Source organism: Camellia sinensis, chromosome 4 (assembly GCF_055761805.1).
Source record: "Camellia sinensis isolate YWXY chromosome 4, ASM5576180v1, whole genome shotgun sequence".
NCBI classification, from domain to species: domain Eukaryota; kingdom Viridiplantae; phylum Streptophyta; class Magnoliopsida; order Ericales; family Theaceae; genus Camellia; species Camellia sinensis.
The window spans coordinates 105,024,042-105,096,130 of record NC_138964.1 but is presented as its reverse complement, the minus strand read 5'-3'; the positions used below and the strand labels follow the sequence as shown (position 1 = coordinate 105,096,130).

Below are 72,089 nucleotides of genomic sequence, written 5' to 3'. Positions count from 1 at the left end.
CACACATGCACGCATACTGAGGACCGAACCTAAGTCATCAAATGCCACTCTACCAAAGCATGGCAAGGATGAAACATGGCTTATGAACATGTAATTTCCAACACTAAAACATGATGCTAAATGGTCCCGAAACATGGAAATATGGCACCTGATGCATGGAATAAGCCCCGAAACTCAAAACTAGGCACATGTATTGAACCACAAGTATACAAAGCAAGCATTATTTGATCATGAAGTCAAAAGACAGAGCCAAGGCAGTCCCAAAACATGCACATTTCTAGTTTAGAACATGGCCAAAAGATGCTAACATGATGGACTAAAATAGCATGCAACATTGGCCAGCAAGCATGGTTTACATGGCATGTATATCAAGAAAATGAGAACTCATCAAACCAGCCAAAAACAGTGAATAAACATGCCAAAATATGCCCAAATAATCACTGAAATGTAGCCAATGCATGCAAAAATGAGGGGCTTCTTTGGAAGGCCATTCAAGGGGTTGTTAAGCACATATAAGACAGACACTTAGCATGACCAAACCAACTCTAGAAATGAGTTATGACAGCCCTAAAACTCACAAAATTGGCCCTAAAATCAGTCAAGGAAGCATATGATAAAAGGCCCCCTCAAAAGGCCTTGAATGGAATTGTTCTACACATGCACTATAGACATAAAATATGATCAAAAAGGCCCCGGACAGACTTAAGGCAAGCCTTAAAACCCACAAAATTGGGCCCAAAAAGTGACTCCAATGCATGAAAAATAGACCCCCTTTGGAAAGCCAATGATGCTAGTAAAGAAAATGAGGGGTGAGAGGGTCGCCCCTCTATGATTTCAAAGCTGAAAACCTCATCAAAGCCGCTGAAAATCCCTTGGATTTCAGTGGCTAAGAGGCCAAAACAAGTCCAATGCAAATGCTCTAATGCATAGCCCTAATTATGAAGAGATGAAGCATGCAAGGAAGGAGATGACTCCAAACAGAAAAGTGACCTCAAGCAAAGCTAAAGAGGAGGTCAAAACAAGGCTTTTTCCAGTTTATAACAAATCTAAAAAATGTTCACAAGTAAGGCTAAAGTATGATGCAAAAATAACCCTAAAAGAGAGATAGAGGGTAAGGGGAAGTAGATGACCTCAAACAGCAAAGTGCCCTTAAACAAAGTTGAATAGGAGCTCAAAATATGACACTTTCTAGTTTATCACAAAGCCCAGAAATACTTGCAAGTGAAGCTAAGTAATGAAGCAAAAAAATGCAAGTTTAAGGGAAATAGACACTTACCCTTGAAGAGCCGACCTCCAGCAGCTTTTGGACCAAGTTGGTGAGCTTTCAACCTTTGCAAATGACTTCCAAGGTGCTGAGATGGATGATGGGGGTGTGGTGCTAGGAGTTGTAGTGTAAAATGGCCAAGAACAAGGGTGTTTGGAGGCTTGAAGTGGGAAGATGGAGGTTTGTGTGTATATATCTCAGCCCAAAGCTTCTAACCTTTGCAAATGGAGGTGGAGTGTGTGTTATATAGAGGGAGAAGGGTGAGGCTTCTTGGAGAAGCCAAGAGAGGGGTTCAAAGCTTCTAAAGGAAGCTTGACCAAAGGGGCCAAACCATCTTCCGCTCTAAGCAAAGGGGTCAAAACCCCCTTTTAAGGACCAAAATAGGGACAAAACTCTCGGACAGTGGGTCAAGTGCAAAACAGCTGGCACAACTGTGTTGCGCTTGAGAAGAGCAAAAAGCAGGAAGCTAGCCGACCAGCTAAGGTGGCCAGCCAGCCACTCCCCCTGGTCGGCCGACCAGGGGTCAAAAGGGTCAACAAGAAATTCTGGCCGGCCACCCCAAAAAGGTGGCCTCTCAGATGAGTGCAACACAGCTGTGGTAGAGAAAAACCAGAAAATGTGACCCAAGAGAGAGAAAAGCTAGCTTTTAGAGGGGGTTCAAAAGGGTCAAGATGAATTTCTGGCCGGCCTACCCATATTGGTGGCCTCCCAGATGAGCACAACACAATGGTGGTATGAAAAGCCAGAAAATGTGGCTCAAAAGTGGGAAAAACCAGCTTTCAGTCAGAAAAATCGGCTTTTGGAGAGAGAAAATGATAAAACTGGTTTTTTAGGAGAAAAGGTAGTCAGCCACCATACTACCCCCTCCCTAATAGTGAAAATAGGGTCCCCACCAAAAATGGACCAAGACGGATGCAAAATGAAGGTTCGGGGGCCAAAACGCGCAGTTCATGGCCCCGAAAACAGGCTGTTAGGCCCCAGAATTAGTGTATGACCACGAAGGTGGTCTCCCGTGCGATAGTGTCCCTCTAAAGGGAGGAAATAAGGTGTGTGCCAAAAACCGGAGCAAACGGAGGTAGTTAAGCGGTCCTGAACCGAGGCACACGGCCAACGGCTCTGAAAACCAGAAATTGGGCTCCAATCGGAAAAAATGGTCTACGACCACGAAACGTCGCCTACGGCCACTGAGAGATGGTCTACGAGACCTCTCCCTCCCTTTGGGAAGAGAAAACAGAGAAAACAGGACCCGATTCGTAAACCGAGGCAAGGCACAAAAAGAGCCCCGAAGTCCGGAGGCAAGGCTCGCAGCCGAGACTCTGAAACCTCAGAACGAGCACAAAATGCAACATCACCGAGCGCTCAACTGGTGACGTCTGAGTCTTAAGGTCGGTCAAAAATGGGGTGTCTACAGTTGCGCCTCTTTGACAGAACTCAGAAGTCATTCGTGACGGGAGTGAATGTCAAAGCCCTGAGACGACCCATTTTTGACAAGGCCGAAGACTTAGACAAACAGGCAAGATAACACAGATGTGCCCGCAGGCATGCCCGCAAGCAGGGGCAAGATGCAAAATGATATGCACAAAGCCGGATGTAACTCATGATCATGCAAAGCAGCAAGCTGTAATGAAGCGCACACGCAACAGTTTTAAGCAAGAATGCAAAGCAACAACTACATTTCATGTAGTTTAAGAATGCGGAGAATTATTCAATTCCCGCCACGTCTCACACGAAGAAGATACAATACCTGCGCGATTCGTCTGGTTGTACCAGCTTCAAATGAACCGTATATACAATATCGTGCCTGTAAAAGAGAGAAACTTAACAAGTACAATATCATTAGCTACACATGTTCAACACTACATCGAATGCAGATAAACAGGGTGTCGATGGGAAAGCGCATCGCAATGCGAGAGACATGCGCGTAACAATGCAAGCTAAGCATGAGGGTATAACAATACCAATGAAACGTGCACAACAATGCAAGTGGTATGCATGAGAATGCAAGTGACGTGCATAACAATGCAGGATAAGTGCGAATTCGAATGCGTGTTTGACGTGAAACAACGAGCAAAGAAATGCAAGTTTTGACGAGTGCGACTCAATCACGACCTCCGGTTCACCTCCCGAAAGGGTCACAGCGTGCTCAAAAAGGATACATTTTTCTCTTGGCGAGTGATGATGAAACACGCATCGAAAGTCGGAGTTGGAGTTCCCGCAGAGGGATTTCGCGACGAAAAGTATACTTTCCTTGTACTTTCTCGGGTACTGGGGACTCCGATGACTACCAAAATTTGCAGAGACCTTGGAGACCCTCTTGGGAACACCACTGACCAGGTTTGGAGTCCAGGGGAGGCCATCGACTAGGTTTCAGTGCAAGAGGTGGTCGGCCTACAAGAAAAGGTGGCCGGCCGACCACCTAGCCCAAATCCGGGGCAATTTGGTCTTTTTGCTCTCATTTCTTTAAATGTACATGTCCAAAGCGCTTTTCCTCATAACTTCAGCTCCGAAACTGCCTTCTCCTCCTTCCTAAACCATTTTCTCTCTCAGATCTGTGCTCTATACACGTTTTCCAACGCCTCACGCCAAGTTGTTTCGCGAAAACTTTCAGTTTTCTTCACTTTGAACCGATTAAAATTTGATTTCGGAGCTTCTTTTCTCATTTTCACCACTTGAGGTAAGTTTGTCTCAATATTTGGAAGATTTTCTTGGGAGTTGACTTTTGTTGACTTTTTTCATTTCCCGAGAGTTAACTTTTTTGACTTTTTCCAATTTTGACTTATTTCGCTCATTTTTGCTCCTTTTTGCAGATTCCCTGAGATGGCGGGTCAATTTCCCCACGACGGAGGTTCTCCAGGCGCCGGAGGCGATCCAGACATCATGTCTCTACCGCCGAGGATTCGGCCATTCATCCCTGAGAGGTACGATTCTCCGACTCATGTCTTCCCTCGGGCGATTTTTTATCACTTTACCGACTTCGACCCTCGAGCTCCTGTGGACCTGCTACTGCGGGAGCCGGAGTCCCATCTCTCTCATCAGGCACGAGAGGTACGTACTTCACCTTTTTACATTTCCTGCCTTAATTCTGCATTTTTCCTGCATTTCATGCTATGTATGCTTATTGCTCGTTCTGAACACATTTGCATGCCATACTTCTGCTTGTTTTAGTACACAACTTGTTCTGCATGCTTAGTCTATAACATAATACTCTGTCTTGAACACACAGCTCAATCTCTTGAATCTTTGAAATCTGAACAAACAGCCCAAATTTAATTGTGAACACGCAGCCCACATTCGTTGAAAGTTGAACACGCAGCCCAACCTTTAAATTTATGAAATCTGAACACACAGCCCAAATTTGTTGAAAGTTGAACACGCAGCCCAAACTTTAAATTTCTGAAATCTGAACACACAGCCCAAATTTGATGGTGAACACGTAGCCCACATTTGTTGAAGGTTGAACACGCAGCCCAAACTTAAATTTCTGAAATCTGAACACACAGCCTAAATTTGATTGTGAACACACAGCCCACATTTGATCGAAAGTTGAACACGCAGACCAAACTTTAAATTTCTGAAATCTGAACACACAGCCCAAATTTGATGGTAAACACGCAACCCACATTTGTTCGAAAGTTGAACACGCAGCCCAAACTTTAAATTTCTGAAATCTGAACACACAGCCCAAATTTGATGGTGAACACGCAGCCCAAACTTTAAATTTCTGAAAGCTAAACATACAGCCCAAATTTGATGGTTAACACGCAGCCCACATTTGTTGAAAGTTGAACACGCAGCCCAAACTTGATTGTGAACACGCAGCCCACATTTGATTGAAAGTTGAACACGCAGCCCAAACTTTAAATTTTTTAAATCTGAACACACAGCCCAAATTTGATGGTGAACACGCAGCCCACATTTGTTGAAAGTTGAACAAGCAGGCGAAACTTTAAATTTCTGAAATCTGAACACACAGCCCAAATTTGATGGTGAGCATGCAGCCCACATTTGATTAAAGGTTGAACACGCAGCTCAAAGTTTAAATTTCTGAAATCTGAACACCTAGCCCAAATTTGATGGTGAACACGCAGCCCACATTTGATCGAAGGTTGAACACGCAACCCAAACTTTAAATTTTTGAAATATGAACACACAGCCCAAATTTGATGGTGAACACACAGCCCACATTTGATCGAAAGTTGAACACGCAGCCCAAACTTTAAATTTCTGAAATCTGAACACACAGCCCAAATTTAATGGTGAATACGCAGCCCACATTTGTTGAAAGTTGAACACGCAGCCCAAACTTTAAATTTCTGAAATCTGAACACACTGCCCAAATTTGATGGTGAACACGCAGCCCACATTTGATTGAAGGTTGAACACGCAGCCCAAACTTTAAATTGCTAAATTTGATTTGATTTGCACACAGCTCAAATCCTTCATATGCACACAGCTTATTCATTCCATTTTGAAACTGAATACATGTGTTCATTATGAATGCAGATGTCCTCCCACATTACACGGGGATACGGTTCTATTGCTGCGAGAGATTGGTATGCGGAGCTCTCGGAGGCTGTCCGCGATTGGATTGATCTAGCAAGGTTCGGGCCCTTTTGTACCGGGATATCTCACTACCCAACTAGTAGGACGTTGATGGGCGCCCCGGTGGAGAGGTGGTGGGACACCACCAACTCTTTTCATTTCTCATCTGCCGGGGATATGACTATGACACCATTTGACTTCGCCGTGTTGACAGGCCTTGACGTGGGAGGCTGGGCGATCCCCTACGATGAGGACATGGGTGAGTGGGAGGCTGCTTGGATTCATCTGTTGGGAGCTCACCCACCGGTCGACCGATCTTCGGGCCGAGTCCGATACACCTGGTTTTCTACACAGTTCAGGGGGACTGAGCCCGAGACTCCTGAGGAGATTGCACAGTACGCCCGAGGGTTTTTGATGTTCCTCTTCGGGACCACTCAGTTTGCCGACAGAGGGAACACCGTTGGGATATATTTGCTGAGTGCCCTAGTAGACCTTACACAGGTTAGTCAGTATGACTGGGGTGGCTCCAGCTTGGCTACCCTCTATTGCTATATGAGCGCGACCTCTCGCGGGCGGGGAAACATAGTCGGCGGCTACTGGAGAGCTTGGGAGGTACCTTCTGCCCTCTTGATTCACATTTCTGCCTTTCATTATCTGTACATTGCACACACAGCACACTTTACATTCTGTACTTACATTCTGCCCTTAGCATTCTGTATTCTGATGGCCTTTGCCCTGTTTTCCACAGTTATGGGTTTTGGCGTACTTTCCGACGCTAGCACCAGAGCTCGAGGTAGAGGCCCCTCTCATGACCCCTTATTCGCTCATTTTCGAGGGCCAGTACCGGCCACGGCCCCGGGAGACTCTCCCTTACCTACGGCAGTATTTTGACACTGTGCGGGCGACCGAGGTATTTCAGAACTCTCAATTCTTTATGTGTTGATCTTTGACTTATTTTGCATATTTGCGATCTCTAATCGGCTTATGCATTGGTCATCTGCAGATCTTATGGCAGCCCTGGGCGCCTCTGGGTGGGGATCTCCGATTCCAGTTTGCCGGAGGATGGGCCGCCTCCCGGTATAGGATCTTGTTCAAGGGGCCAGTTGGTAGGGCCTGGTTCTTGGGAGACCGATTCCTTCGTCAGACTATGGGCTTCCTTGAGCCGAGTGTCCCTTCAGCACCCCCGGACGATATACGGCTCGCTGATAGGCTTACTCCCCAGGGTGTCATTGATGCCAGGCTGGGCACTGATGCACTGCTGCATTTGGAGGATGGGGAGTACGCGACCTATCATCACACCTACTTGATGCCTCCATTGACAAGTGTTCGTACTCCCTCGAGGAGGTCTACTGGCATGTCGTCTTTGAGTCACACCCGAGCCAGAGACATTCCTTCAGCCAGTAGGGCTGGCACATCCAGAGGTGGGGCTGGACTGGTCCCCCCGATTCCCCCGACTTATCATCATGCCGGATGGCCAGATATCCCGACTAAGTTGACGGGATGGAGATACGAGGCTTCCTACCCAATTTCGATAGAGCCTCCTATGCCAGGTCATCCATACACCAAAGACCCTGACTCACCACTGGTATGTTTTACAGCTTTGCTTTATCACTCAGATACTTGGACATTCATTCATTCACTGATGATTTGCACTTGCATCTGCAGCCTACCACGGAGTATGCTGAAGGGTTACTCGGGTTAGTGGCCTCGCTCGAAGGCATGGTCTTGCGGAGAGAGGCGCAGCTGTCCATCATGGGTGTCTCGGTACTGTTTAGCATTTAACATATCTCTGATGACATGCTGAATTTGAACATTTCACTGCATTGATTGACCGACTGTATGCGGAGAGCACATTTGACACACACCACATCCATGTACTATATTTGCATACATCCACTCCATGTAGCTTTTTATCTGTACATCTGATATACATATTTTGGCTGATGCATTCAAACTGCACTCTTTCTTTTCAGATGCCTCCGATATATACTGGACCACAGGCCGGGCTATCTGGGCCTTCCCGAGGAGCTGGGCCATCTAGGCCTTCTCGAGGAGCCGGGAGAGGGGAGTCGTCTCGCAGACGAGGCAGGCGCAGAGCACATATCATTGAGGAGGAGTCCAATGAGGAAGAGGAGTCTACGCATCATCAGTCAGAGACATCTGCTGGCAGAGAGGATGACTCTGAGTCTGGCTCTGAGGGCAGAGGTGATGCCGAGGAGGATTCCGAGGGCAGTGGCTCCGATTTGGATAGTGGTGCTGATGGAGATGGCAAGAGGCTGTTCCGCAAAAGAGGACGAAGAGGGCCTCTTTTTCTTACGCTTGAGAGCACAGATGTTCCTGCTTTATTTACCTCTTTTTTTTTTAGTAGTTGTAGCACATTGTACATTATTAGGCAGTTTTATTTTCTATAAAACTTGTACCCTTGTTGTAAAATGTTGTAACAAAGGAAACATGATGGAATGATACAGCTTTTGAAAAAGTGTTGTATTTTATGTTCTTGCATCGCATCGCATTATTTTGCACAAAAATGAGATTGAATGGAAATCGTGCATTGAAAATTGCAAAGTTAGGTAGTGAATCGACACAACAAACAAAGCAATTTAACTTACTAAGAAAGGATAGAACCTTAGCAAGTTTACAACTCGATAAACAAGACACAACAATGTTGATTAAACTTATAACTCGATAAGCAAGACACAACAATGCTGATAAACAAAGAGTAACAACTCAATACACAAAACTCGTCAACTCGACAAAACTTAACAACTTGGTAAGCTTAACAACTCAGTAAGCAAAGCAACAACTCGATAAGCAAAAACAACAACTCAATAAGCAGGATTTAACAACAACTCGATAAACAAATGCATTTCGGACAATCTGGGTGACGAAACGCATCCGAAACAGAGGAAAACTCGCACCTTTAACACCCCCAATGCATGGAAATGCTTGGAACTTTCTTCTAGAAGCTAGAACAAGACTAAAGCCACCCTCCTCTTGATGGCCGACCACCTAAGGGAGCTGGCCGACCAGCTTTTTGCATTGGAGGGGAGAGGGGTGGTCGGCCTGCCAAAAAAGGTGGCCGGCCGGCCACCTAGCTTGGCAACCACCAAATTTTCGACACGTGTCCTCCGAACAGTGCCTTATCCTCTTTAAAAACTCCAGCCTCGTGGTTCTCTCATTTCATCTTAGTTTTACACCAAAATGGAGGCATTTTTCACCCAAAATCTCACAGCTTAGATTGCTTCTCTAGATGGCTCGAAAAAGTTGAACTTCCGGGGCTTCGGCTTGAATGCACTATTCACGCTGAGCCGTACTTCGCTACACATTCCGTTCCTCCATGCCGTGGTGAGGTTTTGGAATCCGGTAACACACGTCTTTAGCTTTGGCGGGCAAGAGATGTGTCTGACCTTCGAAGATTTTCAAGTTTTGATGGAATTTGAACGCCATGAAGAGATTTTGTCCCAGTTTCGCTTCAGTCACGCCCAAGCTTTAGGACAGATGTATGGGCTCACCATGCACGATGCTCAATCTCTGACCTGCAACAGGGAACTGGATATCCTTGGCTTGATTCATCGCTTTTCTGATGCCGGGAACCGCGACGACCATTATTGGTAAGGTTTTCGGCAACACGCCCTTTGCTTGTGCATGCTATCTCACTTTTTGCTTGCCCCGGGCTTTAGTGGATCTAGCATCTGTCTGATTGAAGTTGCTCAAGGCTTGAAAGAAGGAAAGAGCTATATTGCCATGACATTGGCTGAGACGTTGATGGGCTTGGATGCTTTCTATCGCCGAGAGACGACTAGATTCACGGGGAGTCGACTATTGCTGCAAGTAATATTTCCCACCCTTTCTCACATATATATTGCTCACATCACTCGGCCCTCAGCCTCGGTTTTTCTCACAAAACCCTTTTCTTAATTTTCTCTCATCGTACATCTCTCTATTCTTTATTCTCTTATTTTTCATCCCTCCTCAGGTATGGTTGATGGATAAATTGCAGGTTGTGGACTCTTGCCCAGCCTACTCAGCTCACGGCTACTTCTTCCAACAACGACTAGTCGATGCCCTTGATGAGGGATGGTGGTTCGACTGGATGTGTAATTTGTCTGCGGATCGCATTGCTTGGCGCTGTCCTTGGCTCAATCTCCCGGCAATGAGCTATAACATGTCCCGGCAAACTGGGATCCAGTTGATTGGTCTGATTCACTTTGTGTTCTACTTTCCGTTCCGGTTCCGGCGCCAGTTCGGTCATGATCAGACTTGCCCGCCAGAGGGGATAGAGTATCCTGCTGCATTCCCGGTTCGAGGCGCACAGCTTGCCCGGTATGCCACAGCATGGAGGACTAGAGAGCTCTTGGCCCCTGCTCCGACTTTCAGTTGCACCTTGTCTGATGAGTGCTTGGATTGGCTCAATGAAGAGGCACAGGAAGGGCCTACTTTGGCATCAGAGGCTTCGACCAGCTCTAGGAGGGGGCGCAGGAACACCTGACTCAGTTATGCCCCGAATTTATTGCTTTATTAGTACTTTCAAGTTTTCTTTATGATTGTAATGAAAAGCAACTTCAATTTGTATGTAAGAGCAGGAGAACTCTGTATTGAAATCAATGAAATTGAAGGTTGTGGGTACTGAGAATTTTCCGCTTTGGTCCAAAAATGGTCTAAGTTGTAAAAAGATTAAGCTTGAACATAGTCAACTTTTATTAAAACTTCTCAAAACCGTTTTTGATGTGGATCAGAACTAGACATGCTTGAAATCTGTCACTGAGATGCACAACCTCGGATCCCTGCAACTGGAAAGTTGTCCCTAGTCTGAAGAGTACCGCGGCACTGCACAGCAACGGAAAGTTGCCCCTAGCCTGAAGAGCACTACATCGGAGATCATAACCGAACTCTTGAATGCCGAGTAGACAAAGATGGCCGAGATGATCAAATGGACAAAGTTGATCGGGGAAAAGTTTATGGCTGAACTCCAGGATGAAGTTGCCTACGTATCCCAAAGATGGGAATCAAGCCTTACATAGTTCAGGCTTAGGTTCACTTGAGTATTTTCACTCTCCTTTTACGCTCTAACTTTTGCCAAGGCCGCCCTTTGCGGGTTTTCAACCTTGCGAGCTCAGTTTTTATATTTTTCAATTTTCAATGCTCTAACTTTTGCCTAGGTCACCCTTTCAAGTTTTCGGCCTAGTGAGCCTCTCAGGGGTAATATTTCTTCAACTTGTCCATGTTGATCGGTTGCGAGAACTCCAAGCCATCTAAGTCCATTAGAACCACAGCTCCACCTGACCAGATAGCTTTGATGATGTAGGGACCAGTCCAATTGGGTCTGAACTTGCCCCTTGGGTCGTGGATGGGAGCTCGATTGTCCTTGAGCACCAAATCTCCTTCTTTTGGATTTCTGGACTTAACTTTCTTGTTAAAAGCCTTGGCAATTCTGCGCTGATATCCTTGAACATGGTACAGTGCTTCCAGTCTGCGTTCGTCAAAAAGCATGAGTTCTTCAAATCTGTTCTGTTGCCAATCTGCTTCAGCTATCTGACACTCAGCCAGCACTTGTAAAGACGGAACCTCAATTTCAATAGGCAGAACGGCCTCCATCCCATAAACTAATGAATACGGAGTCGCCCCAGTAGAAGCTCTAATTGAAGTCCGGTACCCCCACAGAGCAAACGGCAACTTGTCTGGCCAATCCCGATAGGTTTCCACCATCTTCTGCAATATGTGTTTGATATTCTTGTTGGCGGCCTCGACCGCTCCATTGGTTTGCGGCCGATATGTGGATGACTTATGAAAAGCCACGTTGTATTTCTCCAACAAGTCAATCACTTCCTTCTTGAAGTGGGAACCATTATCTGAAATGACCTCGTTTGGGACCCCATAACGACAGATGATGTTGTTTCTGATGAACTTTGCAACATGTGATGCCTTCAACACCGCATAGGATTGGGCCTCAACCCACTTCGTGAAATAATCTATTGCGACCAGGATGAACTCATGCCCATTAGACCCCTTCGGAGTGACAGCCCCGATCACATCGATTCCCCAAACTGAAAATGGCCATGGCGAAGTCATATTGTACAACTTTGATGGCGGGATGTTCATGCGGTTTGCATGGATCTGACATTTGTGGCATCGCCGAACAAAGCCGATACAATCCTCCTCCAGGGTGGACCAGTAGTAACCCTGTCTGAGGATTTTTCGTGCCAGCATTATCCCGTTCATATGTGCTCCACATTCTCCTCCATGGATGGCCTCCATCAGGTGTTTTGATTCTTCAGCTTCAACGCATAGCTTATGCATTCCCAGATGACCTCTCTTGTATAATTTACCTCCGCAGATGACGAATTGAACGGCCATTCTTCTGATTTCCCTTTTATCCTTGGCATTTGCCCTTGGTGGATACACCTCTTTCTCCAAGAAGTTCCAAATGTCGTAATACCAGGGGTTCTCATCTTGAACCCCGTCTATAGTAGCAATTGACTCATAAGCTGGTGCAAATTTCTGGTCAATAATGACTGGACGCATCCGGACTCCAAACGGGATGTCTATCATGGAAGATAGAGTTGCTAAAGAATCTGCGAACCTGTTGTTCTCTCTAAGTAGATGAGCAAAGTTTAATTTCTCAAACCGAGGAATCAACAAATCCAAGGCCTGATGATACATCATCATCTTTTCTTCTTTGACTTTCCAATCTCCTTTCGCTTGAGATACAACAAGATTCGAGTCCCCGATGACGTCCAACCGTTTTGCCCCTAGTTCTAGGGCTGCTTCTAGACCGGCAATGCATGTCTCATATTCTGCTTCGTTGTTTGAGACTTTGAATCAGAGTTTGAATGCTAGAGGGATACGGGAGTTGTCGGGTGCTATTAGTAATACCCCTATCCCATACCCGTACTGGTTTGACGCTCCGTCAAAATACATCGTCCAAAACTCGTCGTCGATATGCAAAATGGCCTCATCTGGGAATAAGTACTCAACTGCTTCACCTCCTTCCACTGGATGATCAGCTAAGAATTCTGCTACTGCTCTTCCCTTGACCGACTTGCGTGTCACATATTTCAAATTGAATTTGGAAAGCAACAGCAACCAACGAGCTAGCCTACCCGTAAGTGCTGGTTTCTCGAAAAGATATTTGATGGGATCGAGTCGTGAAACCAACATTACGGAGTGAGCTAATAGGTAGTGCCGCAGCTTCCTGGTAGCTCATACCAAAGCTAAGCAAGCCTTTTCCAACGGTGTGTAGCACGTCTCATACTTTAGCATCTTCTTGCTCAGATAGTAGATGGCCTTCTCCACTTTGTCCTCTGATTCCTGCGCGAGCATGCAGCCCATTGTAGTCTTAGTTACTGAAAGATACAATATCAATGGTCACCCCAGCTCCGGCAGTGACAACACGGGTGGGTTCTGTAAATATTCCTTGATCTTTTCAAAAGAAGCTTGGCATCGGCCGTCCCATTGGAATTTCTTTCCTTTCTTCAAGAGACCAAAAAGTGGTTCACAAGTCAAGGTTAATTTTGAGATAAACCGTCTTATGAATTGCACTTTACCCAGAAAGCCTCGCACCTCCTTTTCGGTCCTTGGTAGTGGCATTTCTAAGATGGCCTTGATTTTGGAAGGGTCGACTTCGATACCTCTCTGTGTAATGAGAAACCCCAGCATTTTCCCTGCTGTGACACCGAACGTACACTTCTGAGGATTCAGCCGCAACCGAAATTCTCTGATCCTTTGAAAGAACTTTTGCAAGGCGGCGTAGTGGCCCTCCCTTTCTTTGGACTTGACAATCATGTCGTCCACGTACACCTCAACCTCTTTGTGGATCATATCATGCAATATCGTGGTCGCGGCCCGTTGATACGTAGCTCCAACGTTCTTCAGCCCAAACAGCATCACTCTGTAACAGTATGTCCCCCACGGGGTGGTGAAGGCAGTCTTTTCTCGGTCTTCAGGTGCCATCACTATCTGGTTGTAGCCTGAGAAGCCATCCATAAACGAAAGCAAAGCATGCCCCGCTGTGAAGTCCACTAACTCATCAATGTGCGGCAGGGAAAAGTCGTCCTTCGGACTAGCTCTGTTCAAATCCCTGAAATCCGCGCATACTCGGATCCTGCCATCCTTCTCTGGCACTGGAACAATGTTAGCCAACCAAGTTGGGTATTCGGATACCAGCAGGAAACCTGCGTCAATTTTCTTGGTGACTTCTTCCTTAATCTTGAGGGCCCAGTCCGGGCGGATCCTTCGGAGTTTTTGTTTAACGGGTCGGGCCTCGGGGTCAGGAGGGATCCGGTGTTGTACAATCTCAGGATCGATTCCAGGCATGTCTTCATAGGACCATGCGAAAACATCTTTGAAATCTTTTAATAAAGCGACTAAGCGCTCGTATTCCTCCGAAGGCAATGTGGACCCGATCTGGACCAGCCGCGGGTCCTCCTCAGTACCAATGTTCACAGTAGTGATTTCCTCCATTAAGGGTTTAACAAATATTCCCTGCTCTTGTTCAATTAAGTGTTGCAAAACTGAAGGAATTTCTTCCTCGTCGTTTTCATCAAAATTTTGAAAGTCTGAATTAATGCAATAAATCAAGGGCACAGAAAAGTACTCAGAAACCACAGCTACTTGATTTTCATTAAACACATCCAAATCGTCCGATTCCTCGGTTACAACAGACTCGAAAGAGAAAGAAAAAGACGATCTGGACAAGACTGTGGCATCCGGGTTATCATCCCCAGGATTACCAGACTCAGACATAGTCGAGCTGTAACCTGATTCCGACTCACAAGATTCGGTGGAATCAGATTCCCGCTCACTACCTGACCCGGTGCTACTGGACAAAAATCTCTCTTCATACTGCCAAATGAGAGAGGGTGCGATAGATGCATCCAAAATAGTTGCTGGTAGGCCCGCAGCCGTCCCATTCCCGATCACGCATACCGAGAAGTTATCCCCCAAGCACTTCTGTTCGATCAGAGGATCTGAAAGTAGACATGCCAGCGCTACCCCCATTTCATTTTCAGCGTCCTCCGACTGCACTTTCTTACTCTGCTCAGCCTTGGCCAATGGGTCTGTCTGCTCTTCGGCAACGTCATCCCTGGGTAACTGTAGGTCAAAGAAAATCTCAAACCCCGGCACGCGCTTCCTCTTCGCGTTCAGCCACAGCTCTGGGAAGCCACAGAACGGAAAGTCCTCCCCCTCCCGGGCGAAGCGTCAGTTTAGGGTACCTTGAATGGGCCGGTGCATTAAGTCAAAAGGCTTCCCCGCCTTCTTCGCTCTGGCTCTCCCAGCCATCTCCTTACCCTTCCTTATCCAATCCTCCTTGGTGGGCAGATAACCCAAACCAAAGGTATGTGGGTTATGTGGCACCTCGGCCGACGCTGCGACGCCCTTCCGGCCGCTCTTTCCTAATCCCATCCCGGGGATATGTTGAAGCTTGTTCATGAGGTATACCAATTGAGCACTGACATACACCCCCTCATTAACATCTAAGATGTTCTGCACGACCCGGGCCTCTGCTAGGGTAAAACCGGATAAGAACACATCCTCCATACCATGCTCAATTTCCAAAACTGGCGTAGATACTTCCGGCGGTGGATGGATCGATGAATTCCCAAAAACAATGGCTACTCCCTTTCCATGGGGGTATTTCACCATTTGATGCAAGGTAGAAGAAACTGCCTTCACTTGATGCAGCCACGGCCGCCCCAAGAGTAGATTGAAAGTGGCAGGAACCTCTAGGATGTGAAAGTCAATTTCATGCTGCCCTGGCCCAACCTTGGTCTGGATTTTCACTGTTCCCATGACTTCTCGGCTTGTGTTGTCATATGCCCAAATCACCTAGGCTGTCGGCACAAAATCTGCGGTCTTTAAACCGATTGCATATGCATTCCTTGCTGGGCACACATTGATGGTGGACCATGTGTCAACAAGCACCACGGGTATCCATTTATTTCTGCACTCCACAGAGATGTAGAGTGGCTTGTTATGGTTCGCACCCTCAGGTGGCAGTTCTTTGTCAGAAAAGGTCAACATCGGGGTAGCTCCTCCCTGAAAAACTAAGCCTACCAGCTGTTCGGGCGTGGTGTCTATAGAGAGCTTGGCCTTGTCCATGGCCGATAAGACAGCCTGTCTGTGTACTCGCGATGCCATAAGCAGCCCCCAGATGGAGATGTCTTCTTGTATCTTCTTTAACTGCCTCAGTACAGCCTCTTCTTCGACTTGCTTCTCTTTCTGTCTCTCAACTTCCTTATCCTTCCCAGATGCCTCTGGCTGGTCTAGGTGCGGGGGCTTGAAATACCACCCACTTCTCGTCATATGATCGACCTCACTGATATACCAGGTATCATCTGGCTGATTGCTTCCCCAATCCTCATCCGTATGGGCAAGACATAAATCATCGTCCTCCCACCACATTCCGTTGGCAGCCAATAGACACCTGTCTGGCTCCGGTTCAATTGCACCCGCAGTACTCTCCGTCCACATGCTCGCAGCATTCTTTATCTTCGTGCACACAGCACTCTCAGTCCCCTCAAGGCCCTTAGCTTTTCTAATTCTCTCAGCATCCTCAAACCTTTCTTGTTCCAGCTGTGTCAGTACAGCTGGTTGTTCAACAATTCCCGTATTCATAATGCCCAAGTCTCGAGCGGAATTCTTAGCACCGGCGCTCTCCGGCGATTCATTCTGATTTCCGGCCCTTCCAGCCATCACTGATATACTTGCCCCTGCCGGGCCTTGTTCTAACTGAGCTTCGTCGACAACGTCTGGCAAGTCATCAAGCCACCCAATAGCCTCTGTCGATTCCTCATAATCAAACCAGTTGATTGCCGTGTCCCCTGGATCTTCGTCGTTGAAAAATTGGAGGTTGGCCAAGTCTTCTTCCACAGCCGTCAAACCATCTGTCCCTTGCTCAAATCCATCTCCTCAGATCACACACAACTCTGTCCTCTCTGGCAATTCAATATTAGGCTCAAATTGGCCTGCTGGCAGAATGTAATCACTCGGATCATAGGCTTCCCCAGCGACACTCCCAGACTGCTCAAACCCTGATTGAACAATTTCATCCTCCTCTGAAATCTCCTCTATTCTATCTTTGCCAGTCACCACCATTGGCTCGGGTTGGGTTATGGAGATGTCCAACATGCACAAAGAGTCAGTGCAGTCAGGAAGGAGCACCTCCGGCTTAGGTAGGTGGGAAGGAGTGATATATATGCTGGGATCGTAAGACACGACCCCAGTCTGGATGAAGTTGATTCTTTTGGGAGGTGGAGCTTGGTTGTGCGGTGGGAGGGGGTTTGTTGTGACATTGGATTTTTCTGGAGGTACAATCACCTGCTTGTCAATGAGGTCTTGAATTTCGTGACGCAATCTGAAACATTGGTCAGTGTCGTGACTATGTTGTTGGTGATATGCGCAGTATTTTGCTGGGTTATGAGAAGGAGGGAGTGGATTTAGCAATGGCCTCGGCTCCAGGGGCTTTAAGTGCCCTTTCTTGATTAATACCCCTAGAGCCTTGGACAGGGGCATATACAGTGGGGTGAAGGTTCTTTGGCCTCTGGGTTGGAAGTAAGTGGTTTGTGTGTCGCTTCCGGACGCGCCGGAGAAAGGTGTAGCTGCCATGGGTCTTGGAAGGGGAGGGGGAATGGTGGTGACCATGCTCACCTCCGATGTTCTTGCAGTTGCAGCGCCACTTAGGCCTGTATTGTTGTTGCGGTTAAAGGTTCTTCTGGGTTGCTCTCTATCTTGGTCAATCAGACCTTGTTTCATTGCATCTTCGATTTGTACCCCCATTTCATGTAGATCTGAAAAAGTGGGAAAGGGGAGCACAATCATTTTTTGCATTAGTTTTGGCTGGAGATTGCGCACAATCATCCTGATTTGGTCTTTGTCGGTAGGCCTCAGGGTCATCATCGAAGCCTTCGCCCTCCACCGAGTTACAAAATCTGAGAAGCTCTCCTTAGGCTCCTGCCTTGTTGTTTCGAGATCTTGGGTCATAATCTCGATTTGGGTATTGTAAGAGTATTGCGCGACAAAGGCCTCGGCCATTTCATCCCAACTCTGCTTGACATCATCCTCTAACTTCGCATACCAGATAGCGGCTACACCCGACAGGGTCCGGCCGAATAGTGAAAGCTTTTGTGGTCTGGTGAGGCCCATTGGCCGTAGTATATCTGAAAATAGCCGGAGATGCACCATGGGGTCCCCAGATCCGTCGAAGCGATCAATTTGCGGCATTTTAAACCTATCCGGTAGCGTAACAGCCACGTCGGTATATCCGTCCTCGATATCCGGGATAGCCTTTACCCCTTGGGATTTCTTGAACAACTTCTCAAGCTTGCTCAATTTCAGTGCTGTATGGTCTACCTCGAACTCGAAGGGAGAGTCCGGTTGATTGACAAGCGTAGGTGCCTTAGATAGCTGGGGTAGAATTGGGGGCGGAGCTGGCCCCGTTGGTATGTCCGTATCTGCCTGGACATTTGGTGCCTCTTCGGGTGCCGGAATTCCTGGTGGGGGAGGAACTGGGTGTGAAGCAGATGCTCCGGCTTGTTGTTACAATCTGGCAATTAACTCTGCCGGTTGGGCCATGATCTCGGCCTATTGTTTGGCAAATTCATCCCGGTGAACAGCATCCTGCTGCATGGCTCTCATGGTGTCCTGCATCTGACGCATCATTTCCTCAACTCTTGTCGGTCCCGCCATACTGCCCTGATCTGTCTAAACTACTAGCAGGTTTATCTCTATAGCAACAATTGGGATCTCAATCTGACTGTCCACTGATGGGGTAATCCGCTGCTCTGGCAACCTTTGCTCAGATACACTGCGCCTTTTCGACCTCCGTCTAATAACCGGGGTTGAGAATGGAACACTGGTTGTCCATCGACCAGATCCTCAGATCGATTGAGTCGGCGACCTCTTGTCCAGAGTGCTTGGGGAATATCTGCTTAGTCTGGAGCAATTGTGCTAAACTACCCTAGCAAAAAGATAAATAAAGCAATAATAAGGAAATAAACGAGCAGACGAACAAACGGCATAACGGCGTAAATAAACACAACACGTAGTCAGGTATAATTAACACGCAACTGATACACTGTTCTCAAAGACCGATCATTATTCCCAAATTACTATTCCCAAATCACTATCCCCGAAGCTGAATCTGGTACCCGCAGATAACTGATTTCGAAAATACTGAACTGGTGCCCGCAGGCCTGATGCCCAAACTTATAAACTGATACATGCATTCGTATAGAGACGCACTCTAAAAGCACATAACAAACAAGTAAGAGCGAAAACACCCCTATGTTGAGGTAAGGTTTCCCTGTCCTATTTTGTCAGGAACTAGGGCTTCACTATGCACGCAGCGGTTTCAAACAACCTATAAATGGGTAAGCAACCTGTCCTAGTTTAGAATGGTCACTATGGATTCCGAATATGTACTAGGTCGAATGGTCAAAAAGGGTGCCCCGGTAAAATTGGGGTTTGTGTTCCCACACTGGCAGAGCCCGTAACCGGTCAGCCTTATGGCACGTTTCTCGAAGCGAGCCTCCGGCAAACCGTTCAGGAATAGCAGATGGCAAACACGGTGTCCTAGGCGCACCAATGCAAATGCAATGCAAAGAAACACATAAGTGTAGTCAAAACAAGATATCATGAGTTCGAGTCAAATTCTTTAAATCCCCAGCAGAGTCGCCAGAAATTGTAGACATCCCCGAACGTCCCGGGAGGAAATCTCCCCCCTGTTTTGTTCATACGGGCTCACTACAGTTCAGGACTATCAATGTCACTGTCCTGTATCTAATCTCGCAGAGTGCAATGCAAGACCGATGAAATCATCAAAGAGTCCAAATCCGGCAAATCGTTTTTGAAAACATTTTTTTTTTTTGAAAGAAGTGCCAAACATGGATTGCTTTGCCAGACACAGAGTCGCCACCTAAATATTTATTTTGGGGGAATTTAGGAAATCCTGAATCGTTGCCTAAGGCCACGTGTCCGTCATCACCAAAGTTGCCTCGGCTCGGGAACTTGGGTACGATTGGGGAAGTTCACTTCGTGAGCACCCCCACTCGCCCGATTAAAGATCGGCCTCTACTAACCATGATATCTAGTTTTGAAAACATTATGCGTTCCTATTCCGATTATTAGCCTAGATTTACTATGTGATGCGCACAGCATACAAGTATAGACTGGATCGCCTGAATTGGAACAAAACATCTCATGTTTGTTTATTTGAAAATGGTTTGATGGTGCTACTCGTACGTAGGCTAAGACGTGGGTTTGCCACCCTCGGGTGGGCTTAGAAAAACATGATTTTGCCATGGAGCAAACGGAGGTAGTAAAGCGGTCCCGAACCGAGGCACACGGCCGACGGCTCCGAAAACCGAAAACTGGGCTCCAAACAGGAAAAATGGCCTACGACCACGAAACGTAGCCTACGACGACTGAGAGATGGTCTGCGAGACCTCTCCCTCCCTTTGGGAAGAGAAAACAGAGAAAACAGGACCCGGTTTACAAACCGAGGCAAGACACAAAAAGAGCCCCGAAGTCCAGAGGCAAGGCTCGCAGCCGAGACTCTAAAACCTCAGAACGAGCACAAAATGCAATATCACCAAGTGCTCAACTGGTGACGTCTGAGTCTTAAGGTCGGTCAAAAATGGGGTGTCTACACCCCGCTCGCCCGATCAAAAATCGGCCTCTACTAACCATGATATCTAGTTTTGAAAACGTTATGTGCTCTTATTCCGGTTATTAGCCTAGATTTACTATGTGATGCACACAATATACAAATATAGACCGGATCGCCTGAATTGGAACAACACATCTCATGTTTGTTTTGAAAATAGTTTGCTACTCGCAAGTAGGCGTAAAATGCAGATTTTGCCACCCTCGGGTGGGGTTAGAAAACAAGATGATTTGTCACTCTCAAGTGGGCTTAAAACTCACAATTGATGAATTGTTCCAATCAAAATAACCCAACCTTCACCCATAGGCATTCAGGTAGGTATACCACGTAAGCATGTAGCCTCATGGTAAGCATGCTATCATAGTAGTCACTCACACACATGCAAGGATGCTAAAGCATAAACACTTACCGAGTACTCCAAGCTAAAACAGAAACTATGTTAGAAATCTATACATGATCCTAACTATGCTGAAATGCCTAATGCAACACATGCAGGAATGCGACTACAATAGGCTCGGCTATTCTAAAGATGGCATGTGAAATGCTACAACTAACAAGTATTCAACTCAGAATTGAAATACACTGCAGTTAGTATGATGCACCGAGCCCGGTGCATGCAAGACAGATGAATGAATGCAATCATGCGAGCATAAATATGCTAATTGAAACATGCCCTAATCTAACCATCATAAGCTGATAAATAAAAGGGAGAATGACGTGGGGTTGGAAGACATACATCACACGGACGCACACTTATTACAATTGTGCCCTCGCTCGAAGGATCCGAAAGAATATTACAAACTATCTAGCTAATCTAAGCTAAATAACAAATTACAGCTAATTATTACACAACATTAATTAATCAACAAATTAACTAAGTAAGCAATAAACTAGCATGCAAACTTAATACAATGGACTGCCTCAGCTCTGTTTCGGATGGCGAAAGGTGTATGCATGCTCGAGTCGCCTTGTCGGTAAATTCCATCGCGATGCCTCGCCTCGCCTTTGTTTGCAATTGATCTCAGAAACTTGCACAAAGCTCCAGAAGGCTGAAACTCCACCTTGGGAAGGCTGCCGACCAGATATTGGCTTGGGAAACACCTGCCGACCACCCTTTGTGGTGGAAACCAAAGAAGGTGGTCGGCCTGCCAGAAAACCTGGTCGACCGACCACTTTTTGCCCCTGGATTCTGGCTTTTCTGCAACAAAGGCAAGAGGGAAAGAAAGCATGGTATTTTCAACATATGTGTGCAAGACCACTCTCCCCGTCCTTGCGCAAGCTCAAGGGAGTGTAGACCTCAATCCTCGTGCCACCAATCACGCATCTCGATGCATGATGGCCGAGGAGTTGAATTGCACAACTCAATGGGAAATGAATGCACATATAAACACAACAAGGCCTAGACTCCATCATGGTTAATCCGGAGTGTCGGCAACTAGGAATTGAGATGCGTTTCGTCACTTAGAGTACGGAACATCCCTCGTTTCCCGTGCTTGGGCTAACTCCTATCCCAAACATAATGCAAATGAGATGGCATACACAATGCGACTAACATGTAACCTAGCATACGTAATGCTATGGACTAAGATGGCATACACAATGCACGTGATGTAACATGGCATACACAATGCTTTAACATACAACCTAAGCATACGCAATGCTATGGACTGAAATGGCATACACAATGCACGATGGACTTACACCAACATGAGTGGACCTCAGCCACACTCACATCAGTGGCCATATGATGGAAATGAGACAACCGAAACACATACAAACATGCACGATGCAAGGGATCGATCCTAAGGCATCAAATGCCACTCTACCAAAGCATGGAAAAGGATGCAATATGGCATACAAGCACACAAACTCCAGCTTTGAAACATGATATAAAATGGTCCCGAAACATGCAAACATGGCACACAATGCAAGCTAGGGGGCCCGGGTACCGAAACTAGTGAAGTGCGTTACACTAGAGGTACCCAAAGCAATGCACCAAAGGCAAAATCAACCCCAAACAGACCCTAGGCAGGTCTGAAACAGTGGGGAAATGGCCTAAAATGATGACTCAGGATGCAACGAAATGGAGCTCATTCAATGGTCCGAAAACAAAGCATTCATGGACAACTCTCAAGCACACTTAAGGAGTATAAAACATGGCAATATGGCATTGGTACAAGCTCTGAAATATGATATATAATGGACCCAAAACATGAACACACCTCAGTATATGCCTGTAATGAGCCTCAAAACTCAAAATTAAGCATGGGTATTGAACTACAAGCATGCCAAACCAACATCATTCAACCATGAGACCCAAAAACAGAGCTAGGGTAGTCCAAAATAAGCACAAAATTAGTTTAAGGCATGGCCAAAAAGTGTTAAAATCAAGGGTCAATAAAGCATGCAAAGAAAGCTAGTGAACCATGAGTTACACTACAACTATATGGAGCATATGAAGGCTCACCAAACCAGCCAAAAACAGAAGTATGCCATGCCAAGATATTCCCAAATAACCACTGAAACTCAGTCAATGCATGCAAGAATGATGGGCTCCTTTGAAAGGCCAATAAGGGGGTTGTTCTACACATGCATGATGGACACACACAATGGCAAAACCAACTCTGGACAGAGGTTCTGAGGGTCCTAAAACCCACTAAAAAGAGCCTGAAAGGGGTCTAGGAAACATGCAAATAAAGGCCCCTTTGAAAAGTGTTGAATGGGATTGTTCTACACATGCATCAAAGACACAAAATATGGAAAAATGGGCTCCGGACAGAGTCAAGGCAGACCTTAGAACTCACCAAATAGGGCCTGAAATGTGACTTCACAACATGCAAGTAGGAGCCCCTTTGGAAGGCCAACAAAGCTAGTAAAGAGAACAAGGGGTGAGAAGGTCACCCCTCTCTAATTTTAGGGCTCAAAAACACATCTAAGCCACTGAAAATCAAGGCCAATGCAAATGCTCAAATGCATGGCTCAAAGCATGAGGAAATGAAGCATGGAAGGGGTAGATGACCCCGAACAGAAAAAGTATCTTAAACAAATATGTTTATAAGCTCAAGAAAAAACTTTTTCCAGTTTATGTCGAGGTCCAAAAATTCTTGCAAGTATGGCTAAGCAATGAAGCAAAATAATGCAAAAAAAGGGAAAATAGAGGCTTACCCTTGTAAAGCCGACCCTCAGCAACTTCCGGACCAAGGTAACGAGCCTTCAACCTCTGAAAATCAGTTCCAAGGTGCTTGGATGGATGGTGGAGGTGTTGTGTTAGGAGGTGTAGTGCAAATGGCCAAGAATAATGGAGTTTTGGAGCTTGGAAGAGAGAGGTATGGAGGAAAGTGTATGTATGCTCTAACCAAAAGGTTCAACCCCAGAAATGGAAGAGGAGGCCTCCCTTTATAGAGAAGAGAGACCAAAGCTTCTCTAAGAAGCTTCAAACTAAGCTCAAAGATCCTCCATACACGTGTATGGAGGATCACTTCTGAGGCTTCCAGCTGGCACAGCTGGCTTACACTCAAAGAGACCAAAAAGCAAGAACCAGGCCGACAGTTAAGGTGGTCGGCCGACCAGGGGTCAAAAAGGTCAAGTTGAAAAGGTGGTCAGCCATACGAGATTAGTGGCCTCCTAGGTGAGTACAACACAGCTGTATGGTGGGAGACCAGAAATTGTGGCCCAGGAGTGAGAAAAACCAGCTTTCTAGCAAGATTCAAAAGGGTCAGGAAGAAAAGCTGGTCGGCCTACCCATATTGGTGGCCTTCCAGGTGAGTACAACACAATGGTGGTATGGGAAACCAGAAATTAAGGTCCAAAAGTGGGAAAAACCAGCTTTTTGTCAAGAAAATCGGCTGGAGGAGAGAGAAAATAATTTTCAAAAGAATTGCTGGTCTCTCACCATCCTACCACCTTCCTAACAATGAAAATAGGGTCCATACAAAAAATGAACCCTAACCGATGCAAAACGAGGGTTCGGGGGCCAAAACGCGCAGCCCGGGGCCCAAAACAGGCTGTTAGGTATCGGAAGTGGCGTGCGACCGCGAAGGTGGTCTCTCGGGCCACAGTGTCCCTCAAAAGAGAGGAAACAAGGTGTGTGCCAAAAACCGGAGCAAACAGAGGTAGTTAAGCGGTCCCGAATCGAGGCACACGACCGACGGCTCCGAAAATCGGAAACTGGTCTCCAAACGGGAAAAATGGCCTACGATCACGAAACGTAGCCTACAGCCACTCAGAGATGGTCTACGAGACCTCTCCCTCCCTTCGAGAAGAGAAAACAGAGAAAACAGGACCTGGTTCGCAAATCGAGGCAAAGCACAAAAGAGCCCTGAAGTCCGGAGGCAAGGCTCGCAGCCGAGACTCTGAAACCTCAGAACGAGCACAATATGCATCATCACCGAGCGCTCAGTTGGTGACGTCTGAGTCTTAAGGTCGGTAAAAAATGGGGTGTCTACACCTATGCGTCCGAATTACGTTCTGTCAGTTGTCAGATGTCCTATTTGTCATGGGGAAGCTGTCCGTGAGAATCACACGGTTGTTCGGGGGTTGTTTAGAATTTTCTCTCCCGAAATGCCCTTTTTCGACTAAGTTTAGGACATATTCGGCTCTAACTTTCGACCTATAGGTCCGAATTACGTTCTGTCAGTTGTTATAAGTCCTATTTGTCATGGGTATTCTATCCATGAGAGTCACACAGTCGTTCGGGTGGTGTTTAGAATTTTCGCCTCCAAAACACCATTTTTCGACTAAGTTTAGGTCATATTTGGCTCTAACTCTCTACCTGTGGGTTTGAATTACGTTCCGTCATTTGTCACAAGTCCTATTTGTCATGGGGAAGCTGTCCATGAGAGTCACACGGTCGTTCGGGTGCTGTTTAGAATTTTCGCCGCCAAAACGCCCTATTCGACTAAGTTTAGGACGTATTCGGCTCTAACTCTCTACCTATGCATCGAAATTACGTTCCGTCAGTTGTCAAATGTCCTATTTGTCATGGGGAAGCTGTCTGTGAGAGTCACACGATCGTTCGGGGGCTGTTTAGAATTTTCTCTCTCAAAACACCATTTTTCGACTAAGTTTAGGACGTATTCGGCTCTAACTCTCTTCCTATGGGTCTGAATTACGTTCCATCAGTTGTCACAAGTCCTATTTGTTATGGGGAAACTATCCGTGAGAGTCATACGGTCGTTCGGGTGGTGTTTAGAATTTTCGCCTTCAAAACACCTTTTTTCGACTAAGTTTAGGACGTATTTCATTCTAGCTCTCTACCTATGGGTTCGAATTACGTTCTTTCCTTTGTCATAAGTCCTATTTGTCATGGGAAAATTGTCCGTGAGAGTCACACGATCGTTCGGGTGCTGTTTAGAATTTTCGCTGCCAAAACGCCCTTTTTCGACTAAGTTTAGGACATATTCAGCTCTAACTCTTTACTTATGGGTCTGAATTACATTCTGTCAGCTGTCACAAGTCCTATTTGTCATGGGGAAGCTGTCTGTAAGAGTCACACGGTCGTTCGGGGGCTGTTTAGAATTTTCTCTCTTGAAACGCCATTTTTTGACTAAGTTTAGGATGTATTCGGCTCTAACTCTCTACCTATGGGTCTGAATTACGTTCCATCAGTTGTCACAAGTCCTATTTGTTATGGGGAAGCTATCCGTGAGAGTCACACGGTCGTTCGGGTGGTGTTTAGAATTTTCACCCCCAAAACGCCTTTTTTCGACTAAGTTTAGGACATATTTGGTTCTAACTATGGGTTCGAATTACGTTCTGTCCTTTGTCACAAGTCCTATTTGTCATGGGGAAACTGTCCATGAGAGTCACACGATCGTTCGGGTGCTGTTTAGAATTTTCGCCGACTAAGTTTAGGACATATTCGGCTCTAACTCTCTACTTATGGGTCCGAATTACGTTCCGTCAGTTGTCACAAGTCCTATTTGTCATCGGGAAGCTATCAGTGACAATCACACGGTTGTTCGGGGGCTATTTAGAATTTTCACCTCCTTAACACCCTTGTTTGAATAAATTTTAATAAAGAAAGTCACATAGGTTTGTCTCTAAGTATCCAATTTCTTTAATTTAACCTGATATCCAAGTACATTACAAAATATTCCTATTTCTTAGCAAATTTCATTTATTTTCTAGAATAGAATGGTGTGCACAATATGCCATAAAGCATTTTATTCATATTTTCTATATAGTTCTACCGAAAAGATAGAAAAACTTCTCAACCAGTTCGAGAAAATCCTACAAGACCAAATGTCACATATATAAGGAAACTACTACATCTAACCATCACTAACAGGTAATAATCAACAAAAAAGTAATGAACAAGCATTACTCAATAGTCAGTTAGAAAAGTGTCACATTGGTCAATCAAGAAACAAACACAAGAAGTAATTAAAAAAATTATAACTCAAGGTGAATGGAAAGTCAAATGTGGATCAATAGCTATGAAATTACAAAACCCCAACTTGAACCCAACAGGAATCCAATACTCACAGACATTAAGCTCATATCTTCAAAAAGGTTCATCAACAGTACTCCAGTCCTCCAAAAGCCAAATCTTTGAAGCATAAATATGTGTCTTTCACTTTGTATATTTGTAATACTTCATTCAATAGCAGAATTTGTGAATGTTGCAGCTTATTCTCAAAACAACAGAGGCAACCAACAGATTAGAGCAAACTGATACAGCCACAGATGAGCAAAAACAACAAACAAAACGCAGCCACTGAAGAGCTTAGCAGAACAACAAGACAGCTTCAGATTAAATTAGCAACTAATAGATTATATCATATTCTAAGCCACAAACAACAGACTACCAACAGTAGACAGTGCTGAGCAAACCAAAAGTTACCAGACTAGCACCATGATTAACACCACTGCTCCACATCTCCACAGCCACAATTCAATCAATGACTATTCCAAAACTTAATACACCAGAACCTTTTGCCCCTGCAGTGGCAAATTAAGACAGAATATAGCACAAAGACAGAGTGCAACAACTAATGCTCCAACACACAGGCACCTTCTAACTTCAATAGCAAAACCTGATTTGCCTCCAATTGAGAACCAGATTAGTTCTCTAGTTATTTAATTCTCACTTTCACAAAACTCAAACCAAAAGAAAGCTCCATAGTTAGGTTTTTTCCTTTCACTAAATGTTTAGAATATATCGAATTGTATGCTCAAGTAATCTTTACTGATATTTCGATAAAGCACCGAAAAAATGTTAAAATATTTATGCACTTACATGTTGGGTTTTTTTTTTTTGCTAATATAAGTTTGTAGACACCCCATTTTTGACCGCCCTTAAGAGTTAGGGGCCACTAATTGTTTACTTGGTGATGAAAGGTGTGCAGTGCAAAGGTTCGATTTCTTCGACAAGGAGGGAGTCAAATCCCAACCTTACACCCCATTTTTGAACTAAAACTATTTTTACCAAAGATTTTAGACCTTAAAACCCTCTCTTTAAAAACATTTTTGAAACAAAGTTCCTAAGATGTTCCGACGCTCGCATTTTGTTAAATGTTGCGCTTTTCGGTAAACCGAGCAAGGTCAAAGTGAAATGAATGAAAGAGAGGTGATCTCATTGAAATAATCTTTAAAACATCTTGTTTAGAGGTTTGGAGTTGAAGAAAAGATAAGGAGAGGGAAGAAACCAAGTTGGAGAAAAAGATGGGCATGAATCGTTAAGAGAGAGTTAAGCAGCCTTCACCAAATCAAGTCTATCCTTTTGTACACTTGGACTTAAGTTGTAAGGCCAACACTGTTGGAAAGAGGACATCTGAGGCTTCATTTTTCATTCAAGAATCTCCTCAAGCCGAGGCCAGATGAGGGAGATATGGCTGGTTGAAGTTAGACATCAATCTGGTTGGACCGAAACTGAGCAGTCTTCACTAAAAGAGGGATAAGGCATACATGGAATTTTGATGTGAGGATGCCACCATTGGAAAGCTTACTTCCGGGGCTTCAATTTAGACACAAGAATGACTTGAAAAGGAGTGCAGATGAATGCGTTATGCTCATTTCAAGTCAACAACCCAAGGTGTTAATCTTGTTGAATTACTTTAACTCCCCAACAAAAATGATTTATAAACACACAAATCTACCCTTTTGTTTCTACATTTGTCTTTTACCTTCTATCATAATTACTCTCTTATCCTTAACAATTTCAATCAATTATATATAGACTATATACCTTACACTAATGATGAGTTAAACATAATCTTTGTTGCACCATACAGATATATGAAATACCATCCTTATATAAATAAAATTACCATTATGTTATCAAGTTGGCATTAGTTTACCTCCTTTTTTAATTAATTTTTCTTTCATTGCATTTTAATAAATATTAAGACCAAGACATTGCTTTAATGCCAAAGAATAATATTTTTGCTACAATTTGAAGTAAAGTAATATCTGAATAACATTTGATACTTAAATGACAAGAAATTTGTGTATGTATGGAAATAATAATACAGACGTAGTACATCGGGAGAGATCCCTTTACGTCCAATGTGAAACCTTTTTAGTCTTACATTACATCGTTTCATAACTTTTTGGTAGATTCATATTTCATAAAATAAAACTGATCGTTCATGCATGCCAACTTTTAGGTTGATCAGAGATTAAAAGTTCTCTTATTATTCTCTTATTATCTAGATAGACCACCAAGTTAGAGTCATATTTTATTAGACAATACCAACATATATATATAGTTCATGATTTCTAATTGACCTTAATTTGGCAAACAAGATTAAAATAGAAGGAACATGTAATCTAACGATCAATTTTATTTATTTATGTCATTGGTCTATAACACTATATCTATAACCAAAAAAAAAAAGTAGCAATTCATGATATTTGTCTATTAATTTTAACAATATCATAACACAGTTAGCAGCAGAAAATGTACTAACATGGTAAGATAATAAGTTCTGATACTCAAAGAGACAGAATATGAACATTAGCAAACAAGGAATGTAATCAAACTACGTACAGGAAATGAAAGATACAAAACAACAGTCCACTTAGCCCAAGACAATGGCGTCACCTACCACACAAAATTCAAATATTTTAATTAACAACCTCATGTAGGGGGGCAAAAAAATTGAATCATAGAAAAGAAATTGCAGTAAATAGATAGAAGTAGAAGATAAATCACTTGCGGAAAAAAGAATAGATAGAGGTCGCATGTACAAGATAAGAATGTGAAGGAGCATGGTTAGTACAATTGAACCAACAAGCCACAGATTACTCCAGGGAGGGATAACACTAAAAATAAAGTACAGGTTAGTGGTTTTTATTTATTTTCCTTTTCAGTGTTTGAATAAACAAATTGTTTACATTTGGAACGGAGTCTAAGGATTTCAACATCTCAAATGCATTAAAATAGGCCAATTAAAAGGATGGAAGTGGACAATACATTCTGTACAAGTTCATTACTGTTACTAAATAGTTTAGAATTAGAACACCCCAGTCATGTCCCAAATTCTTGCTCAATCCAGCTTGAATTTGGGATTTCTGTGTAAAAATCAACACAAACCCTATACCAAGTGTGGGAAATCAACACAAAATTAACTCAAATTCAACACAAAATTAAACAAAAAAAAAATCATATAAAACCCTAGGGCAAGTGTGAGAAATGGAAAAACAGAGGAAGGTGGAGAGAGAGAGAGAGAGAGATGCACAGAGAGGGAGAGAGAGCTCCATCGACAGATAGAGATAGAGACTGAGAGTGACACATAGAGAGAGAGAGAGAGAGAGACCGAGAGCGACAAAGTGAGAGAAACATACCTGTGATTAAGTGGCTCTGGTGCTTTGCAAGTAGCGGTGGCGATGTGCAACGGTCTCTCTCACCGGTGGCCAACGACGGTGGTGAGCGGGGTGAGGCTTGGTAATGTCGAAAGAGAGAAATTTTTTTTGAGATAGTGTATATCGTGTGCGTGTGCGTGTGTGTGAGAAACAAACATATCGGGCGCCAAATTATATTGGTTTTCTTCTAAAAAGAAAATTCAACTTTTAGTGACTATTTCACATTTTAGTCGCCAAATAGTACTGAATAACGACAACCTGTTTTGCAGCCAAAAGATTACGTATTAGCGACTAATATATTGGTAGCCAAAACTATCTTTTGGCTACTAATTTTATTTTTCGTCGGCAAAAAGTAAATATACACCGACTAAATTGTTTAGTCACCAAAATGTGTAAACAATGTCCATTATATTTGGCGACTAAACTATATTTTTTTCTGCAAATCAGCTTGTTCTGCGACTAAACTTAGAATTAGTAGCATAAAATATTAACTTTTGGCGACTAATTTTTTTTAGTCGCCTATAACTATATATTTCGCAACTAAATTTTTTTTAGTCGCCAAAAAACAATGTATGTCGACTAAATTAAAATGGTAGCCAAAATTTGAACCTTTGGGGACTAAAAAAAATTAGTCGCCAAAAGGACTATTTTTGGCGACTAAATTTGTTTTGGTCGCCAATTTTGGTCGCCAAATATGTAAATTCTTGTAGTGTGGGCACCTATCAATCTATTTAAATAAAACCGACTACAACGAGTCACCAAATTCACAACATGCTTTACCCGGTGCAAACAGAAAGGAAGCAGAACCTATGTTAATGCGCCACGCTTTATCGGTCATTTTTCGGAAAGGAGTGGAACCTCCAACCACGCTTTACCGAGCGTGAACTGAAAGGGAGTGGAACCTCTGTCAATGCACCACGCTTTACCGATCACAAGTTAGAAGGAAATGGGTCCTTCACATTTCTCAATCATTCCTACAGCATTCAAACTTCACAAATAATCATCGACACATAATATGCATGACCTATTCATTAACAATCAACAACCTATAGTTCCCAAATAAAGCAAACAATTTTCATAACGTTCCACACTTGAAATATCATTAACACAATCTTGATTATACTCCAACAATCAAAACAACACACAACTCCCATAACTAATTTCCATAGATCTCCGACTCCTAACAAAAACTCGAGTTTCCATCTCTTCTAGGTCACATTCTTTACTTACAAAAGAATTCGTATAACTCAAAAGAAACATCAAGGTTGTATTGTTCAACATTATCAAATAATTAAAATTAGAACTTTTGATTTAATCTCTTTGAACATGTCATTTGTTTATTTACTAATTTAATTCACTAACTTTTATTGCACAACTCCATTTCATAAAAATCTTCTTAGATGTATTTTTCCTTTACATTAATTAAATTGGTTCAATAAATCATGAATCAACCATAAGCTTATTCCTCCAAAAAATTTTAAATTAACCAACAATTAGGGATTTTTTGTTCAAACCATCAAAATCATGTTCCATTAATCTCAGGTTCTTAAAATCAACATTAAAAATAAGGTTTGCTATTTGGATTCTAAACCCTAACTTACATTATATGCCTTTTGAAAATCTCTTCTCAAAATCATAATTTTATGCAATATGAGAATACCAACAAGTCTATATATAGCAAGGTATTGAAGAGAAATAAGGAAATCCCTAAATCTTGAAGCGAAGAGGAGAACCTGAAAAACTTAATGGCGACAAAACCACGAATTTCTTAGATCAAAATGAAGCCCTTGACGAGATCTATAATCTTTCTCAAAGGACCAAGGTAAGAAGATGTTTTTAAGTGAGTAGATTTGAAGATCGTGTGTTAAAAGCTTGAGTTTAGAGAGAGAGAGAGAGAGAGAGAGAGAGAGAGAGAGTTCTACAAAGTAGAGGAGAAAAAGAGAAAAGAAAAGATAAAGTGAATAAATGAGTAAGTGAGGACCCTATTTATAGTACTAGGTTAAAGTGAAATAAATTCCCAAAGTCAACCTAAAAGAATAAGTCAATCCCAAAAAGTAAGGCCCAAATAGTGACCTAAAAATATGAAAATTACTCGCAGGTGAAGACACCCAGAGCAATGGTGTCGACCCCAAGAAGCAATGTTGAAACACTATTGATTGCAATAGATAGGGTGTCGACCTTTGAACTAGTGGTGTCTACTCCAAAAAGCAATAACAAACCAAAAGCAAAGCAGCAAGGCAGTGTCGACACCAATAAGATTGGTGTTGACCCCAGAAGCAGAACCAAACAAGAAAAGAGAGAAGAACAGCAGATGTTGAACCTCAAGGAGCCTAGTGTCTACACTAGAACAAAATTTCTAAGTTCTCGATGAACTTTTCTTTTTTTGGATCGGAAAAAAGGAGACTTTATTGATGAATTATATGAAAAATTACATCAATAAAGAGGAGCTTGAAACTAAAACAAGCTCCAACCTCCTCATTGGTGAGAAACCAACGAGCAAAACAAACAGAGCAAAACACCAGAAAAACCAGAAAAATAAGGCACTACAACACCTAAAACCAGAACAAACAATACAACACTCCATTAGTCACCAATCATAATAGGCAGATCAGATTTGTTTAAACCAACACAGCAGCAAAATAGATCAAAACAGATCAGAGATCAGAGCAGCCCTTCAAGCACCAAAACAGAACAGGCAGATCAGATTTGCCTTGAGCTACATTACCCTGAATTACAACAGCCCAACAGTCATACCAAACACATTGCCTTGAACTACAGCAGCCCTGAAAGTTATTACCATGATAAAGGTAAGGGTAGGGAGGACATTGACAACTGCAGATACAAATGTTATTGATGTGTTCTTCAACCCCATGTAGTATAAGTTCTGATCAATTACTGGCAGTTACCATGGCTGTTTGATGCTGCCTTCATACACAGACTTCAAACAAGGGACACTATGTACTCTCTACACCAGCAGGAGCAGAACCAGTGCCAAAATAGCCTCAAACTGATATGAAATAGCAACATCATAGCAATACAAAGCAAACAGTTACTACCCCTACCTAAGCAGAGCAAACAGATCATAACCAGATCAGAACCAGCTGCCCTGCTATCCAATAGATTCCAGAGCAAACAGGTCCCACCTCCCAGTAAACCTCCCAGCAGCAAGCCTCACATTGATCTCCCAACAGACCTCTCACCAAAGCAAACCATATTCCAAAGAAATCAAGGTCAAACTGATGCAGACCACCCTCCACTCTCACACCAACGCAAACCACATTCCAGAGATTCAGACCACTCTCCAAAAAGCATGGAATTGGAACCAGTCCAGATCAGCAGACCTTACACCAATGCAAACCATTTTCCAATGCAAACCAGGCATGGCTTTCCAGAACCCCTAATGCCTCAGCCAACACCCCTAATGCAAAACCTTACCTGCTGCAGATTGTTCACAATATCAATTACTGAATAACCTAAGTAGAAAGAGCTAGCATCTTTGCTTCACATCGCAACTCGCACTTTAATGACCTCACACAACTCCTCAAAATTTGGATGAATGCCATTAAAGATACAATCATTTCTTAATTTCCAGATGGACCAAAGCACAGCCAGAGGCATGGCTTTCCAGAACACCCTCTCTTGTTTTTTCAGCCTTGTACCAGCCCACCAATCTAATAGACATTCACAGTATCAGGTTGAACCCACTGCAATCCCCACCATTTTAGCATATGTGACCAAACCTTCCAAACAAAAGGGCAAAGAAGAAGCACATGATTTACACTCTCCACTTCCTTATTGCAGAAAATGCAACTCACATTGGCCTCATCAGAGAGCACTCTAATTCGTTGCAAAAAGCTGGAAGTCTTTAGCCTTCCCTTCCATGCCAACCAACCAAAGAATTGAGCTCTAGGTGAAGAAACATCATTCCATAACAGATCTGAAACCTTACACACTGTACCTAAGGAATTATCGCACCACTTATAAGCAGAGGACACAGTGAAGTATCCTGATGGATCTGCTTTCCAATGCAAAGCATCAGCCATATTTTCCCTAAGGACTGGAGCATTACTCAACAGCAATTTCAACCTATTCAAATCCTCCACATCCCATTGAAAAAGTGATCTTCTAAAATTGAGGTTCCACTCCACCTCACTATTTCTTCTGATATGCATCACATTCACAGAATCAAACTTTTCCAAAGACAAGGAATAGAGCCTAGGGAAAACTTCCATCAAGCACACATTATTACACCATGTACCTCTCCAGAACATAGTGTTTTTCCCATCCCCAATCACTGGAGTAGAGTTTTCTTTAAAGAATTCCACCAGACCAGGTCTGGTTCTAGCAACACCCAAAATGTCAGCCCATATGCATGAGATCCTGGGGTTATCAACAGGTTCTGGACACCACCCTACACCCACCTGATTGTATTTGTTATCTATCACCTGTTTCCACAGAGCATTAGGTTCAGCTCCAAACCTCCACCACCATTTCAATAAGAGGCAATCATTCATAAGTCTAATACTTTTAACCCCTAGACCCCCCTGTTGTTTGCTTTTAGAAATCTTCTTCCATTTGACCAAATGTATTTTCCTACTGAAGCCATCCCCACCCCATAGAAAATTGGATTGAATTGACATAAATTCCTTAGCAACCCCTGCTGGCATTTTGAACAAAGATAAATAATAAATAGGTAAGCTAGACAACACAGATTTAATCAAAGTCACCCTACCCGCAAAAGAGAGGAATCTTCTCTTCCAAGAGGCAAGTCTTAGTTTGCATTTGGCTAACACTGGCTGCCAAGTCCTTTTTCTCCTTGGGTTTGCACCTAGAGGGAGTCCTAAGTACTTTAGGGGCAAACTTTGATGAAGACAATTGAACTTATTAGCAAATTCCTTGGATGCTTTATCTGTTAACCCAACTCCACACACCACACTCTTGTGGTAGTTAATTTTTAGTCCTGACAACACTTCAAAACATCTCAATATCCTCTTTAAGTTATTAACCTCCCAACAATGAGCTTCACAGAATAGAATTGTGTCATCTACAAATTGCAGATGGGAGATCCTAAAAGCACTTGAACCAACTGCTGCCCCTTTGATCCACCCCAACTGTTTTGCTCTTTCTAGCAGGATATTCAGGCCCTCAGCCACAATGTTAAAAAGGAAGGGGGATAGAGGGTCACCTTGTCTAAGACCCCTTTGCGGGCTAATTCTGAGGTTGGCGAACCATTTACCAAAATAGAAACTCCGGCTGATGAGACACATTCCCTCATCCAACTAATCCATTTAACCCCAAAGCCAAAATTTGAAAGCATAGTAAATAAGAAATTCCAATTGATTGAGTCATAAGCTCTTTCAAAGTCTAACTTTAGGACAAAGCCACTCTTTCTAATCTTCTTCCATCCATCCACAATCTCATTATTTATCAACACCCCATCTAAGATGTTTCTGCCCCCAATGAATGCTGATTATGCAACACTAATAATTCTAGACCGCACAGTTTTAATTCTGTTAGCTAATACTTTTGCCAAAATTTTATACAAAGAGCCAATGAGACTAATAGGCCGGTAATCATTCAAACCAGAGGGGTTCTCATTCTTCGCAATCAAAGCAACAAAAGAGCTATTAATACCTTTGACCAATTTTGTATTTTGATGGAATTCCTGCATGAATTGCAGCACATCTACCTTGATCACCTTTCAACACTTTTTAAACATCATAAGATTAAACCTATCAGGTCCAGGTGCTTTGTTTCCTTCACAACTATTAACTGCAGCTACAATCTTATTTTCTGAAAACTCAGCTTCCAAGAGCTCAACAGCTTCTCTATCCTCAATGGATACGAAAGGCCCAGATAGCCTTGGTCTATTACGCCATGGTTCAGTAAATTGGTTAATAAAATGCTGTTGAACTGCAGCCCTCACCTCCACACGATCCTCCTTAACAGTTCCATTGACTGCTATTGAGCACAGAGAATTTCTGACTCTCCTAGAGCTGTCCATAATGTGGAAAAATTTTGTGTTCCTATCCCCTTGTGTTGACCACTTGATTCTGGATTTTTGTATCCATGCCCATTCCACCATTTTACTTAGTTTCCAAGCCACGCCTTTAGGCTCTCTTCTTCTAGCTTGCTTTACCATAGATAATGGTCTTTCTTCAGCCCTTATATCTAGTGCATGAATCTCCTCTTCAACTTGATTAAGTTTATGCTCCACATCACCAAAGACTTCTTTAGCCCACTGCTTCAATGCCAGTTTTAGTATTTTGAGCTTCTGAAGACATTTGAAACCAGCCCAACCCACCACATTAGCTTCTAACCACGTATTTTCCACAAAAGATCTGAATTTAGGATGTAGGGTCCAAGCATTTAGAAATCGAAAAGGAGTTGGGGCCCAATCTCTCTAATCCTCTATCAACAAAATAGGACAGTGATCTGAGACCTTCTGAGGCAACCCCCAAAGCTTAAAATTAAACATTTGCAGCCATTCTGGACTAAGCAAGAACCTGTCAATTCAACTCCACTTCTCTCCCTCCTGAGAATTGCACCAAGTAAATTTTCTTCCCATCATTGGTAAATCGGCCACTTCAAGATTATCAATTAACTCATTAAACTCCCTCGTACCTTTATCTCGTCTAGAACACCCCTTTCTTTCTGATATACTCATGATCTCATTGAAGTCCCCTCCCAAGCACCAAGGTTTATTGTATACCAGCTTTAATCGAGCCAAGCTATCCCACACCACCTTTCTTCCCCCCATATCATTTGGACCATAAATATTTAAAATCACACACTCAAAACTATTATAGATAGTGCCTGATAAAATTATGAAGTTCTTGTTGCTGCAGCAATCAACCAGTTGAAATACTTCTGGGTTCCAGATGCATAATAGGCCACCAGTAGCTCCTGCTAAATCAACTGCCATGAAATCCATTTGTTCTCTGCCCCAGATTGATCTAACAAACTTTTCATCAATTGTGGAACAAACTTTTCATCAGTTGTTCTCAATGAACTTTTCGATTAAACCAAGCACGAATGAACAATCCTAACAAGTCTAAATCGAATTGTACTCCTCCAAAATGAAGATACAACCACCCCAAAGACTCCCATAATGAAAAATAAATGAATTAAATAGACTCTCCAATGACTTAAGGAACACAAGTGTTACAAGATGTACTTCATGGGTCTTGAGACATGCAAGTTTGTTCTCCGAGCGCAAATGTCATAATCTATAGGGCATTGATGCCTTTCTTTCACACATATATACTCGTACAAAGGATGATTTTGTAGGTCTTAAAGTGTGAAGTACATTTTGCACATCTCAAGACACGTTTAGGGGATTTTCTATGTCTTTCAGTATTTCTCTATTAGTTGAGAAAGTTCTGGAAACCAAAAATTGAGAGAAGAGTACCCTATTTGGTTTTTTGACTTGTTGGTCATGATGGTGATGTCTATTTGTTTAATTGTACCTTGATCTTTGTGGATAGATGCCAAGATGTTCCTTTCAGAAACCAGGACTGATTCTCAGAGAGGGAAACAATTTTCAAGGTGACTCTTGAGGTGTCCATGTTCCTTTCTATTACTTTTCGATGTTGATATTCATTCTACTAAATTCTTTCCCAATTTGGATGATTTCTTCTAAGGACTTGCTTTTGTTTTGATACGAGCGGACTTTTTCGAGAAGGCGTTGAGCATTGACTTTGAAGAGCCAACTGATGATTCTGGGGCATTTACTATGCCTTGGAATGGTTTGGTGTTCTCATATTAGGCTTGGAGTAATCCATATGAAACCATTATTGGATTTGTGATAATTGGGATAATGCCATTTGAAATTGGTTGAAATAACTTTTTCTAATCAAAAGAATGCCATTTTCAATGTAAAGTAGATTGTTTTCAATTAGGTAAGGCTTTCACCCAGTTGATTTGAGACATGGAAAGACACTCCTTATATATGATTAGTTTTCCCTACAAAGGTGACAATTGGGAAATGTACCTTAGACTTAGATCAGGTTGCTTGGGTAATATCATACCTTCGAAATGTTATTATTAAAGAAGAGGGAAAATTGCATTGGAGATCCTTATATTTTGGTTACAGTGTCAATTTGGTCCCTACACTTTCAATTTGTTCAATTTTGACCATTAATTTTAAATTTTGTATCAATTTGGTTTAATTGATAATGCCTTTTTTTCTATTATTATTTAACGAAAGATGATTACTAAATTGGTTGAGGTTAACTCGTTGAGTTAAATAAATTTTTTATTTTTCCTTTAAAAATATGACACGTCACTTATGTACGTATTTTCCATAAAAAAAATGCTAAGAGTTTAATCAATTGGACTAAGTTGGGACAATATCATAAATTCAATGTCAAAATCGTGGTAATTAAAATTAGAGTAACCAAAATGACACAATGATCAAAGTATAAGAACCACCGTCATAATTTGTCCTAAAGTAAAATAGAGGCAAAACAAGTGGGGATTGCTAAATAGTCGATCGCCAACAAATGGGATGAATCGCTGATGCATGCCAAAACATGGTTTTAACTTCAGATTAGAGTGATCGCTTGGGGATCGATCGTTCTAGCGGGAATAATCCTAATTTGACCTATTTTAGTTTTCTAATCAAAAGACCCTAATACATTGGTTGGGTTTAAGCGTCATAATTTTTTAGTAACCTAACAGTTTTTTAGTGTTCTTCAATCTTTACTTAGGCAAATTTCTCTTGAGCACTTTCATAAAAATCATCACACTTTCCATTGCATGACATTGTATCACCATGATATCTCTTTGCGGTTTGTGTGAATGGATCTATCGTTATATGGAGATTGACGCAAGGGTCTTTGTGGTGATCTAGAAAATCAAAGGAGGTTGATGGAATCAAGTAGAGTCTGTGGAGCGTGAAAAATAGATTGGAGTTCTAAATTTTTTAGCATAATTCCCATCTTAACTAATGTAAATTACACAAGATAAAAGAAAATTAACCAATGACACAGAGAGATCTTGTCTATCAATTTTAGTGAAGTAAATGCAAATGAGATCTAAATCAGAAAAGAGGAATTAGGTATAGAAATGTGATACCAGAGGACTAGAGAAACATTGATGCCTAAACCAAGACGACCAGCTTTAATTATACAAACCAAAATCTCCCTTCAATTGATCAAGCTCACAAAAACAATGTATTTTTTTTTCTTGAAAATTTGTAGATATAGAAGCAATCTGTTTTGCAAAGTGAATACACAATAGTGTATATATATATAGATAACACAAACTTATGACATCAAATCAAAGTGGCGCAGCGGAAGCGTGGTGGGCCCATAACCCACAGGTCCCAGGATCGAAACCTGGCTTTGATAAAAAAAAAAAAAATTCTTGTTTTTTTTTTTTCTCCCACCAAATAGAAATTCTTAAATTTATTTTTTATTTTTTGTTCTTAAAACTGTCCAACTCCATATCTTCATCTCCCAATATTCCTCCAAACTTTTTTTGTGGGCGTCAATTTGGACCCATATCGATGACCCAAACCTTTTACCTCGTAAGTCCTGTAATAAAAGTCACCTATGTAAAAAAAATATTTCATCAGGCATATGCAATAATAAAAAAAAATTATTTTATTTTACAAAATAAACCATAAAGACGATACGAAACCCAATAAGGCAAAATGAATCAAAACAGAAGCCAACAAAATGAAAGCAAAACAAAAAGATGAAAAATATGATTTATGGACATCTGGCGTTACTTCTTTTTTATTTTTATTTATTTATCTATTTTGGCTAGAAACCTCACAAAGATGTGAAAAGGGGTGTATATTGTTGTTTTATTATTATTATTTTTTTAATTTCAGTTTCTAGAAATATTGTAAATAAAAAAAGCACCCACCCACTGCCAACCTTTCTGGCAATCATTCAAATGCAACGAAACATTTGAAATTTGAATATAAAGTTATTACAGCACAATTGATCTATGCCTTTTTTTTCTTTCTTTCTTCGTGGTCCCATCTTGTGTTCAAAAGTTAAAAAGATATACAGTAATGAAAAAGATTCCACAAAACACAATTTCTATAATTTTCAAAATGATTTGGAACATTCATGTTATTGTCAAAGATAGAAAAAAAAAAAATTTAACAAATCAATGATCAATACATCAATAGGAATCATGAAGGTACTCCTTTGTGGGTTCTCAAACATTTTCCAAAAGATGTAACTCGGCCTATTGTGGCAGACGAAACCTACTAACATCTTTTTTTGCAAAAGCCTAGGAATTAAAAAAAGAGGGTCTGGATGGTTTCCAATTCCAAATTAGATTGAATTGCTCAGTTTGGCACATTAGGTCTACTTTTGGGTCTTCAATAATTCAAATCGTTCAGATTTTAAGATTTATCGAGTACATCATTGCTACAAAAAATCAAGTCGATTAGATAACGAAAATCATATGTTTGGATCAATTTTGTATGAAATGTTTATTTTCTTATCATCAATTTTTCTTTCATATAAAACTAATTCGAACATGTGGTTGCCGTTATTCGGTCGATTTGATTTTTTGGATGGATAATTTTCTCGATGAATCCCAAAATGTGAATGATTTAGATTATCGAAATGTGACAAAAAAAAATGGAACCAATAGGCCGGACAACACCTCTCTAGTCCTAAATCGGACTAGAGAGAAGTCAGTCCCTTAAAAAAAGATCAAAAATTTACCATGATTTTTGATCTGTGGTGTATATTTAAGCTTTGTATTGTGGGACTAAAACCTAAGTAAATCTTTTAACTATTAATTTTAAATTTTTGAATAATTCCTAAATATATTTTTTTCTATGTTTGTATAGTATTATTACTGATCTTTTTTCTCTGCTCTGCATTCAACATAGCTAATCATTATTGACTTGTGATTGAATAACATGCATGATAATTTTTGTTCCTTTCCATTTTGCATTATTGGAGGATTCACGTTTGAGTTTACTTTAGAAGATTAGCTATATGTATTGCTAATTAGTTATGAAAGGATATAGTTCAGAGTGTCTGGAAAAGTGTCAAATTTTAGCTACAACCCTTTCCTGTCTCTTTCATAATGGAACTCACAAAGTAGCATTAAAGCAACATCGTTAAAATTTAATATTTTCACACTACAACACTGTCAAAATTTGATTTATGATAATTTATTTTAGCATTAGAAATGTTCTGTGACTTGAAATGCATATATTGGTATATTACCCTCATAGATGTATTTGCATTTCATGTAGAATATATATATATATATATATTTATGACAATCGTGTTTTCAAAGTGTACCAAGTCTGGTGTTTTTCCAGTAGATGAGTATTAAATTGGTCTTAGGAAGTTTTGTTTTTTTGTTTTTGGCATAAATTGTTGAGTTTGCACATTTCTGAAGGCAAGGGATTGCTAAGCTACTGATAGGGATTGATCCCGAGCAAGGGATTGCTAAGGGATTGATCCTTATTGCACTTGGATTTTTTTGACATGGGTGTGTACTTGCGCAATATGGGTCACCACCATTGCCGTTGCCGTCCACCCACCACCACCGCTGCTACTGCTGCCATCACCTACTTGCCACCACTGTTGTCGTCATCATCGACCCATCATATTCTCTTCTTTTCTCTTCTCCTCTCTCTCTCTCTCTATTATTTTTTCAGAAACTTCAGTCCACCATTGCCGTCTTTGTCGTCTACCTGCCACTATCGCTACCGTTATCTACTCACCACCACCACATCGTTGTTCGGATGTTGCCACCGTTCACCAACTATCTCCACTATCGTCAGAGGTCTACATTCTACTGTCGCCAATCTATATTCTACCATTGTCGATCTATACTCTACCGCTGTCGATCTACACAACCACCATATTGCTACCGCCTCCTTTATTTAAGATTCAGATTTATTTTTAAGTGATAAATTTATTAGTCTCTTTTGTTCTTTGTGTATGTGGAAGATGATCGTGTTGAATAAATTTACAGTGATAAATTTATTAGTCTAGTCAATAAATTTACAATGATAAGTTTATTAGTCAGGATTTGTCAATAAATAAGTATGGTTAATAGGACAGGCTTATAAGTACCTCCAAATATAATTACTAAATAAAATGTATAGCGATCCCGGTTGCCCCTTTACTGTTCTGTTGTATTCCGGACTCGGTTCCGTGAAGTTGGTAGTTGTATCTATCTTGTTGTCGTCCTTTAATTCCACTTGATTGAGTTTTAGGATGTTTTGGGCGGGGTTGTTACAGGTTGGTTAGGCCTTGGTTTCAATTCCTTGTTGCCTAGTTTTTAGACGGTCCGCTCGAGCGGGTATTCTTGCACTCGAGCGGGGATTGCACACCTCTAGTATTTCGTGTTCCTGCAAAACTTCTGCAGGTGTGATTTCTACGCTCGAGCGGTGGCGCTCGAGCGGGTTCCTTGACGCTCGAGCGGGTAGTACTTTCTGGGTATAAGTTCTGGGAGGGGGAAATCTACGCTCGAGCGGACTGGTTTTCGCGCTCGAGCGGATGTGCTTTATTCTTGTGCTTTGGCGCCCGAGCGGGTTCTTTTGCGCTCGAGCGGACCTAGTTTTTGTTCTTGACGCTCGAGCGTTGTGTTTTCCGCTCGAGCAGGAATGTCGTATATCAGTTGGCTGTGAGACAGTTTTAAATCACTTTTTCTCATCCTTTCTCTCTCTTACTTTTCCGGAAAAGCCATTTGAGAGCTCCTCTCTCTAAAACCTTGACTTCTCTCTAGGTATTGATCTAGCTAGGGTGTTTTCCTCACCTTTGGTCTTCACAAAAGAGTTGTTGATCGTCGAAGGCTATCTTTTGATCCGAGAAACTCGTGGTTTGGAGCAAGTTCGTTTTCATCATCTTCTTCATTGGGTGTCATCTTTTGAGGTAGGGGTTCCTACTCACTCTTATGGTCTTTGACCTAGATTTTTAGTTGTTTTGATAGAGTGTTGAACTTGGGAAATTTTGGGACTTAGGGTTTCAAAATGTGTAAAAAGGGTTTTGTGATTTTGGGCTCATAACTTGTATTTTGGGTTTTAAAGTGATGATATAATTGTTGGTTGGTGATATTGAAACCTTCGGGTTAATATCTAGAGTTGGGGGGTGCAAGCCCTAATTTGTTGTTTAAAATTAATTGGTATAATTAATTTAGAAAAATTGTGAACTTATGGAATTGAGTTGGAAATAATGAAATTGGTTCATTATGTTGTGAAATGATGGAGTTTGATTTATAAATCGCTCGCTTTTGAAAACATTGATATTTTATCTGTTGGAACTTTTATTATCTGTTTAGAAATAATTGCTTGGGTTACCGGTGGAGGGTAGTTTTGATTGTTGTAGACAATGCATGATGATTAGGCAAACTAAAAGTAATCAATTGGATATGTCATAGAGTATGACGGTTGATAGAATACATTAACGTCATGTATTGATTGATTGCGTATATGACCTTTGTGTATATATGTTGTGTGTGGGAGGAGATAGGGGATGTACTCCACGGTTTAGGGGAAGATAGGGGATGGACCTCTAAACCGGATGTTGTTTGGGAGGAGATAGGGGATGGACTCCACTGATACAGCTCATATGCTTGTCAGATAATGTGTTGATACAGCTCATATGCTTATCATTGGAAGTGTTGACACAGCTCATATGCTTGTCATTGGAAGTGTTGATATAGCTAATATGCATATCTGTTGAAATGTGGATACAGCTTGTATGCTTATCTGTTGAGATATTGATACAACTAATATGTTTATCTACTGTGAAAATGGAAAATGTTTAATATGAATCATTGTCTCGTATAAGTGGTTGGCCAGGTTCTGAGCCATTGATATAAATTGTGGAATTGGCAAGAAATGAAAACTGAAATGAAACATGAACATAGTGGTCATGGAATGGAAATGGATTATGGATTGGTTTATGAAAATTGAACATTTATCAATTGCTAATGTCGTAGTCATTGCTCATACTGTGTTTAGCATATCACTACTGGGCGTTGGCTCACCCTTTATGGGACATTATTTTCAGGTACAGGTAGTATGCCACCTCCAAGGACATAGCTTGGATGATGATAAGAGTTGAAGACTCTTCTTTTATTTATTTTGATGTATTACATGTAAATTCAAGCCAAGGGCTTAATATGTATTGAGTTAGTACTCTTCTTTTTGTAACCAAGTGTTAACTTGGAAAGCTGTAAGCCCTTAGGGCATTTGCTTTTGTTGTTAACATGTGATACAGTTGTAGAATTACTCTGATTAATAGAAATGGTCAGTTTATTTTATATCAGTGCATGTCTCATGAGATGGGTTTTATCTATTATTTTGAGGGCGTTACAAAATGTATTTTTTCTAACACAAACTATAAAACCATAAAATGTTTTTCTTAGGAGTGTTGGCAAATCAAATTGGGTCGGGTGGCTTGCCATTTGCCATTTGTCCGAACTTAAGTAGATTAGAAAAAAATGCATATGTATTTGTTTGTTCGGACCATTGAAATCGTCCATTCGATAAGGGATTGGTTCAAGTTTGATTTTGGTGAGTCAGATAGATGCTTACCCAGCCATAGGCAGAAGGATTGGGTTGCCCATGAATTTACATCATAAATTCAAATTCTAGCATTTTACTAGGTATTATTATTTTTGTTACATAACATTCTTTACACTTGTATGCTGAGGACAAGTGTAACCAAAATAAAAATTAAAAAAAATCTAATTTTCTTTTTTAAAAATACAGACATCATTTTTCACACCTTGCTTGCTATGTGTAAAACTTTCATTAGATTCTATGCCTTCAGATATTGCTTCATACTAATCATCAAATCATCAATTGTTACTATTCTGGAAAAAACTAAAATCCACGATATATTGAAATGTGATTATGTTTTAATTTTAAACAACAAATAACAATTCCAATCAAAGACAAATCAACAAGCAATTTAACATGAAAGAATTGCAATCGGAGCGCCTCCAATTATGATAAAAAAAAAAATCACGAGTCAAAGTCACAAAACAATCCACTAAGAAGACAAAAAAGAATTACACATGAATACCCTTAATTACCTAGTGAATCCATGCCCGAATTGAACCGATCTCAATGTGTCTCTTCCACTACCATCTTCACCTCAGAATTGTCTTGTCCAACGTTGAATCTACAACCCTGATGTTGAATCCACGGTGATGAGCTACTTTGGAATCCACCAAAGCTTCAGGTCTAAATTTCTCAAAATCTACCGAAGAACAACTCTCTCTTTTGTGAATAAAAAAAAAAAACCAAACGCTTGATGATATTGATATGAAGTTCACAGATCCATTGATTACTCTCAAATCATTAAGGACACTTATAAAGTACCCTCTAATATAAAACACTTTGTTTTTTTTTTTCATTTTTGAAAATCTGGATGGTTCAAACCCTAAACCAAGCAAACAACACACTTTATAGTAAACTGGATTGCAAAGACCACTCGAGTGTACATTTCACCACTTGAGCGGTGTGAGTATAGGCGGTGCAAAACATATAGGTTGACCGATTGATCACAACATTCACTATTCGAGTGGTAAAATTTGCTTCCCAAAAGTTCAGACGCTCTGCAAACATACTAGATGATCACTTTCTTCGCTCGAGTGTACGGATGACCACTTGAGCACTTAAACAGTTCGATCCCCGTACAAAGTCAACGAAGTAGCGAATATGAAAAGATCAAGATTACAAGCTCCTCTATATAGGCACAATTTGGGTTGGATTCGTATCTAAACACTCACATTTTCACTAAAACACAAAAGAGAATAAAATTACAAGTGAAAGGAGTTTTCTCAAACGGGATTGTCAAACTTGAACAATCTGTTGTAAAATATTTATTGAGTTAAAGTGAAAATAGTTTTTGTATTACATTAGTTCCATGAATATGCTATTCTATTTATACATGCTATGAGATAAGGATAGATACAAATAATGATAAGGATAGAATCATGGATGTATATCTGTGATATATATCTGATATGGGAAGCATATCACAACAGCCCCCCTCAAGCGAAACATTCCAATGGGAAAATTTGTAGCTTGTCCCGAAAGAAATGAAGGATTGGAAAGGTAATCCTTTATGTTGTGTTTGGTTTGGAGATTTGAGGAGGGATTTGGAAAGGGAAAGGGAAAAAGTGTGTGAAACTAGGTGAAATTTAGACATGTTTTATTCATATTTCACTTACCTTTTCCATTTTCCTTTCCAAATTCCTCCTCAAATCCCCAACCAAACACACCATTAGTAAAAATATCGGCGATCTGATCTTTGGTAGAGATAAATTGAATTTGGAGATCCTTACGAGCAACCTTGTCCCGGACAAAATGAAAATCAATTTCAATTTGCGCATGGAAGACCGGATTGGCAGACAAGTATGTGGCGCCAAGATTATCACACCAAAGAATTAGGGAAGATGATAACCGAATACCAAGTTCAGTGAGTAAGGATTGTAGCCAAGAAATTTCAGCAGAAGCATCAGCTAAGGGTTTATATTCAGACTCAGTAGAGGATCACGCCACTGTCTGTTGCTTGCGAGAAGACCATGAAATTAGATTATCACCAAGATAGATTGCATAACCACCGGTGGACTTGCGATCATCAATGGAACCAGCCCAATCGGCATCGGAAAAAGCTTGAAGATGAGTAGAAGAAGTGGGTTGAAGGAAGAGACCATAATGAGAGGTATCTTTGAGGTACCGAAGAATCTGTTTCACAGCCCGCCAATGGTCTTCGGTGGGAGAGTGCATAAATTGGCAAACTCGGTTGACGGAGAAGGAAATGTCACGGTGAGTAAGAGTAAGATATTGCAAGGAACTGACCACCATACGATAATGGGAAGGGTCCTTCATAGGAGTTCCAGTTGCTGAAGTGAGCTTGGTAGTAGTAGCAAAAGGTGTTTGAACGGGCTTGGCAAGCAGCAATCCTGATTTATGGAGGAGATCCAGGATGTATTTGCGTTGAGAGAGCGATAAACTGTGAGAGTGTTGGCAAGCTTCAATGCCCAAGAAGTAATGCAAAGCACCAAGATCATTGAGGGAGAACTCATGGCTTAGCTTATGAATGAGCTGCTGAAGAGAAGAGGTGGAATTGTCGGTAATAAGAATATCATCAACATAAATAAGAATGCAAATCACAATACCATCATGTTGATACACAAACAACGAGCTATCAGATTTTGAGGCTGTGAATTGAAGCTAAAACAAGAAACTCGTGAGACGAGAGAACCATGCATGCGGAGCCTGTTTCAATCCATATAAAGACTTATGAAGTTTGCAAACAAAGGACGGATGAGTGGCATCAACAAACCCAGGTGGTTGATGCATGTAGACATCTTCCTGAAGATACCCATGAAAAAAAACATTGTGCACATCGAGTTGCCGAATGGGCCAATTGTTGGAAACGGCAAGAGACAAAACGAGGCGAATAGTTGTGGGCTTAACCACAGGACTAAATGTTTCAAAATAATCAAGCCCCTCCTGTTGATGAAACCTTTGGAACCAAGCGCACTTTATAGCGCTCAATTGAACCATCAGCCCGACGTTGGATCCGGAAGACCCATTTACAGCCAACAATGTTCATACCAGGAGTGACCGGATGTAAGCTCTAAGTGCCGTGACGGATTAATGCATTGAGTTCCTCAGTCATAACAGTGCACCAAATGGGAGATTTGTTGGCAGAAGTGAAACATGTGGGTTCAACCGAGTCGGCAGACGTGGCAAGGAAGGCATTGAGGTTGGTTGACATGTGCTGAAGGACCATGGGGTGAGTTCGGTGGGGAATAGAAGGGAGTTGGGGTGAGGAGTTGAGGTCAACTATGAGATTGAGGCCATGGGTGTGGTGAAGAGATGATGAGGTAGGGGTGACGGGATGCAGAACAGGGGAGCTAGAGGACGGGATGGGGGATGCAACAGAGGCACCTGTGGATGGAACTACTGGAAGTGGTGAGCGTGGAGGGGAAGTAGCAGCGGGAGGAGATGCAAGCGACTGGACAGTGGGTGTGGGTGGGGTCAGTGGTGCACCCGCAAATAGAGGTGGGGAATAGGAAGGGGACACGTGAGTGGGTGCAATAACAAAAGGGTGGGAAGGTGGTGTCTCGGGTTGGGGAGAAAAGGCAGCGGATGTGGAATAGGGGAATATGGTTTCATTGAATCAAACATGTCGGGCAATATAAAGACGACCGGTGGAAGCGAGATCAGGAGTGATATGGTGCGTGGCACCGGTATCTGGAAACCAATCAAGATGGGAGGAAGGAGGAGAACTCAAGGCACCATATGTACTGGAAGTGGGTTCAGAACCGTAACTAGTGAAATGAGCACTTGGACTAACCATGTGATCAAACCGGTGATAGAATTGAGGAGCAGTGTGATTGGGCCGATTACAAATTTGACAGCAGAGACGTTGATCAGTAGGTAGAGTGGGGAGGAGGCCCGAACCAGTAGAGAAAGAGTGAAAGCCTGGAAAGGAGCCAAAGTTGAGAGGAGTTCGGTCGTGCCCATCGCGCCCAGGACCACGACTACGGCCACGGGAAAAACCACCACGCGAACGACCATGAGATGTGGGTTGAGCAAAGTGGGCTTGCGGAACAAGTATCGGAGTGGGGGTGGTCGTGTTGTGATGAAGGAACTCATGACTTAAAAGGAGACTGTGGAGTTCCGAAAATGAAATGGGGTGTCGGCGAGCCGTGAGGGTTGTGACAAGATCCTTGAAATCAGGATGAAGGCCTTGATAAACATACAGGTTGAACTCGGAAGGGGAAAGAGGAGTGCCGGCAGCAGCAAGTTCATCGGCAATAGTTTTGGCGTCATAGAGAAAAGCAATGGCTGGGCGATCATTTTGTTTCAATTGTTGAAGACTCAAACGGAGTTGGAGAAGGTGAGTATGAGAAGGCGAGGCTAGGGATTGCTCTAGTGTGAGCCAAAGATCACGAGAAGAGGTGCATCCGACGGCAAGAGGGAATATTTCATCCGAGAGAGAGGCAATGAGAAGGCTCATAATGAGTTGATCTTGACACTGCCAAGTCGTATGTGCCGGATTGGGAGTGGAGACATCATCCATGTCAATGGTGGATGGTGGACAAGAGAAGGAACCGTCAATATATGGGTAGAGTTGTTGGCCACGAAGGTAAGGAAGAAGTTGAGTTTTCCAATACAAAAAATTTTGGGATGTGAGTTTAAGAGAGATGGAGTGATGAGCATAAGGAAGGGAGATGGGTGAAGGGGCTTTGGCTGAGGGAGTGGTAATATCGGAGGATGAAATTTCAGAGGCCATTGGCTCTGATACCAACTTGAACAATCTGTTGTAAAATATTTATTGAGTTAAAGTGAAAATAGTTTTTGTATTACATCAGTTCCATGAATATGCTATTCTATTTATACATGCTATGAGATAGGGATAGATACAAATAATGATAAGGATAGAATCATGGATGTATATCTGTGATATATATCTGATATGGGAAGCATATCTCATCAGTCAATTACAAAAACTTAACACATATTGTTTTTCAAAATTTCGACGAAGGAGTGATGACCTATTATAAACGAATCGCATTTAAATTAAGGCACCGTATAGTAATTCCATAAGACTAGCTTCTCCATATTATGATGTCAATCTAAATGTGGGTTTGGATAATGGATTGGTTAGGAATTTGAAAACGAAAAGAAAAAATGTGAGTGAAATAATCTAAACACAATTTAATAGAATGTTGAGCAATGCTACAAACCCAAACATTTTATTTAAAATTTTACTCAAAAATATAAATTTTAAATGTGTAGTTCAAATTTATTCAAGTCATAGACCCCACAAAATTGAATCTCGATCACACTTCATATAATGAAGTTTTGTCAAAAATTTTATGGACATCTAGCTTTAGTGTAAAACTTTCAAACCTAAAAAAGACGTGAAAAAGGGATTATATTGTATTTTAATTTTTAATTTTTAATTTTTAATTTAATTTAGATTTTTTTTTCTCACTTCCTAGAAATATTGCAAAAATAAAAAAATAAAAAACCACCCACCCACTGCCAGTCTTTATGGCAACCATTCAAATGCATGAAACATTTGACGGCACAATTGATCTAGGTTTCTTTCTTTCTTTCTTTCTTTGTGTTCAAAAGTTCAAAAAGTTGTAATTGGCCAACTGTGGTAGACCAAACTTACTAAATTATTAATATGTGATTGAATATAATTTGTTTCTTTCTATTTTGCATTATTGGAGGATTCACTTTTGAGTTTGCTTTAGAAGATTAGCTATATACATATTGCTAATTGGTTAGGATTTTACTTATTTATTTATTTATTTTTGTCAATCGAAAGAATATTATTCACAATGTTTGGAAAATTGTGAAATTTTGGCTAGAGCTCTTTCCTGTCTCTTTCATAACAAAGCTCACAAATAGCATTTTGTTTCGTTGAAGAAAATAGAAGAAATGATTAGTGTGGCATTGAAGCAACATTGTTAAAATTTAATATTGTCGCATTATAGCATCGCCAAAATTTGATTTATGATAATTTATTTTATCATTTAGTATTCGAGATGCTCAAAAACTTATATGGCACGTTTGATTAGGTGGATTAGAGCATGAGATTGAGATTATTAATCTGTGAGTCCAATTATTCTATATTTGTTTTAACATTTTGGTTTAGGATTATTAATCCAATGAATAATTAATCCAACAAATTTGTAGGATTATTAGTAATGGGGTAGGGGTGAGATTATTAATCAAATGGATATTAATCCAATTGGATAATAAATACCACACTAATTTAATAGAATTATTAATACTTCACTATTAATCTAGTGAATCAAACAAGACTATTATGCTTTCCAGGTAGAACTTGATCTCAAAAGTCAACTTCTATATTGCACATTAAGCTTTTTTGAGTTCTATCAATAAAAGGTTCCAACATTTTGGCAAAAAAATAAAATAAAATAAAATATAAATAAATAAATAAATAATTACAGTTATGTTACATTAAAATACCTTTAATGCTGAAGAAAAGCTTTCAAAAATCAATATTTTGTGTGCCTAACTTTCAACTTTAATTCAAAATTAGAAAAGAATTGTAGCTTGACGTTTTATAGTAAGTAGAAGTCATTTTTTTATTCAAGTAATTTATATATAATTGATTTTCTCGGAGAGATTTTGATGAATTGATACTAATGTACCCCAATCAAACAATTAAACTGATTAAAAAAAATGGATCAATTATATTGTTAGTTCTTACATTTTGTTTCTTATGTCATTTTTGTCTTTTACACTTTTAATTGACTCAATTTTGACTCTAATTTTAAATTTTGTATCAATTTGATCTAATTGATAACGCCGTTAGAGTTTTTGATAAAAAATGATTGTTGAGTTGATTGAGATTAACTTACTAAGTTGATCGAGTTTACAATTTTATCCCTAAAAATATATGATACATGCCACTCATACGCACGTTTTTCATAAAAAAATGCTAATATTGTTGAGTTAATTAGATCAAATCGAGACAAAATAAGAAATTCAGGGTCAAAAGCAATTAAAATTATAGGGAACCAAATAATTAAAGAGCCAAAATATAAAGATTACCGGTATAAATTGCCCACAAAACATAATATATTTGAAAATGCGAAAAGGAAATAAAATGTATAGAAGAACTTTTGAATGCTTTTAAATTCTTAATGCAGAAGCAAAGCAAAAGAGGTTTAGGTCAGAATAAGAAAAAACAATGAAACATTCAATTGTATCATGGGAAAGGCCTTTGTTATTGTGGAGTTCTGATCATATGCTATTAGGTCTATTGAGTTTGACATACTCCCAAAGTGGATTACTTTATGCTGAGAAATAGACTACTGCTTTGTGTTGACAGTACACCCCAAAAAAAATAAGAAAAAAAGTTAGGGATCATGAAAAATTTTTCATGAAAATGATCATGAAAAAGTTATGATCATTGCATTACCTTGATTAGTGTATAATGCTTTATTTTAAGTGTAATTCAAGGGTTACAAACCTTTCATGATTATTTTCATGAAAAGTTTTTCATGATAAAAAAACCCGAACAAGAAAAAGGGAAAAAAGAAGAAGCAATGTAAACTCTAGATTCATTTTAATGTTGGTATCCACATACAAAAATCAAATTCAAACCACACGTTATATCTTTTAATAAATTACGGTGTTTGAGTTTTATAAGAAATATAAAAATGAAAGTGAGAGTTTCTCTTCATGTGAGTAACACTGAGTAAATGGGTACCAAATCAATCACAAAATATAATTTTGATTATGCATTTTAGATGGTGAGATACTATATTATGGAGACGGTTTCACTCAAATTACTTTATTGTAAGAACAAAAATTACATTCGAAGTCTCTGTAATTTGTCTCTTATGTCAATTTTCTATATGCAGTTCATTGTATTAATTTTGTGATTTAATTTTTCATATAGCATTAATTTAATCCAATTGACAATATTTACTATAAAAAAATAAAAATAAAAAAGCAAAATCAAGAGCAAAATGATAAATTAAATGAAATATTTGAAATTGTATATACCAACTCTTCAACCACTTAACATGAGATGAGACCTTCGTATCACCCGTTTGACAAATCAAGCAATTATAATGGTAGCAAATGGACGACTCGTCATCTTTAAAAGAGAGGCTTTTTGCAGTTTTGAAGGGCAATTTCAAATTGTATGCCAATTCTTTAATTGTTTTGAGGAATCAATGGATCATTTTGTCATTGATTTTAGTTTAATTTTACAAAAAAATTCTTATTAATTGAATTATACTAACATAATATGAAAATTTTAACGATAATGTTATTAGTGGGACTAAATTGACACAGATATATATTAAAGGGAACTCTGGTGCAATTTGTTGTTATTGTAATTTTTGTGATCAATTCAATGATCCATAATGCTATATTTACCACCCATCTACTTATATTACATTTCAAATATCATTTCATGTGATACAATCACAACTATTAATGCAATGGGTCTCACATAAATTTCATTAATATCCAATGGTTGTGATTGTGCAATATGAAATGATATGTGAATTGTGGTATGAATATATGATAAATGTAGTACTATTATTTTATGATTGGTTTTGTGTATATGAACTTAGATGAATATATAAACTCAGAGGAGCATGAATTCATATAGATCATTATGATTCCAGAGCTAAGTCGAGTTTCCAAGGCTGTTTAGATTATCAACTAACAAGGAGGGCTCACTTTCCAGATTCTATGAAGGGAAACCAAACTCGGAAGAATGGGAGTTGTTTCTCAAAAGACCTTTGTATGAGTGGGAAATGATTATTGAGGCTTCAAGATTGGCTATCACTTTGAACTCTGCTGCAAACCTGGGACAGGGGTGTACAAATTGTCCTACCTGGAATGGTGTAGTTGTAGGAGGGTTTAAGGTGGCTGATTTGTATAATTTTATGACACATTGCTTGACTCACAGATCAAAGTTTGCAAATTTGTGTGGAATAAGGATATCCCCCCTAAGGTACAATTTTTTGGATGGTTGGCTTGAAAAGAAAGAGTCAAGACATCTATGTTTCTACACAGAATTGGTATTCTGAATAGCAATGCAGCTAATGTGTGTGTGTTTTGCAAGAATGAACCTAAATCAGTTGTTCATCTATTGCTCCAATGTTGCCCTTTCTCCTAGTGTGTTTGGTCTGAAATGATGCAGTGTTGGGGAGTTGAGTGGGCAATACCTAGAATTGTTTCCATTGGTGGTCTGGTGGAAATTTCAAGAAGGAAAATAGGTTGTGGAGGGGTTGTTTAGTTGTATTTTGGTCTCTCTGGAAGCTTAAAAATGAGTATGTCTTTAATGGGGCTCAGCCTAAGGGATATGATTTTTGTGAGCTTGTCAAGATAAAAATAGCATTATGGCTTAAAACTTCAATCCAAGGATTTCATTACTCAGTTAATGATATTGTGCACAAACTGAGACAGATAAGGGGCTGCATCTGACTGTTGCTGGTTTAAGAATGAGAAGCAGAGCTTGAGTTAATGTCTGAGGAATGGAGCTTGAGGAACATTGAGTTTGGTGGTTGGGCTGAGTGGTGGTGGTGGTGTTGTTTTTATTACATTGAGTTTGTTGCTGTTGTTTTTGTTTCTTTTTGTTGGTTCCTTACCAATTTTGAGGCTTGTGCTAGCAAGTGATTGTATATTTTTATTAGTGCCAACCTAGTTGGGATCTTGAAATTTTACTATGATACTCTTTGCACTTTCTCCCCATTTATTGATATAATTCATACTTTGAATGCTTGTTTTCATCGATAAAAGCTTTTCTTTTGTTGATATATATATATATATATATATATATAAATGATTCAAGAGCTAAGTATCCCAAAAATACATCAATATTCTAAGTATATTATTGAATACATATACATACATATATGTTGTGGGAGGTAAAATTTGAGGTACATGTCATATATCACTAAATCAACTTGTCATAACACGTGTGTCAGCAAATCATGAGACATATTTTTGTCGACACCACTAGCAGCCTTCACATATTAATAGTATAAATCGATAGATAGAAGATATATATATTTATTTCAAAACTATTCTGCTATCAATAATAATTGAGTCAAATAAATTACCAATAAGTCTTTTTTTTTAGAATTATTACCTATTAAGTTTTATTAATAAATTCATCAAGTGATAAATCTATCAGTCTCTCTTGTTTTAATGAATAAATTTAGAGTAATAAATTTATCCATCAGAACTTATGCCTAACTAAGTCTAATAGGACTAATTGATGATAACTACTCTATAACATATTGATTAAAATAACTCAAAATATCAATGCATTGCAATATGTCTTCTTCCTTTTTGGCCTTTATATATCAGCAATGCTAGGTATCATGAAAATTTTTTCATGGAAATAATCATGAAAGCTTTGTGATCTTTGGATTACACTTAGAATAAATCACCACACACTAATCAAGATAATCCAATGATCATAACTCTTTCATGGTCATTTTCATGATCCCTAACTTTTCTCTTTATATATAGCTCCCACCTTTGCTTCTTCCCAATTCAAAATTGTCTTCTCTCTCTCTCTCTCCAAACATTAAATCTTTCTCTATATTGATACAAAACACAAAACAATAAAGAGATGGAACATACAAATCTACCAGTAGCAGCCAGAAGGTTATGGCACATAGTACGTGTGTTGTATTTCATGGTAAGGAAGGGCATATCAAAACGAAAATTGATGGTTGATCTCAACATGATGATGAAACGGGGCAAGATAGCAGGGAAAGCCATACACAACCTCATGCTCCACCACAACCACCATTCCTCCACCTTCAACCGTCAATCACACGACCGACACCTGTCCTTCTCCGCCCCACAGGAATACGAGTTCAGCTGCAGCAACAGTCCAGCAGCCTTCCCCTTCAACCTCAGCAAGCCGCGCAAACACCACAAGCACTCTCATTTCTTCCCTTGCGCTCATGCGCCACCCACCACTACAAGAAATCAGCTTTTTAGGGACAAATTTATTTTGTCCCTAAAAGTGTAATATTTGTTGGGAAAAACTTTAGCCAACCAATTTCCTCCGTCGCGAAGTTTGTCCCAAATGGCCCGTCCGGAAAAGTCAAAAAATGACTTTTAGAGACAAAATTTTGCATTTGTCACTATAAATAGACTTTTAGAGACAAAAATAGGTGGTTGCAAAAAGTTTTGATTTTGAGACAACCAAAATTTGTCTCTAAAAGTCTATTTAGAGTTCAAGGCAACACTGGTAGTTATGGAGACAAAGAAACTAATTTTTGCGACAACACAAATTGGTGTCTAAAAGTTTTAATGTTTGCGACAACACAAATTGGTGGCTAAAAGTTTTAATTTTTTGGAACAAATGGTAGTGGTCTGTAAAAGTTTTAGTTTTTTAGGACAAAGGGAAATGGTGGTTAAAAGTTCTAATTTTTGGGACAAATAAAAACAGTGGCTAAAAGCTTATTAAATATTTTTTGAGACAACTAAAATTGGTCTCTAAAAGTTTGATAATTGTTTTTTTTTTTTTTTTTTTGATTTTGTAACAATTATTCTAAAAATACTAATTTGAACATCAACTTATATTCCTTTCTTGATTTCTCAACAACCAAACAGAAAATATATATCACCAAACCATCCACTCATCTCCAAATTAAAATTCAACTACACAAAAAAAAAAAAAAAATGCTCATCGCATTCAATAACAAACAAATACCATGCTCTAATTCATTAGTACGTAATATCTTGATTGTATATATGACAGAGATTTCAAAAGTATCATTTCCAATTTATAAGGCTAGTGTTATAAGCATTGTTTATAGCATTCAACTGTTCGATGAACAGATTGTTATTAGAATTATATCTACCTACATAACAAAACAACTCAACTCAACTCAACTCATCACATCTTCTTCTCAATGGTTTCGTTAAAATGGCATTCAAAATCTAGCAGAGAGCTCTCAAGCTTTAAATCGACGCAAGCCTGCAGGACCTGCATAGAATAGGCCAAACTCTCAAATAGATTACCAATTAAAAATTATCCAATAATAGATTAATTTAATAAATTACAATTTAATGTGCCGATTGTAGTATCTGAAGTTCAATTACAAACATTACTCCAGTGAAAACAATTCCTTGTAGAACAGTAAGTAAAAGGAATAACTCCTATGAAAAGTGTAATTATGCAAATATATATATAGACAAAAAGGAGAATATTGTTCTAAATCGCCTGCCACACTCCCACGTGAGATACATGTGGGCCTCACACAAATGCACCCAACTGTTTGTCTCTCATGTGATACGTTCTTCAAAAAAATTCTGTCTACTTATAAAAATTCTAAAGAGTAATGCCAGAGACCTCTAAAAAATAGTCCCTAAATTTACCCCTAAGGTGGTATAAATCAAGTCCACAGCTGGTATACATGCAGCAAGTTGTGATGAGTTCAAAACTAATCCTCAGAAATTGTCTTCGCCCACTCATTATTATGTAATCCATTTCCTTCAGAGAGAAAGAGTTCAAAACTAGTCCTCCCCCTTGCTCATAAATTAATGTAATCTTATCTTATAAAATCACTCTAGAAAGTTAATACTCACAATTTTCTAGAAAAGTGAATGTATAGTCCTTTCCTCTTATTTTCTACAAAAGATCAAAAACTCAGTTCAGATTTAACACAAACAATCAAAAGGGACCCAGATCAGGTGCTGCTGCCTTGAAGAAAACAATTCAGAAGATACTAAAAGCACAGTGATGTATAACCTGTACTAGCATATACATGTAATCCAATCATATCAATATCCTAAGATTCATCAGATTTATTGAATGAAACAAATATCAATTACTCAAACATTCTGAAAAGATGACTTACTAAGAAGAAGAATCAGTAGAGGGTACTCTTCGACTGATCTGCTGCATCAAGAAGTCGACTTTGGCATTGTATTCCGTGCGATCAGACTCCAAGATTTGAATTCTTCCCACCAGCTCCTCATTGATTCTTCGTTGCTCTTCAGCCTCCCTTGTTGCATCAAAAAGTATCATGTTAATATATAGATTGAAAAGACGAGAACCACCAACCAAAACAAAACATAAACTTAAAATATTTACAAACCATCAGTGTTGCAATGTGTGCTAGAAGTATCCGAGTGTGAAACTTGTGACGTAACTTCATGTACCGATTCTGATGTAAATGGGTGCAGTGTAGATGATCGAACTGATTTAATGGATGCATGGGGTCCAGGTGTTGATTGAGTGGATGAGCGAACTGATTTAGTGGATGCATGGGGTGTAGGTGCATGGGGTCTAGGTACATACCCTGCTCGTCCTCTGCCTCTTGTGGACATACCTGTTGAGAAGTTGAGGGTATATACATCATATATTGCTACACTGCATATATACTTATGCATATATATTAATAAACAGTATACACCATTAGATTTAGTACAAGTAACCAGCAATTAAAAAAAACCAGCTCCAATACAGGCTTGTTCTACTTTACTATCTGTTTTCTTAGCTAGCCAGAGCAAATGGGAGGGAATAGAATTAAGACAAGGTTCTGATATTTAAGTAGTTAGAGAAAACTATATACGGAAAGCGCGTTTTAGGACTGATGACTCATTCCATAATCTCAATTATCATATGTTCTTTGTTTGTACTTTGGGAATGGATATTAACTAAAAAGTTTGTTCATCCACACAAAATTTGGAAAAATATATGTATATATATATAATTAAATTTAGCCGGCTATTGGCGCCAAAAACAGTGACTAGGATCACCAATGATGCTGGAAATACGTCCCTGATGATAAAAATAATGATAATAATGATAACAATGCTGTAAAGAATTGGTCATATTTTACTAGGTTTACTACTGATATGAGTGATGCTATTAATCATTTTTATGTTATCGGGTGTTAAAAGCTCATATTAGTAAGAACATGAGCAACACAGACCTTTAGGTGACAAGCTCTTCAACCTTAGTTGGGTTTTTAGCAAATTTCTTCTCAACGCATATGGTTGTGTCAGCACGTGCAGAGGGACACAGACGGATTTTCTGAACTTCAATTTATTATGTGCCAAAGCAAGAGAGATGAATTGCAATTCTGGCAGACAACAAGAGGCTCCCCTCAATTTCAAGTCAGCCTATTAATTTTCTTGTGTAGTAGAAGCGGATTCCAAATCTTCAGCTGTCACTGGCTGATGCAGCTGCATTCATAAAAAGAGTAGTCAAAGTAAGCAGCAGATAAGAACCTAAGAATGTCTTGTATGGCATAGATGTTAGGTGATATCTCTTGATATGATCCACAAATTAATCATCATCGAAGAAACAGGGCATTATCTCATAGGTATATGAACCATTTGCTGGCAACATGCAGTTTCGTAGCCTTGGAAAATCCAACTGCTAGCTATAAATTCTTGTATTCCTTAGGATTAAACACAGGTCAAGCACATGAGTAACAGTAATCAGCCTGATTGCTTGTTGCAACTTCTTGCACAATCAGCTACCACTCAAAGATTTATCTGACTATCAACTCAATGGAACACAAATCAGGTGAGAAATTGAGTCGAACAAACTGAGAAATGCTAAAGTTTCTTGTTTAGGCTACTGCAATGCAATTAGTAGGACATATTCATGAAGCATACATAAAATAAAATGCAATATAAGACATCATAATCCAAAACAGATTTTCAAACTTTCAAGTTACTGCAATATTTATATCACAATACTTTCATATCTCACCAAAATAAAGCATAATTACACAGATAATAGAGCACATAATTTATGATTCATCTAAAATAATTTACCAGGAAAAAAAAAGAATAAATTATTAAGAAGGATAAGAACTGACTAGACAGTTACCATCTCCTTGAACCTTTAGCTCAACCAAATCATACAAACGCAATCTGAAAAAGATCAAATATTTCTAGTAATAAAAATACTAGAACCAATTTCATGTGCATTAAATAAAAGGCAAATGGAAAGCAAAAACATTTAGGTAACCAAGGAAGAAATGCAGAGAGATGAAAAGGAAGTAGATATGCAATGTTTCTTCAGATATCATTCGTAAAGATACATGCAAGGTTGTCAGTGGCCAATGCATAAACAAGGTTTTCTTTTTTTTCCCCTATAAGAAACAATAATGTTAAGATAAGTGCCCCATAAGAGTTCCCATTGTGATGGCTTCCTTCACCATTGGTAGACCTTTGTTTGGCAAAGTGACTCCCAAAGAAAAGAAAAAGATTGACTATCTCATAAAACACGCATCAATATATCTCCTAGAACTAAAACTCACAGCTTTGGCCCAACTAAAATAGTTAGACCAATCACCTTTACTACCTTCTTAAGTCATCAACTCACTTCAACTTAACAAAACAATAATCCTAACTCCCAACTACCTGAAGTCACCAACAAGTTTTTTTCTCATTCAGCCATCTTTCAATGGATTCATAAACTTCATCATTGAAGCCAAATGTCTACCAGTGGCAGTGGTCCGCCGGCAAACTTGTTCTTAGTCAGATGTTAACAAAACCAGAGCAGTAGAAACCTGGATTTCAAAGGTGGTCTCCAAAGATGTCAGAGTTCAAACTTGCCAATTGCCATGTCAGAAAAAAAATAATGTTCAGTTCATATTTAACTTTTTTATAGTAAAATCCACATCTGGAATGAATTTAAACAACACATTAAATTTTCTGAATATTTTTTTGTGTATGAATCTTGGGCAGTAGCATTACTTATCCTCATTCTGTAGCTGATACCCAAATGTTCCTTTCAGACCAATAAAATTGAGCAGAAAACTGACAGTTATTCGCACCATCCATACTAACTTCAAATGTCCTGAATAAAATATATTTATGGTCCTTAAAATGAATCTATAAAATGAGAAACAACTCTACAAAGGAGCACAACACAGGACATAAAAGAGCAACAACTCTAAATATCAAAAGAGAGAATATAAAAGAACAGAGAAAATTGGGAAAAAAAAAAACTACTTCATTACAATAGAGAAAATTGGTTAACAAACTCTATTTCTCATAATAGACTATAATTTGACTACTTTACCAACCAACTTACTAACAGCTCAACTAGACTCACTCAGCCCGGGCTTTCAAACTGTTCTCTCAGTTTATTGTCTCTTTTATTCTTTTTTCTTTTGTAAATTTTTCTACCAAACCTCAAATTTATATAACCTACAAATGTCCCTAATCATACCAATATTATGCCAAGATTTTGTTGTCTTTGTTTCTCAAATAATATATACAGAATTTCAAAAGCCTTAGAAAATTAAATAGCAGCAAATTCATTTAGACAAATGCACTGTTATATATCTTTGTTTATTGTTCTTTTCAGCTATTAATGTATCTTCTTGGCACTTGATTTGCAGAGATTATGACGTTTCAAAGCAAATTCAAGCAGGATAAAAAAAAACAATTATAAAAAATTGACTTCAAATTTTACATCCATATGTCACGCATTGAACTAGAGAGATCTCCATTCACTTCAATTCCAACAAACCATGTAATGGAGAGAATCTAAATTTGCAAATAGAAACCCCAAGATACTTTCCACTCAAATCTCAGAATGTTAAAAGCATCCAAGAGGCTGCTGTTACATCAAATCGATTATACAGATACATACATGATAATCGATTATCATATTCATTTTCATTTTCTAACTCCCATTCATAAGTCGATTATAATATATATGATAGGCGATTCATAAATATGATAGTCGATTATCAAATAAGTTGATAATATATGGTACCTGATCGGAATCGCTACCGGAGATACGCCGGGAAATCGGAGAATCAAGGAGAGATGAGGCGGCAACGGAGCGATCCAGCCCTGGACAGAGATGCTTTGAGACAATGATGAACCACAGATCAGAAGCAATCAACGAGATCGTTGAGAAGAACCAGTGAATTCATATATCGAATCCGTAGAAAAGAGATGCATGAAAAGAAATTAGGGATTTGATAGAGAGAGAAAAAGGGAGAGAGAGAGAGAGTGATGAAACCTTTTTTTTCATTTTGTTCCCGACTATATGAGTTCAAAAATTGATATATAAAATACAATAATATATTATTTGGGTTTATTAGGGACCAATTAAAATTGTAGGAATATGATTTGGATTTATTAGAGACCAACTAAAATTGTAGAGAAAAGTGATTGATCCTTTTTCAACTAAACAAATTTGTCTAGAAAATGTAAAAATATGATTAAACATATTTTTTAAAAAATTCTTTTATTTTGTCCTTAAAAGTATAATTTTTACAAACAAATTATTTTTGTCTCTAAAAATTTGTCTTTAAAACCTTAATTTCTTGTAGTGCACCGACGATGACATAATGACCGTTGACGCAGTTAAAAAGGCGTTGGAGATGATGAACAGTGAGGCAGGCTCGTCGGTGTTGCCGGATTTCTTGCAGAGTCCGATGATGGTGCATGACATGTTGTACAGTGAATTGTCGTCACCGGCATTGCCGGGGTTTGGACCGAGCCCAATGGTGAGGCAGCTGAGGATAACGGACTCACCGTTTCCGTTACGGGACGTTACACAGTGGCTCTACGTTGAAAACTTAACTCTTGCTTGTGTTCGTTACATTATAACGTCCTGAATCAACTTGATGTTATTTTTTTGGACAACGTTATTGTTATTTGCTCATGACAAATAAATGAAAAAATAAAAATAATAAATTTAGATATTTAAAAATAGTATTTAGAATTTTATTGAGAAATAAGTTTGATTTAAATTTATATCTTTTATGGTACGGTTTATATTTAAAATAAATATGAATTTCATATTGTTTTTAATATAATTTGGAATTTTTTTGAATCCCTAATATTTGTGGGAAAAGAAAATGCGTATGGCATGGGTTTCCACTTTTTGTGCGGTATATTGAAGAATCTTCCAATCTTTCCCAAACATGTATGTTCAAAAGAAAAATAAAATTTGAAAAACTACCATAAAATTTGTTGAGAAAATTTTCATTGAGAAGCGTGATTGATATTTAATTAAGGTATTTTAAATCCATGTATAAAATAAATCTGAACCATAGATTTATATTTTTGTGTAAAATTTGAAGCAATAATTCTGAGTATGTAATATTAGTGAGAAAATATGGACAATTGTTTACTTTAAAATAAAAGTTTCGTTATAAATGTGATAGCATTAAAAAGAAAAAAATTATGGAATGGTATATCATTTTATCATAGTTTCATTCCAGGTAAAAACAACCATCTTTGTATTTTATAATAACCAAAATATTACTGTCCATCATTTTGAAGAATTTATTTCAATTTTTAAAAAGAAATTTATTAAGCTCCCATTGACATTCAACAATGCAAAGTTACGTCACTTTAATTACGGGATTATCCCCTTTAATTTTTCAAAATGACCGTATGTTTACCTTAAAAAGGAAAACACAACTTTGTTGATGCTTTAAATTGCACGGGTGTGTAAGGACTTGTACACCTAGTGAAAGGTGTGTGCTTCTGATTTCTAATTTAGGAAATTGTGAGTGATTAGGAAGATGAACTATGGGTTCAAGTTTTGTCACGACGAAGAGGATTTTAATATTTTCTTAGGTGATAGTGAAATATTACTTGAGTAACTAACTTTGCATGAATTTAAGTTGTCAATTGCAAGAATTGAATAATAAAAAAGGGACTGTTTTTAAAAATTAAATGATAAACTTGACTAAAAAGAGAAAATAAATGAAAACTCAAATGATTAGTGTTAAAATGAAAGAAAATTTAACTTGCATTGATAGAAAATGAAATGCAATTAAAGTAAAAGATAATAAATAGTTAGAATAAAACTACCAGGAATTGATAAGTGAAAGATAGAACATTTACTAGAAAATAGTGCTACACCATGAAAGATAAATTGATAAAGTGATTGACAATAGTTGATCTTGAATGTTTGGTCCCTTCAAATAATGGTTATAGAGTCCTTTTATAGTTCAAATTAGCCTCTTGTTTTTGCTCTATTGCTAGAACATGGTTGTTGAAAATATTGCCAATTGTACATGATTTTTGCCTTGAAACCCCATTTTAGCAAGCACCTTGACCACTAACGGTTGAATCTCGAATTTGCTCTCCATGTGGCTGCTACGTGGCCAACTAACTTTTAATTTAATCATGTTGTGATTTAACAACTACTTAAGAATATGGAATAACTTTCAACACTATATTTTTTAAGAATTGTTGAACTGATTTAATATCTCTCTTCTTTATCTATTTATTTAAGTAATGAAATGGAATTATGATTGTTTCATCATCGATTGGTCCCATTATTCATACAGCGCCGTTATCATATATTGTGTCTTCCACATCATCAATCTTTTGCCACGTGGTTATTTGATTAATCTCCTTCTCCTACGTCACAAAGTTTCTGCTATGTCATCAGAACTTCGTAACCTTAAGCCTTATCAACATTTCAGGACTTATTGTAATCCTATCATTTGTTCATGAAGTTCTACATCATATCTAGAATGACTATAATTTATTGTATCATGGTCCAAAACTTTTTGAGTTCCCGCACTATGGTTCAAGTTGAATGTCCGTTTCTGCACTATATTCCATTTTTTTTTCTGCACTATATTCCATAATGTTGTGAATTCTTCCAAATGTACTAGAAGACTTGTTACTCTTCTAATTTATTCTACTTACTTATTGGATCTTCTAAATTTCTATGAGACTTGACATACTTACCAACATGCCTATTAAACTTAGGTGACTATTGAATGACCTTCTCAATGATTACAAAGTCTTAATTCCTTAATATGAAGAATTTATATGTAACAATTCTTCAAATTTCAACCTATAAAGGACAATTCTTTTACTTTTGACGCTAAATTTCTAATTTTGATACAAACACCATAATAACCTTCCTATCAACTCCACTAACATGGCCTGACATGATTCCACTACAATAAGCCATTATAAAAGAGTCGTTCACTCCAAAATCCACTACGTTAAAGTGCACCTTTTACACCAAAAAAACTAACTTCCTCGCATATGCCTTTTCTTTTTCTTTGTTTTCTCTTCAATTTATACAAATCAAAAATAACTTTCCTTCTTTCCAGGTTGGTCCCTAGAAAACCTTTATCATGTTAGCACTAACAAAATTTATATAAAAGGGTAATTATTAGCGTTATAGTTCAATAAATATATAAGTCCAACAATCAGCTTAATAAATAGCCTTTAAAATGGGAGATAAACAAACAACCCACCAACCTAAGAAACAACCCAGAACAATAGAGAAGAAATACACAACACAACAAAGTCCTTATAGTAAGTGAAAATTATCAATGTTTGGCAATGGTTTTTTTTACTAAAATAATCAATAAAAATAAAAGGGCAAATTACAAACACCCCCTCGAGGTTTGGTAAAAATACAAATTTCCTCCTGAGGTTTGAGAAATTACATCCCACCTCCTGAGGTTTATATTTCCATAACAAATTACCCCCTGAGGTTTTTATTTTCATACAGATTTCCCCCTCATTTGTTATGCAAATTTGACCTTCAGGGAGCAATTTATAATTTCTCAAACCTCAGAGAGGAATCTGTATTTTTACCAAACCTCAAGGGGGTGTTTGTAATTTGCCCAAAATAAAATATGTTAAAATAATCAGTATAATAAAATGTCACATCTAAAACATAATCATTTTATTTTTCTTCTCACAACTATCAAATTAATTACGAAACAAGCCAACCAACTTCCCAAACATGATTCTTTTAATCAGGCTTAAAAAACTAAAAAATTAAAAAGTCAACTAAAATAGTCAACTTCTTAAACGAGCCCTTGATGACAGAGTCTAGGGGTGATCTACTGAGCTATCCCAATTAGTTAGTAACACTAATTAATTTTCAAAATTGACAAGGTCAGGTCTATTTGTTGTGGATTATATTATTGTATATATAATCTCGTGCTCCAGTTTTAATTGTTGTTGTGAAAACCAATAAACACTTTAAAATTGTAGATTTGAAATATTACTATTGAAATTCACCTTTAGTTAATGAATATAGTGATAAATAGTCAGTGGTCCAAGATCCATATATAAAATCTCACATCCCCATCAATCTGAACTCATATTCTTATGTCTACCAAACATTTTGAAAGTATGCCTCTAAATTTAATCTTTGTAATGAATTAACATCTCATGTTTATCCCTCATCCATAGATTAATATTGGGACACAATGCTACGTACTATGTGTATTTATATGTCAAAGATGGTGGATGCAAGCTGTATTGTTATTTCTTGTGGACAAGTTCTACATTATTTTATTTTTAATTTTTAAGATGTGGGACTGGATTGCCTCCGGTTTGAATTGGGGAGTATTGTTTGTACTCTTGAAATTTATTTTAGATTTCGTTTCGATAATTTGAATTGTTCATTTTGTAAGACTTTTGATGTATATTATTCTTACACAAAATTAGGTCAATCCGATGATTGCAACTTGTTTAATTTATTGTATTTGTAACCAAAAAAATGAAAAATAGATGATCTATTTTCAAAAATACACTTGTCGTCCATTTTTTTGAAAGACAGATGTGATAAATTAAATATATTATGATTATCGGATCGACCTAATTTTTTAAATGTATAATATACATGATCGGCCTTACAAAATGAACTATTCGAATTACCGAAATAAGGCTAGAACAAGTCACTCTATTCTAGATCTTGTACTAGAGAAAAACCCAACGCTTAAGATATATATATATTATAAATTATATTAGTAATCTCTACATTTTGCCTTTGTCATCTTGGTCTCAACAGTTTTAATTGGCTCAATTTTGAATTTTAATTTTGAATTTTGTATTAATTTGGTCTAATTGACAATGTCATTAGAATTTTTATGCAAAATGATTATTAACTTAGTTGAGGTTAACTCATTGAGCTGATCAAATTTATAATTTTACTTCTGAAAGCATGACACATGCCATTAATTTATACATTTTTCATAACATAATGCTAACAATTATAATCAATTAGACTATAAATTAAGACAAAGCTGAAAATTAAGATTAAAATTAATCTAATAAAAATTACAAAAATTAAAATAATATAAAAATTAAAATATAGAGACCAATATATACATATATATTAAACAAATTATTTGTTTCGAACAATGTCACCCTATTAAGGCCAAGAAGTTTAGGTATCATGTTAGGTGGAAGTGTGAGAATCAGGATTCCGGACAGGGACACATGTCAGCTTTTGAACCTAATTTCCCCTTGGTTTGAAGTGCTTCGAGTGTCATTTCTGTAAAGCTCCATAATTGGGCAGTGGTGCTAGAGACTCAGCACCCTCCCACTTTTTGTGAATGAGACGGAGGAGCGGAAGAACGGGGAAAAAAAAAAAATCTATATATATATAATTAAATGAGTGATTACAAATCAATTAGGGATTATGGGAGTCATAAATTGTGAGGGTTCCAAGTATTATTTCATAATTGGGGTAGCTTTTTCTAAAAATAACAATTAAGTTATTTGATTATTAGGGGTGGTTTTGCACTCTCTGCTTTATTGATGCTCTGTAGCATCTTTGTATATTTTTCATCAATAAAATTTCTTTTTGTTAATCAAAAAAAAAAAAAAGGTGGTTTGGCATCCTAGTTTTAGTCCATACTTTTTATATTTTTTGAGTCACATTAATCAACATCTCCTCTCTATTTTTTACATATCTTTTTATAAAAAATTAAAAATACACTTATTTGGAACATCCTAAACTACCCCTTAATATCACATTTTTGTACTGAATTTGCACCTATATAGTTTCATCACCTCTTCGCAACATAACCTAGAGATTTTCTCCCTTTTTAGTATTAATTGGTGTGAGATAACACTAGCATACAACATATTTAGGGTTCGTTTAGGATGCGAGTTAGTTTTTTAACTTTTTAATTTTTTGTCTATTTTAGCCTGAGGTTAAAAAGTGTCGTTTGTGATAGATTTTTTTGATTTTTTTGACTTTTGTGAGAGAAATATATAAAATAATTATGGTTTAGATATGATATTTTATCTTATTGACTTTTTGGGCTTTTTTTTTGTGGCTAAAATAGCAAAAAAAGTGAGGCTTTATGATATGTCAAACGAAGGCTTAAACTACTAATATATTCTTTATCTTTAAATTTGTATGTCTCCCTATGTTTGAAAATATTCACAATTATTGAATAATGTGTGAATTTTAAAATGTAAAAATTTCAAGACACAAACAACGTTTTGAAATAGGGTTATAGATAAATTTGACGACAAAAGATTCAGTGATACTTAAGTCAACCTTCTATTCATTTTGGCTTCAAAGCTAAAGAAAATCTAGGCAAAGATAAAAACAGAGAAAAAAATGAAAATGAAGAAAGTGAAGAAAGAAAATAATTAAAACCCCAAAATGTTAATCTATATATTTAAGCTTCGCCTTTTAGTGTTTAATCTGTGTGAAAACGTAGTCAGGATTTTCTGTCAAGCATTTAAGTATTTTTTTTAAAATTAATTTATTTTTATTATTTCGAGTTAATAAAAAAATTTTTGCCAATAAAAAAAAATTATTGAATCAATGTATACAGTGATACTACAAATATATTAAGTGTTAATCTGTGTGAAAACCTAGTCAGGATTTTCTGTCAAGCATTTAAGTATTTTTTTTAATTAATTTATTTTTATTATTTCGAGTTAATAAAATCTTTTTTTCCAATAAAAAAATTTGTTGAATCAATATATACAGTGATACTACAAATCTATTATAATATGTGATTCAAATTGATTTCACACATAGACTCCACCATTTATTCATTCAATGTACACCAATATTCTTCTTCTTTGGTTTTTTATTTTTTATTTTTTTTCAAATATTATTGTACATAAAAACAAAAAAGGAAAAGAAAAAGAAGGAACAAGCTTGGTCTCCAATTTAATATGCACATATAGGCTATATACATCAAATATTTAATTAATCTAATGGAGATACAAAACTTTCCCTAGCATTAAAATATTATTATCTAACAAAATAAATAACCCAAATATCATATCTGTGGGGAGTGAAAATTTGTCCCACAACAGTACGTTAGGGATTTTTGACCCACATTATAAAGTGTGTCATGTGCACAAACTTGCAAGAGATCTTTTCTAGTGAAAAATAAAATAAAATTGTGTGTCCTCATGATACAAAGTGTAGGAAAACTATTCATTAACTAGCAAATTGTGTGTATTTAAAAATAATAAAATACCGATTGAAAGATAAAAGTAAAAGTATGAAATAATTTTCACAAGATCATTTTAGAAAAGGCAACTAAACAAACACAAACTACAAATGAAATTAAATTAAATAAATAAATTTACAGTATGTAGATCATTACGCCCTCAATGATATTGGGTCTGGCGAACAGACAATGTTGAACTCTCTGTCACAGAAAACACAACAAAGAAATATGTAGAAGAATTCAAGGAAATAATTGCGAAAAGCTAAATCAATGAATTGAGGGTCTGAATTTATAGGAGTTGTGGTGGCTATTCAGATAGGTTAGAATCTCTTCGAACAAGTGCGAATTCGAAAACCGCAAGAAGAAAGAGAGGTAACCGAAGAAGAGAAAGGTGGCAATGGTTCGAATTTGGAAATATTCAAATTCAAAATTTTCCTCTAAAAATTTAAAGTTCTCGTAAAAAAATTTGAAAACATTCAAATGAATTTTGTCCCAAAAAAAATCAAGGCAAGTTCGGACCCGACCCATACCTACCTTAGCTGGCAAGCGGCGTGCGCACGTGTGGTGTTGAGTTCAAAGCATGCTTGGTCCATAACTCCCCCCTCCACAATGCCCCTTGGGGCCCATCCCAAGTGTGCCAACTTGGAGTTTATATACTCATATAAACTCTCTCATTGTTTCAATGTGAGACAACTGAATTGAACAAACCCACCTTTGTCTCTTTAATTTCCAACTTCACAAAGTTAGAAATGATATCAACTTCCCATTCACTTGGAAATGTTTTTGACGAACCGACTTCAAGACATGACTCCCCACCCAACAAGGAACATGTAACCACTCGAACTCACCTCAAAAGGTGTATGGTCATACATTAATTTGGGATCAAAGTTAGCCAAAAATAAGCCTATAAACTCAAATTTCCAACAATCCCCCACATGAGTGGAGTTGACGGAAAATGACATGTAACAATATGTAAAAAATGTGAGAGAGTACATTAAGGAGATACTCTGTTTTAGGATAGGTAGCTTTGGGCTTTGAACCTCCCCTAGTGAAAATCTATCGGACTTATTAGCTATCTAGTGGATGCGATGCCTTGAACTGTTTAGCCGTTGGTGTAAGCCAAGACAATAAATTACACAGAGTACCACCAAGCACAATCTTGTTCTACGGTTGTGTTCATTTTGGCCTTGAACAATACCTCGTTCAGTGAGTACTCTAGAGAATTTAGCCTTGTTAATTCTCATAGAACCGGCCTAGTTCACACTTACATAGATAATTCTCATTAAGAGTGTCCTATCATACTCCATTTGGATGTCCAAGACTTAAGAATCATTAAAAGCAAAGCTTAACCTAACAACACTACAGGGATCACTTTTCTTATCATAGAAATTGGTATGAGAGTAAAACTCTCCAGTAATTGGGGGAATGTCCATAATTCGGTTGTCCCATTAAACCTAGTTATTGGGATCTTCAGATTTCTAAGTTAGGTTGCTATTATGGCGATTCTTAGTTAATAAGCTTTAATCTCATTTCCCTCCATAAACTAAACATTTGCTCTCTAGTTAGCCCTTTTGTTAATGAATCCTCAATATTATCTCTGGACCTTATATAGTCAATGGTAATTATACCATTTGAGAACAATTTCCTAACGGTATTATGTTGTTGACGAATGCGTCAAGACTTACCATTATACATATGATTTCGTGCCCGTCCTATTGTTGCTTCACTATCACAGTGTATACAAATAGCTGGCACGAGTTTTAGTCACATCGGAATATCCTCTAGGAAATTACGAAGCCACTTTGCTTCTTTTTCTATTTTATCCAACACGATAAATTCTAATTCCATTGTGGACCTCGCAATGCAAGTCTTCTCCTGTATATATTGATTCAATATATTTTTTTATTGGCAAAAAAGATTTTATTAACTCGAAATAATAATAAAAATAAATTAATCACCAAAAAAAAAAACTTAAATGCTTAATAGAAAATTCCAACTAGGTTCTCATACAAATTAATGCTAAAAGGCAAAGCTCAAATGTATAGATTAACATTTTTTGGTTTTAATTATTTTTTTTCTTCACCTTATTCATTTTAATTTTTTACTTTGTTTCTATCTTTGCCTAGATTTTCTTTAGCTTCGAAGCCAAACTGCCGGGACTATTGGGGTCATGGTCAGAGTAGTCCCAACACTATCTGTTGACATGTTTCTACAATTCACAATTCAAAAACACAAATAAATACACACACTAATACTATTAAGTAGTAAAATAAAGTAATGATCTTAAGCTGTAGGAAAACTATTTATTAACTAGCAAATTTTATGTATTTAAAAATAATTAAATAACGACTGAAAGATAAAAGTAAAAGTCTGAAATAATTTTCGCAAAATTATTTTTGAAAATGCAATTAAACAAAGAAATTCTTGTTCAAGTATAAAACAAGAACAACAAAATAAACTGTAAATGAAATGAAATTAAATAAACAAACTTATAGTATGTAGATAAATCAAATGCAAAAATAAAGGAAAAGTCGAGGCATGTGTTGGATACACTTTTCTTAATATCATTACGTCCTCGCTACGGTGCTCGAGAACAAATGACGTCGACCTCTTAAGATACAACGACTACACCCCAAAAACGCAGCACTACGATATTGGGTCTGGCAAATAGACAATGTTGAACTCTCTCTCTCATAGAAAACAAAACAAAGAAATATGCAGAAGAATGCATGGAACGAATTGTGAAAAACTGAATCAATGAATTGCTAGAGAGAGTCTGTATTTATAAGGTGTCGTTTGGTAACACTTACGTTTTCAGTTTTCTGTTTATATTTACAAAAATTTTAAAAACTCAAATAAAAACTTGTTTGGTAAAATTTTTGATTTATAAATCAGTGGTCTCAGTTTATAAATTTGGCCAAAAAATGAAAACACAAAAAATGTGTTTCCATTTTGAGTTTTCAGTTTTTTTTTTTTTTTACCACCCAACACTAGCCACCACCCGCTACCATTTTCCACCACCGCCTTCCGCCACCACCACCCACCACTCACCCCCACCACCACCATCACCACCACCACCACCACCACCACCACTACCCACCACCCACCACCCACCTG

The 72,089-nt window shown here is 38.8% G+C and overlaps 2 protein-coding genes and 1 long non-coding RNA gene across 3 annotated transcripts; 1 reads left to right on the top strand and 2 right to left on the bottom strand.

Moving 5' to 3' along the window:
- Nucleotides 1-35,976: 35,976 nt before the first annotated feature.
- LOC114318640 (uncharacterized) lies at nucleotides 35,977-37,209 on the bottom strand. The gene is made up of 2 exons (XM_082923516.1): nucleotides 36,900-37,209; nucleotides 35,977-36,590 (listed from the first exon to the last, which is right to left on the bottom strand). The coding sequence occupies exons 1-2, from the start codon at nucleotides 37,207-37,209 to the stop codon at nucleotides 35,977-35,979; spliced, it is 924 nt and encodes a 307-aa protein (XP_082779642.1).
- Nucleotides 37,210-55,332: 18,123 nt separating this feature from the next.
- LOC114305310 (uncharacterized) lies at nucleotides 55,333-62,485 on the top strand. Its single transcript, XM_082923515.1, has 2 exons — nucleotides 55,333-55,795; nucleotides 62,094-62,485. The coding sequence occupies exons 1-2, from the start codon at nucleotides 55,394-55,396 to the stop codon at nucleotides 62,379-62,381; spliced, it is 690 nt and encodes a 229-aa protein (XP_082779641.1). The 5' UTR covers nucleotides 55,333-55,393; the 3' UTR covers nucleotides 62,382-62,485.
- LOC114295600 (uncharacterized) lies at nucleotides 56,540-61,801 on the bottom strand. Its single transcript, XR_014327224.1, has 5 exons — nucleotides 61,529-61,801; nucleotides 58,719-58,971; nucleotides 57,879-58,112; nucleotides 57,639-57,785; nucleotides 56,540-56,764 (listed from the first exon to the last, which is right to left on the bottom strand). It is a non-coding gene; the product is annotated as an uncharacterized LOC114295600 (long non-coding RNA).
- Nucleotides 62,486-72,089: the final 9,604 nt, after the last annotated feature.

Coding starts and splice junctions, on each gene's coding strand:
- LOC114318640 (XM_082923516.1), bottom strand. CDS start 37,209: ATGGATTTCATGGCAGTTGATTTAGCAGGAGCTACTGGTGGCCTATTA. Junction 36,591..36,899: donor GTGTTCTAGACGAGATAAAG/GTACGAGGGAGT, acceptor ATACGTGGTTAG/AAGCTAATGTGGTGGGTTGG.
- LOC114305310 (XM_082923515.1), top strand. CDS start 55,394: ATGGAACATACAAATCTACCAGTAGCAGCCAGAAGGTTATGGCACATA. Junction 55,796..62,093: donor AATTTATTTTGTCCCTAAAA/GTGTAATATTTG, acceptor AATTTCTTGTAG/TGCACCGACGATGACATAAT.